Source organism: Opisthocomus hoazin, chromosome 2 (genome assembly GCF_030867145.1).
Source record: "Opisthocomus hoazin isolate bOpiHoa1 chromosome 2, bOpiHoa1.hap1, whole genome shotgun sequence".
NCBI lineage: Eukaryota > Metazoa > Chordata > Aves > Opisthocomiformes > Opisthocomidae > Opisthocomus > Opisthocomus hoazin.
The window spans coordinates 121,052,079-121,123,904 of NC_134415.1; the positions used below are offsets into that span (position 1 = coordinate 121,052,079).

Here is a 71,826-nt window from a genome sequence, read left to right on the forward strand (position 1 = left end):
ACTCGCTGTACACTCAGGTTTTCTAAATATCAAACACAAGAAAAATCCTTGTATACGTTTATAGAATCAAAATCTGTGAAACTAGAAGAGCCGTGGTTCATTTGTATCAGCCTTCATACAGCTGAGGAGCTATAAAAATGTCTAAAAATCACATACAGCGTTTTCCTCCATCTAGAATGGTACTCGCGATGTCAGACATCGCAGCGCTTTCACATGAGCGCAGGGAAGGGGCAATGTCCTGCACCCCCGGCCGTGTCCCTTTCCAGCCCTCAGCCCGACTCGCCTCTCCATGAATCCTGGCGGGATGAACCGGAGGAGCCTGGGGACCCACACGCTGCCCGCCCAGGGAGGTAGGAAGGGTTTCCTTCTGGGGACTGCGGTTTCTTTACACATCGGCTCTTTGAATGGGTTTGCAGTCTGGGATGTTGGCAAAGATTTCCAGGAGGAACACAGGCAGGCAGCTGATGCTGCCAAAAGTGGCGTCATTTATCATGTCTCTGTAACTTGCACTACACAGAACCACCACCAAAGGAAAACAGTGCATGCAAAGAGAAATCCAAGTTTAACAGGAAATAAAGCTTACCAAGTTTCTAATATTCTCTTGACGGGACAATACCAAGGTCAGTTATTGTTACAGTGGCTTTTCCCCAAGAAGGCGCAGGGAGTTTGTTTCGCAGACCGATGCATTACAGTGTCCTTTCCGTCCGGGAGGACGCTTCCTCTGCGGATGAGAGCATCTGCAGAGCTGAGGATCAGGGACGGCACATACTGGAAAGTTCAATTTGCCTTGAAAAGACCCCTGGGCCTGGTTCAGTACCATCACAGAAAAAGGGCAAGATTTCCTATAGAGAATCTTTGTAGGCCATGAGTTAAAAACCCTCTCTCCTGGCAAGGAGTCAGCTACCCTTAGAGCATTTTCAGTGTAATGGAGCCGGCCTGTGTTGTTATCATAATAAATAAATAATTTTCTGCCAAGCAATTAGCATGTCTACCTGATACTTGGCTCATGCAGAGATCTGTCAGCTGTGCCCCTGATCTGCAGATTGGGTGGAACCTTGATAATTACAGATAATTACAATGATCAATTACAGACAATTATGGAACAGCAGGCCAAATTCCTATCTGCAGTTGCCCCACTTAACCCTGATGGTTTTACACCATGGTTTTAGTGTGAAGCAAAGCTTCAGCCTCTGTGTCTGCATCCTGCAGTCTGCCTGTGAGTAAACACAGCTTTGTAGGTCAGGAGTTCATCAATTACAGCAACAACCACATCTTAGTGCCCAAGATACTCACGGACCCATCGCCTACAGACATGGCCCTGTTATTAGGGATATAGCCAGTCTTCCACCTTCAAAAGGCTTCCCACAAGAAAGAGCATCATTGTAAAAATAGACCAGACCGAGTTTAAGAGAAAGTTGGAACTTAAAGCGGTGTATTTCATCATTTGCAGCTGCTGCTGTAACAATTCATTGCTTGCTCCTAACCAGATCATAGATGTTTTCCCACCCACACTTCATCCCACCTCCCACGCCGCGGCTGCACCGGAGCGCTGATTTCCAGGCGCTGGGCCGTCTGCAGGCGCGGGGAGAGCTTTTGGCTGTTCCCGAGGCATGTGCCACTCACGCGGCTAACAAATTGCTTAGGGAAAAGGCAGGGGTAGCCCGCTGGGTCTGGGCCGTGAACTGGCAACTAGACTGCACTGGGCTGATGAATGACCAAAGAGAGACTACTCCAGATGTACCCTTCTGAGGGAGAAGACATGCAGAGAACAAAAACATTCTGCTATAGCGCAAGCCATGCTACAACCTATTGGAGGGATGCTGAGTCTCCCGTCTGAGGATTTATGCTAGTCTCCAGCTAGTAAAGACCAGAGACCAGGAGAATGAGCATATCGAGCACATTCATTTAACACTCCCGATGCCAGAAGCAGCACAGCAGGCTGATGACTTGCACAGAACGATTAATTCTCAAAGTAGAGATGGTGAGGCATGTCGTAAAAGCACAGAAACCAGGGAGTAGCCAGAACATGCAGCAATGAAAGGAAGGGGCATTTCATAAGGGACCCAAAGGTCTGCTTTTCAAAGGCCCTGGCCATCTGCAAAGAGCGTTTGTTAAGCTGAGCGATGGTTTTTCAGCCTCTGAGGACTAGGAAGTGAAAGAACGGAAGGTAGCAGCAGCTGCTAGGTGCTTCGTGTTTTGTTTTGGTTGGTTTTTTAAACTGGCTCCATTCAGTGAGGAGCCAGCCCCTCGGCACGCTTCTCCACCCCGGGGAGCCCGTGCAGCGGCAGCAGCCACGCTGGGGATGCGGCGCAGAAAGGCTCCCGGCCCTGCCGCAGCCGTATCGACCGAGCAGCGCCCACCTGCCCTTCCCAGCGGCTCGCACCAACGGTACCGATACAGCAGATGGACCGCACAAAGAGCACGTTGCCACCAAATTCGCTCTGAAGAGAGCTTTGCAATTATTTAGCAAATTTTAACAGTGTTTAGTTGTAGGAGTGTATTTTCTCTGCCTGCGTTGGAATGGGGTATTAAATAAGGTGCTGCTATAAACTGCTGAGCCTGTCTGTATTACAGTGATGACTTCCCGTCTGTGAAACAGTGGAGCCAGAAGAAAAATACAATTCTGATACCGCTGATGTCAGTGAGAGTGCTACTGATGAACTCGACAGAAAAAACTGGGTAATATAATTTGCTGCCGCTTGTCATCAGCACTGCAGTCAACTTGTCAGTGTTATGGGTCTCGATTGTTCCTTTATCCCAACAACAGGAGAATGTCATGAGGATTTCCTAAACATAAAAGGGTTCAGATGAAGGAAATCTCTTGAAAATCATTTACAGCACCTCGAAAAAGCTTGAAAATGGAATGGTTTTAGCCAAAAACACGTGCTCTTACTCACACACATACAAACTAATGAAATAAAACTGCTCAGGAGTGCTGGACTTTGGGCAACAGTTTTCGCTTTTTATTATGAAAACAATGAACATTTAAAATACTGTAACATGTTGAAATAAAATATAATTACACAGACATCAAAAAGTTTGCAAGCAGGTATAGAGAAAAATGCAGAAGCAATCTGGAGTCTACCAGTCTTGTGAGCTTCTCTTCAACGCCTTCATTCTTCTTTTTTTTTGTTTGGTTTTTTTTGCATGACAGAGGTTATCTTCAATGCTAAACAAAGACCTTGGGCAACATCCTGGCCCCAGTGAGGTCAATGAATATTTTCCATTGGCTCCAGAGATAGCAGAACTTTACTCATTAACCACATACTCATTAACACATCTTCTAAATCCTTGAACTTGCTGTACTTGTTTCTCCAGCGAGGCCATGTATTTTCTTGTTCTGCATCTGCTCCAAACCAGTTACTTTCCAGATAAAAGCCCTTTGGTCTATTCAGTTCATTCCTAAACTGCCTGTATTTCCCCTACACTGAGACACAAACACCAAGATGTGCAGATTCTAGATAGCGGGCTGCTGCTAAGCGGCATCCGTGAAGATTCCCCCTCACAGTATAGCAGCTAAACTCCAAACACAAATATACTGCTGCAGCTCACTGCCTCTCTGAAGGATGCAGCGGCTTTGGCAGCTATGCAGCAGGCGAAGGCTGTCAGGAGAAAGTGCTGAGCTGCAGGTAGAGCTCAGACAAGCCACCATCAGGGACTGGCTGGCTGCGATGGTGGAGGCACAGAGCTCCTCCGGCTCAGCGATGCAATCAGCATGATGCCGTAGCCATGTAAAGCCAGTAACATCCCTGGTTCCTCGGTGCCCTACGTGAAATGAGTTTCACAGCACCAGCCCAACGCCTACCAGCGCGCGGGCGCTGAACACGCATCAGTACGGTAATCTTCCCATACAATCTCCAAAGGCACAAAGTCGAGTGCAGATGGAGATTTGGCAATCATTACCTCGTCCTTCGAGACAGCTCTTCCAAGACAGGTCAGGTGGAGGCACAGCCTAAGGACCATTTGAGAAACCCTCACAGATGCCACCAGAGCTGCAGCTCCTCTGGGAATAACGGGCTCTGGCTTTTAAAGGTGCCAGCTCAGCGCTATTTATAAACTGCAGGATTCAATTGTAACGCATTCCCTCCTCCATACTATAAGCCCTCTGACAATGAGAAAGACACACTCCTCAGTAAATACTAAAATGACATTTTAAAAAATTTCATTCACAAATCTAGTTTATATTAGGATATTTAAGTAACAAAATGATAAAAACATCCAAATATCAGATTAAGAAAAATGATTTCAAAAAGTTACTTCAGTCTACTATAAGTACAAATGCAACATGCTTTGGACATACAGACTTCAAACTTTAGCCCACCATGAAATCTGAGGAGAAAAAAAGGGTTTATCCTTCCAAATAAGTTTAAAACCTCCTCTAGAAATTTTCCCTTGTGAAGCAAGCTAGCCGTACGTGGGATGAGAAGTATAAACAGTCATGGCATGAGGCAAAAGTCCAACTGTAGCAGTCAACAAGCAGTTAAAAGGTTTAGGAGGTTTGAGAACAACCCACATTATTCTCCCTTTGTCTCTGAACCGTGCTTCCTTCTGTACAGTAGTAGCCTGCCAATGAGCACCTCTGCAAAAATGCCAGAGACCAGACTAGCTGGTGGACCCTCCAGGGAAGTGAAGTACAACCACAGGCAGGTACATCCCGACCATTTCTACAACGGCACACAACGTAACAAGTCGACAAACAACATCACAGTGAAGAACTGAAAGGACTTAACGCAACCAGTCAAAACCCATTCAACAGCTTTTCATGAAGGGCAGCAGTCTGCAGTGAGCAGCCACTCTGTCTCAACGCCACCTCCTGCGCACAGCATGTTCATTCTCTCCATCCTCTCACACACTCATGCTCTCCGTCTCGCTGCTCCTCTTCTCCTCTTCCTCTGGTGGGGAGGTCTCCTAGGGCCTCTCTTGACTTTGGGCTCAGCACGGCATCACAGAAAGCAGAATCCTTGGAGCTCATTGGCATGCCTGCCCTGTTGGGTTATCGCTCTGGCAGCTGAACAGCTCCCTCAAGTCTCTTTCTTCATTTTCTTCCTCTTCCTCCTCTCCTTTTTTCCAGGTATGCCTGCCACACAAACAACAGGGGCCACTGCACAAACCTTCCACATGCAATCACATCCCTGGCAACTGTTGGCTTTTCACCTGAAGAAGGGTATTTTGGGGCTCTTAGATGTGTTTTACAAGGGCCACCTACTTGCAAGGGTAATCGAAAGTCATGGGGAGGGGTCTGAACGTTTTTAGTGGGCTCTGACTCACACATGCATTTCCTTCTGTTTCGCATTTAAAAGTACCGTGCAAAAATTACTCCCACTAAATGCAACAGCAGTTTTGCTCATTGACGCTGGCAGGAGTAGGAATGGGTATTTGTCACAGAAAAAAATATAACAGAGCCTCTCTAAGAATTAACACATACGGCTAAAGGAGAAGAATTTTGCACATTCACTTAAAAATGCATTTGTGAATGCTTCTCAGATTACAGATTACTCTGAAACCAAAATTCATCAGGTGTGCAAATGCAATCACTTACCGTTATCGGGTGAATTATTAGCAACGTCCAAGGATTTTCTGAGGGAAGCACAGACTGCATCACTGCTATGTTTTGTAGATATCAAGTCCCTTGGGCCTTCTTCCATTCTTGTTTCCAAACCTTGCTGGGACTTAATTGAAACAATGTGCTTCACTAAGCATATGAGTTAAATGAATCATACGCAAGTACAAAATATGAGAGAAAATGGCATTATTGGAGGGAATGAGGGTATTTAAAGAAACTGCAGGACAAATTAGTTTTTACATGGTTAGAATATTCTGGCATGTCATCTCTCAGAATCACAGAATCACAGAATCACAGAATAGTAGGGGTTGGAAGGGACCTCTGTGGGTCATCTAGTCCAACCCCCCTGCCGAAGCAGGGTCACCTACAGTAGGCTGCACAGGATCTTGTCCAGGCGGGTCTTGAATATCTCCAGAGAAGGAGACTCCACAACCTCCCTGGGCAGCCTGTTCCAGTGCTCCGTCACCCTCAGAGAGAAGAAGTTCCTCCTCATGTTCAGACGGAACTTCGTGTGCCTCAGTTTGTGCCCATTGCCCCTTGTCCTGTCACTGGGCACCACTGAAAAGAGCTTGGCCCCATCCTCCTGACACCCACCCTTCAGATATTTGTAGGCATTTATAAGGTCCCCTCGCAGCCTTCTCTTCTTCAGGCTGAACAAGCCCAGTTCCCTCAACCTCTCCTCGCAGTGGAGATGCTCCAGTCCCCTCACCATCCTTGTAGCCCTCCGTTGGACTCTCTCCAGTAGCTCTTCATCCTTCTTGAACTGGGGAGCCCAGAACTGGACACAGTACTCTAGATGAGGCCTCACCAGGGCAGTGTAGAGGGGAAGGAGAACCTCCCTTGTCCTGCTGGCCACACTCTTCTTGATGCACCCCAGGATCCCATTGGCTTTCTTGGCAGCCAGGGCACACTGCTGGCTCATGGTTAACCTGTCATCCACCAGGACACCCAGGTCCCTCTCTGCAGAGCTGCTCTCCAGCAGGTCCACCCCAAGCCTGTACTGGTGCATGAGGTTGTTCCTCCCCAGGTGCAGGACCCTGCACTTGCCCTTGTTGAACCTCATCAGGTTCCTCTCTGCCCAACTTTCCAGCCTATCCAGGTCACGCTGAATGGCAGCACAGCCTGCTGGTGTATCTACCACACCTCCCAGTTTGGTGTCATCAGCAAACTTGCTGAGGGTACATTCTAACTCTTCATCCAGGTCGTTGATGAAGAAGTTAAACAAGACTGGGCCCAGTACTGACCCCTGAGGGACACCACTTGTCACCAGCCTCCAACTAGACTCAGCGCCGCTGATGACAACCCTCTGAGTTCTGCCATTCAGCCAGTTCTCTATCCACTTCACCGACCACTCATCCAGCCCACACTTCCTCAGCTTCCCCAGGAGGATATCATGGGAGACTGTGTCGAAAGCCTTGCTGAAGTCAAGGTAGATAACATCCACGGCTCTCCCTTCGTCTACCCAGCCAGTCATGTCATTGTAGAAAGCTATCAGATTGGTCAGGCATGATTTCCCCTTGGTGAATCCATGCTGACTACTCCTGATAACCTTCTTTTCTTCCACTTGCTTCATGATGGCCTCCAGGATAAGCTGCTCCATCACCTTTCCCGGGATGGAGGTGAGGCTGACCGGCCTGTAGTTCCCTGGGTCCTCCTTCTTGCCCTTTTTGAAGATTGGAGTGACATTGGCCTTTCTCCAGTCCTCGGGCACTTCTCCTGTCCTCCAGGACTTCTCAAAGATGATGGAGAGTGGCTCAGCAATGACATCCGCCAGCTCCCTCAGCACTCATGGGTGCATTCCATCGGGGCCCATGGATTTGTGGACGTCCAGATCGCTTAAGCGATCCCTCACACAGTCCTCCTCGACCAAGGGAAAGTCGTTCTCTTTGTAGGCTTCATCTCTTACCTCCGGGGCCTGGGATTCCTGAGGGCCAGTCTTGGCACTGAAGACTGAAGCAAAGAAGGCATTCAGTAGCTCTGCCTTCTCCGCATCCTCCGTCACCAGGACACCCTCCTCATTCAGCAGCGGCCCCACGTTGTCCCTAGCCTTCCTTTTGCTGCTGATGTAGTTGAAGAAGCCCTTCTTGTTGTTTTTGACATCCCTTGCCAGCTTCAATTCCAGGTGAGCCTTGGCCTTCCTCGTCGCATCCCTGCATGCTCTCACTACGTTTCTGTACTCTTCCCAAGTGGCCTGTCCCTCTTTCCACATTCCATGCACCTTTCTCTTCTGCCTGATCTCTACCTCCTATTTATTTGTTTTAGAAGGGATTAAACTATTGAAATTGTCTTTCGTTACCATATTTCCCCCTGTTTTCCCCCGTGCATAGAAGAACAGCAAGTTATATTGAGGGGAAAGAACTGTAACTGTCGAGTGAGACTGAAGATGAAGATGTGCCCAGTGACTGCTCTATGACCACAGTCCACAGAAATACTGGAGGTAGCACAGGGAGCGTGATGAGCAACTTTGGATATCTGGCTTCGTAAGTAATTTCATTTTTTTATTTCCATCTCCAAAGGATGGGCTTGCACAGCAGCAGACACCGGCATTGGGGCTGACATGCAGCGCAAACTCCTTCTGACCCATCGTGCCAGAAGAAACAACGCTGTCCTGAGGACTCTGAACAGCACTACTAAGATTAATCATTAAGGCACATACAAAGCTAAAGCAACTAATTGGATGTGCAAGAGAGAGAGTGGGCTGGCAGCACTCCGGTAACTGACGGGCTGTCCTAACGACCATGTGGATTGCGGTCAGTGAGTTAGTTAAAAGCTTCTCCCTTAAAATGGGAGCATCGGGAGTTCAGGGAGCAAAATTGTCCCAAGGATCAGGAGAGACCACAGTGGATGTGAGGGGAAGACAACTGATACGACACAGCCATACCAGTCCAGAGCAACATATTCAGTGACAAGTGAATGAAAAACAATTAGGACTTTTTGGGGGCATACCCCTCATTTCTCATTTCACTGAGCAGCAGGAACATCACAGCTATGGACTTGTCCAAAACCCAGCCAACCCTCTGTTCCTTTGTACTTCCCATCCCAAATGAGCTCAGATTTTCCACAGCCTTTCTCTGTTGCACTCTTGAGACATTTTTCTCTCAATAAGCTTCTCATTGATCTAACATTGGTCTCGCTTTATTTTCACTGGCTTTTGGGAACCACCGTTGCATTAACAACAAGAGTGGACAAGGGAAAACCAATGGATGTCATCTACCTGGATTTTTGTAAAGCCTTTGACACGGTCCCCCACAACATCCTTCTCTCTAAATTGGAGAGCCATGGATTTGATGGGTGGACCGTTCGGTGGGTAAGGAATTGGTTGGATGGTCGCAGCCAAAGGGTTAGTGGTCAACGGCTCAATGTCCGGATGGAGACCAGTGACAAGTGGAGTCCTTCAGGGGTCCGTACTGGGACCGGTGCTGTTCAATGTATTTATCAATGACATGGACAGCAACATTGAGTGTACCCTCAGCAAGTTTGCAGATGACACCAAGCTGAGTGGTACGGTTGATACACCCGAAGGACGGGATGCCATCCAGCGGGACCTGGACAAGCTGGAGAGGTGGGCCTGTGTGAACCTCATGAGGTTCAACAAGGCCAAGTGCAAGGTCCTACACCTGGGTCGGGGTAATCCCCGGTATCAATACAGGCTGGGGGATGAAAGGATCGAGAGCAGCCCTGCTGAGAGGGACTTGGGGGTACTGATAGACGAAAGGCTGGACATGAGCCGGCAATGTGCGCTGGCAGCCCAGAGGGCCAACCATGTCCTGGGCTGCATCAAGAGAAGCGTGGCCAGCAGGTCGAGAGAGGTGATTCTGCCCCTCTACTCTGCTCTGGTGAGAGCTCAGCTGGGGTACTGCGTTCAGCTCTGGAGCCCTCAGCACAAGAAGGACATAGAACTGTTGGAGCAGGTCCAAAGGAGGGCTACAAAAATGATCCGAGGGCTGGAGCTCCTCTCCTATGAGGACAGGCTGAGAGAGTTGGGCTTGTTCAGCCTGGAGAAGAGAAGGCTGCGGGGAGACCTGATTGCAGCCTTTCAGTACTTAAAGGGAGCCTATAGGAAAGATGGGGACAATCTATTTAGTAGAGACAGCAGTGACAGGACGAGGGGTAATGGTTTTAAACTAAAACAGGGTAGGTTTAGGCTGGATATAAGGAAGAAATTGTTTACAATGAGGGTGGTGAAACACTGGAACGGGTTGCCCAGAGAGGCAGTGGAGGCCCCATCCCTGGAAACATTCAAGACCAGGTTGGACGGGGCTCTGAGCAACCTGATCTAGTTAGTGGTGTCCCTGCTCGCTGCGGGGGGGTTGGACTAGATGACCTCTAGGGGTCCCTTCCAACCCAAAACTTTCTATGATTCTATTACTGTTAACAGCTCCAGGTGACCTTCCACAACAGATAAAACACAGCCCTGTTGTACACTAAACTTGGAGTGAATCTGCCTGAGAAAGCATTTTTTTCTTCCATGATTAAAGCCATCTGCTCCTCTCTGCATTGCAAAATCAAACTGTTTTGTAAATCTGTTAGGGAATACTGTGTTGCAAAAACCCACTGGTCACTGTGCTCACTCTCCTTTTATGGGAGGACAGGGAGAAGACAGAAGAGGAAGCCAGATGATGGGGAGGAAGAAAAGCCCCCCTTAGGTCACATCATCCTAATGCAGAAGACATCCCCCTCTGCTCTTGGAAAACCAGATGCTACTCCGGGAATACAAAACACTCACATGCCTCGGTCCAGCTCCACCCTTTGCTTCTTTCACTTCAGTTTTCTTCTTCTTCCGCTGCATCTTGCTTTCAAGTCCAGAAAGGCAGAAATGAATGCCAGCTTTGCCTTTTGGGAAACCCTGAAAGCATCAGAGATTTTGTAAGAGGAGGCCTGGGATGGCTGATTCACTTTTTTGTTTCAGGAAAACTGATTACCTTCAGGAGCATGTGCTGACAGTGTACAAGCAGGGCGTCTCTCTGGATAAGGTACACACCTCGGCTTGAGACAGCTGTTTGCCAAAAGCTCAGCACGCTCTTCCCACTGCTGCCAAAGACGGACATTTCCTTGGGCTTCCAGAAAGCATTTAAACAGCAAGCTTTCTGCTTCTACATGTCCACCCAAGCTACAACTGTATCACTGTCAGCAAACCCTCTCACTTAAATAAATACGTCCCAGCCTCCTGGGAGGGTGTGAAGGCTGGTGTCAGCTCTGGACTCTACAGCTCTTTTAAGCCCCAGGAATTTGGGAAGGTCAGCAGCAGCAGAGAGTTCATTCACACAGGGTGGCAAACACCCGATGTTTGCTGCTCAGGACAGCAACGCCATCCAGATGATGAGCTCCCAGAACCAGCCAACTCCCCCAACCCATCTCCCACATCCTGCAAGTGTGTCCTCGCAGCTCCAGCTACCTCAGACGGGTCAGGGGAGCGACCATGCCAAGCAAGAAAGCCCCCGCAACTGGAGGCACCTGGCTCTGGAGCTGAACTGGACACCTCAGTCTGGCTGAGACTGACCCCAGTGGAGCAGGTCTCCCTTGGCCATCACCGCCGCCACCGTCTCACCTTCTCCTTCTCGTCCCCTGTCTGATGCTCCTCATCTCCCATCCAGTTTCCCCACTCTTCTGTGGGAGCCTTCCAATCAGAGTCTAGGTCAATTGCTGAAGGATCATCTATTAGGACAAGCATACGAATGAGTTATGTTCAAATCCGTACTACTTCCCAGGCTCACACCAGCAACACAAACGCTGCAAACAATATCTGTCACAGAATCACAGAATCACAGAATGTTCGGGGTTGGAAGGGACCTCTGTGGGTCATCTAGTCCAACCCCCCTGCCCAAGCAGGGTCACCTACAGCAGGCTGCACAGGACCTTGTCCAGGCGGGTCTTGAATATCTCCAGAGAAGGAGACTCCACATCCTCCCTGGGCAGCCTGTTCCAGGGCTCCGTCACCCTCAGAGGGAAGAAGTTCTTCCTCATGTTCAGACGGAACTTCCTGTGCTTCAGTTTGTGCCCATTGCCCCTTGTCCTCTCGCTGGGCTGTCATCTTCCTGCTTGCCAATGGGGTGTGCATGTATGCACGTGTCTTAAATGTATTTTAAAAAGTATACATTGACTGCTAATTCACAGTTAGGACTGCACTCTTCAGGACGGGAGGAAAATAAAGAAGGGCAGAAAAACACATACAGGAGCAAAAGCCCTTCCAGCCTGCACTTCAGAAAACAAGCTTTGCAAAACTAGTATGGTGGCTTGTCAAACATTTTCTTTTAATTTCAGGGAGCAGGAGGATTCAGGCATATCCAGAAACGCTGGCAGACACAGTAGGCTCTTCCATTCACTGCAGCACACCATCCTCAGGGCAATTATTTGTATGGAAGAGTAATATTAGCAAAGGATTTGTGCATTTGTTAATGCTGTCATTGGCTTTTCTTTCCTATAAAAAATAGTACCAATTGCATTCTTGACTTCATTTTCCTCTTTGATTTTCTTCTCTTGAATGTAAGCCAGAAAGGCACCAACATGCCATAGATTTCCAAAGCTCCCTAACATGCAACTCTAAATAAGCATGAAATAGGTAACACCCACCCTGCATTGATTCTGATCATTTTATGGGGGCTAGGCAGAAAACTTCTGAAAATCTTTCAGGTTTCTGTATCTGCCAGCATCTGGCACCTCTGAAAATCTGGTTGCAAGCCCTCAGCTGCCTCACCACAAAGCACTGGCAAAGGATCCTCAGGCAAGAAGGCAAACCAAACCAGTCTTGATTTCTTTGCCAAAACTGAATGAGGAGCAAAAAAGCAGATAAATCACCGTAAGATGTTGAAAGAACTACTCGATTATTTTTTAATGGCTTGATTGCATCAATCTTAAGTTTTACACTAACAGGGAGAAAGACTTTCAAAACAAAACATAGAGTAATAACTCTTAGCTGATCACATCTCTTAAAATAAAAACAAATATAAAAAAAGTCCCAGGCTGGATGGAAAAACTTCTAGTTGAAGCAGGGCCAAAACCAAAAGCATGCTGGGGATGATAACAGAAAACTGTTTCCAAAAAGTTGCTCTGTCCAGTTTGCTGCCAAACGTTATAAACATGATTATAAATGTTGCTCAAGTTTCTCAGTTTAAAATCCATGCCCTGTACATAGACAGTATTTCTCTCCTTCTTCAAAAGGGACAGGAACAATTATTTTCTAATATATTCCCCAAAAAATTCCAGTCTAAGTATTGTGGCCAAATGAATGCATCTAGACTCAGGAGATGCAGAATATACATGACTGACCTGGATGTCTGCAGAAGAGTTTGAGTAAGCTGTAGCACGGGATAGCACCACCACAAAGCTTCTGCTGCTTCTCCCCGGTCAGGTTACCTGAGGGCCTGGCTCACAGATGCTGGAGGATTTAGCCGTCGTGGAGGAGGGCAGCACCAACCTGCGCTCCCCACCCCGTAACTCTGCCCCGAGGTGCATCGGGGTGAGAACACAGCAAGCCCCAGCCCCGCAGCCTGCGCGTGCGCGCTCTGCCTCTGCGCTAATACACCCCAAGTGTCCATGGCAGCAACACATACAGGCAAAACCATGCTGCTACTGCTAGAGAGGGGGCAAATTCTGGCTACCAGGAAGGTACGCAGCAGGATGGGGGGACTGGTGAAATGGCACCGAGGCTTCAGGAATGGCAGTCCCTCCTGAGCTGCATGGCAGCAGCTCTGCCGATGTCTGCTCTTGTGGGTGTGCAAGCAGAACAGACTGCAACTTGAGGAAGGCACACTGGAAGCCACAACTATCATTTTCCCTTACTTAGCTTCATAGAATCATAGAATCATTAAGGTTGGAAAAAACCTCTAAGGTCATCAAGTCTAACCGTCAACCCAACACCACCATGACTGCTAAACCATGTCCTGAAGTGCCACATCTACAAGTTTTTTTAATACCTCCAGGGATGGTGACTCAAACACCTGCCTGGGCAGCCTGTTCCAATGTCTGACCACTCTTCCAGCAAAGAAATTTTTCATAATATCTAATCTAAACCTCCCCTGATGCAACTTGAGGCCATTGCCTCTCATCCTAGTGGTAGTTACTTGGGAGAAGAGACCAACACCCACCTCACTACAACCTCCTTTCAGGTAGTTGCAGAGAGCGAAAAGGTCTCCGCTCAGCCTCCTCTTCTCCAGACTAAACAGCCCCAGCTCCCTCAGTTGCTCCTCATAAGACTTGTTCTCCAGACCCTTCACCAGCCTCGTTGCCCTTCTCTAGACACGCTCCAGCACCTCAGTGTCCCTCTTGTAGTGAGGGGCCCAAAACTGAACACAGTACTTGAGGTGCAGCCTCACCAGTGCTGAGTGCAGGGGCAAATCTGATCTCTTAAACAGTATGTTTATGTACTTATTTTTAAGCACGAAAATAGTTTTAATGGCTAACTTCCTGCAGTGGGCTTGCATTCATGCTTTGCCCACATCACGTGGGTAGGCATGAAGCTTGGCCAGGCACTGGTGACTGCCTCATCTCAGAGTTACTCTTCCCAAAGCATTGTGTCCCAGAGGTATTTAAGATCAACTCAGAATAAAATTAAGTGCAATATAAGATTCTTTACAATTTTCTGAATTTGATGGGAAAATAGGATGAAATGTACTTTACTTATCCTAGAGCTCTTGTTTAAAACCTCTCCTGTTGCGTACAGTATTCCAGGGACATCTCCTGGAATGGCTTTAATCTCTAATATTTTTAAATCAGCAACTGGTCCGCCTTGGGTCACAACTTCTCTCACAGGCTAAAACTGCTCAGTAATTCCTGCAGTAGGTGAAAACCATGAGCATAAAAAGGAATGTGCCGTGCAGCAGTACTCCTGCTTCCTTGGTGGGTTTAGCACTTGCGGAGGTCATCTCTCCCAGTGCATCTATAGACATCTGTATCTTATATAGACATCTATATCTTATATAGTGCATCTATATCTTGGTAATTCCTGTTCTACATTTTTACATAAGCAGTGCCGTTAAATGCCATTTTCCAATTAAGTTCTTGCTTGCAGCCCACCTCAGTCCCCAAGCAGCTCCACCCAAAGCTGTACTTTTCTGTTCCCCGCTGCAGCAAGCAGGTCACAACTGCAGCGTGCGCATCAGGGCCGAGGCGATTTCCACATACCCCGTGTAATGAAGACACTTTAAGATCCTCAAGAGCACTACTTTGAAGGTGTCTTCACAAATCAGAGAGGCTGCCAGTACCTCTGCGGGCAGAAAGTCCATCCCAGCACCTACCACCCAAGTGCCCTTGGTCTCCAGTTGCTGGGGCAATGCCGGGGAGCAGCCGGCGGCGCCTCGGAGGTGTCGGGGAGGCACACCGGGTCCCACAGCAGCAGGGTCTGGTCAAAGGGGACAGTCAGCAGGTGCTCTACACCAGCTGATAGGTAGGGTGGAGTAGAGTACTCTACAGGCTGAACATAATTATCTGGCCTGGAAAACAAAACTGGGAAGTATTGCAGCAGAACTCCGTCAGGAAGGGGATTAAAAAATTTCTAGCCCAGAGTTGTAGGTTTGGATCCTATGCTATCAGCATGGCTCTTTGGCATTCTTTCCCACAGTATGGTCAGCAGAAACCTAAGGGAGAGCAGCCCTTCATCTATGGTACTGAGTCCTCTGCGGCTGCTGTAGAAAAGCCGTCCCTTTTGCAAAGGGCAGGTGGCTGTGTAATGAGCATGGTCCGAACCCAAATCCTTGCTGACCCCCTACTTGTAGGCCAAGTGGAATCCATTCAGTGCAAACGGATAGACAATTTCCAGTCTAAATCTGGCTTTTATGTGCTACAGGTCAAAATTATTGCTGCCAACAGCTGGGTGTAGGAGTCCCTCATTTGGCACCTTCCTCTAGCATAATTCAGTAGATGCAAAAATATCACATAAATCTCAGACTGGAGACTTCTCTTCATTCAAAGAAGCTGCTTATTCCCATGAAACAAAGGAATTCAAATTCATTTTAACTCCAGGACAGAAGGGAGGATGGCAGTCAGGAGACACAGGAACTTTCTGAAGGTTCCAGGGAAAATCTGTCTCGGCAATCAAGAAGGATTCATTGGGAAGATGCCAAGTCACAGGTAAAAAGACAGCCCTCATCGTCACGAGACACGCTGCATTTGCAAAGCAGAACATGGGTCTTCTGAGACTGCCCTGCGCTATTGTTGCCAAAGCACAGACCCACTGCGCTTAGAAGACGCACGGGATAAAATTGGTATTCGCTTGCCTTGGAACCAGGCACAAGTGCTCTAGAACAGGCCAGCTGGCCGCACTGTGAGGGTTACACATTTTGTAACAGCAAAACCAGCCCCAGCCTTTAATGTGTTTTGCGAGACATTTAAGCATAAGTACATAAATGGCACCAAAGGGGCAGTGGCAGATGCGCGGTATAGCTGCACAAAGGCAGTACTGGGAAATACGTGCAAGCAGTAAAGCCATCAAGCCAAAGCACAGGAGGCAGAGCAGGCAGGAGATGTCTGCTGGATCCAGAACAACGCTGCAGAACAAGCGAGAAAGGTGCCTGGTGAAACCAGAGCAGCTCCCGGGCCCAAAAGTAAAGTGAACTATGCCAGAAGCACCAGAGATCTTCTCTTTGTGGCAGGGCTGAAAAGCATGCAAACAGTAACAATGAGCAGGGAAAAATGAGGATGAAAGAAGCTGCCCACTTTGGAGCCCAGTTCCCTCGTGGAAAGAGTCCATGGGCCTGACCGCCTCAACCTCCTGGTGGGACTGCAGGGACTGCAGCCATCAGTGCTAACCACGTGGCTTCAGCTCCAAGACACTGAACACCCCTAGCTAACGAAGGCTTAGATTGCTAAGGAGTAACTGAACATGTAGAGGCAATGACTGATGACAGAATGAGGATTACAGAATCACTGAGGTTGGAAGGGGCCTCTGGAAACCGCCTAGTCCCACCCCACTGCTCACGGCAGGCTCAGCTACAGCAGGTTACTCAGGGATGTAGCCATCTGGGTTTTGAATATCTCCAAGGGTGGAGACTCCGCAACCTCTCTGGGCAAACTGTTCTGCTGCCTGACCACCCTCACCATAAAAACCAGCTTTTTTTATGTACCCATAGAATTTCCCGTACTTCACTTCATGCCTGTTGCCTCTTGCCTGGTCACTGGGCAGACAGGAGCCAACCACCCCATCAGGTGTTCATACACACAGATGGACTCTGCTGGACCCACTCCAGTATGTCCATGTCCGTCTTGTACTGGGGAGCCCAGACCTGGGCACAGCACTGCTGATGTGACAATGATTAAGAATTAACCATTGGCAACGTATGTCATTAATGAATGTCAACCTAACACTCTGGCATCACAGCGACTACGCAGGTCCGTAACTGCTAGCTTCCTCCTTCCCTCCCTCCCTCTCCCTCTAAATATATACGCTTTCAGCTGCGACAACACTTAAGCCTCAAACCTTTTGTGAGTTAGGCTGTTATTGTACTTCACAAAAAGATAACCCGATGGGGAGCGGGGAGCCAGCCAAGGATGCTCCGTGGGCTGGAGCAGAGGCGGGAGTCCAGCATCCAGCTCCTTCTTCTGTACCAGGCCATTGCGGAACAAAGAGACTCATTAAGTGTACTGATCTGGATTTGATAAAATGACCCCAGCTCATATTCAGGTTATGAATGGCATTTTTTTTCAGTTTGCGGGCCTGCAAGAACTAACAGGTCTTGTATAACTGTCAAAGAGCTCATTTTGCCTGCAGCGCAGACCTTAATGCCAACCATTACCTCATCTAAATTCAGGGAATAGACGTTCATGACACTCCCCTCTGCATCAATATCAAGGCTGATGATTCAAAGGAAAAAAACTGCCACTAAGAAGCAAGCTGTAAGGCAGGCACAAATCCTTCCATTTCTGATTTCAATCAAAATGCTTCTGCTCCAACCCTTGCAAGAGCACGCTGCTGAATTTGCTCCTATCTGTTCTGCCCTCAGACAGACGCAGCATCAAAAAAAGCGGAGCTCTGCCCGGCTTTGCAACTGCAGATGAAACCCGGAGCGTGCCAAGCGTGAACGCAAGGAAAGGCTGCTGGAGAGCTACCTACATCGGCGAGCCTGGGCTCCCAAGTTACAAAGGCGCTCACCAGCAGCAACGTGGGGGTAAACAAACACAGCACTAAGGGAAGGGAATGCTTGGGTCTGGGCTTTTTTCTGTTTTGTGTTGTTTTTTTTAAAGCAAACCATGCTATTTATAAAATCCTCTGATGGCCACACTGATGTGTCTGCTGCAGAATCTCAGTTACCGCTGGGCAGAGAAGTAAGATGACCGCAGTGTTTTCTCTTCAATGCATTCAACGACTCTGGGTTCTCCCGTAATTAAGTCAATCAGAGAAGCCAGAGCGAGAAGGGGTCTGCTCGGCTCATCAGACATCATTCCTGCAAGAGCAGGGTAAGGCCTCCCAACAACAGGGGTATAAATAGACACTTCACTCAATCCTGACCAAAAGGTCAAGAGAAAAGGCCATCTAATACCCACACTGTTCATGCCAAATCATTCCAACCGCTCAGGACCCACGCTGGCCTTTCAAGCAGATTTTAAAAGTTAAAAAACCACATTATCAATCATAAAAAGACTGAAATTCTGATTGCTGCACTCCACTGGAGTCGGATCCTGCATCTGGGTTCTGGGTATCGGCAGAAAAGTTTTAAGCGTTGACAAAGGCAGCCCATGCTCTAGCAGTGCCCTGTCCTCCCCACGGCCCTTCCCCGGCCACCCCACCGAGCCCGGGCTGGGGGCTGCCTGGAAAGGGGCCACCGAGCTCCCCCTTCCCCACCCAACGATGGGAGGGAGGGAAACACCATTACGAAAACCAAACACAACTTTGAATTCGTTCCACAAATTGAGTAATCCCAGATGACTGCTAACACGCGGGGTTCTTCCGAAGCACGGAGCCCATGCTGTTGCCCCTGGCTCAGGAAGCCCCTGACCCACTCTGCCAGGTGTGGGGAGGGACACGGGACAGGGGAGGGGGATCGCCTTGTGCATGCCCTGTTCCTGCGGTTATCTGCCAGCAACTGCTACGTGCAACTGCTGAAGAGAGGGCACGGGGCTACAGGAGCCTCGAGCCAGCCTCCTGCCGCTGGCCTGGCTGCCCAGAAGCTCTCATTACACTTTGCACAGCAGTACGTACGCACCGATCAAGTCTGCACCTACTGAATCCCTTTTTTGTTGCCTTCTAAGTAAAACCAGAAAGAAATGGCACGTTCTCACCATTCTCACTGGTCCCACACAGGATGCCCTGCTGCTCCGACCGAGCTCGCAGCAGCTTTGGGTGCCTGCCCAAAACCAGACCCAAAATTAATTTCTCCCGCACCTCTACCAGCCTTGTGCCAGGTGGGAAGCGGACCCCGATTTTTAAGGCTTAGAAAACAGACTGAAAAGCGTATCAGCATCAGCACACTGGTCTTTCAATAGAAAATGAGCACAGAGACGTACCCTGCCCCTGCCACGCGTCGTCCACAGGGAGGAAAGCCGAGCTGGCGTGCCAGCAGCATCTGGGCGGGCTGTCCTCGGATGATTTACTCTTCACCTTATCTGCACACAGGAAAAGCATCTTTTTAAAAAATAAAAAACCCAACCCTAAAAGATAATCACATCGGTATATTCACATTATTAAAACCGATTAATCATGCCTTTATCTGCTCGCTACGTCACGATGCCTGGATGCTATCTAATTTAAGCCACACATTAATCTATGCTGCTCATCACAGTGGATTTATTAATGAAGGCTGGACCAGGACACTACATGCAGAAGTTTTTAAAAACAACCCACTCAGGAGTGGCTACATTAACAATATTCAGAGATTCTGAGGAAAAACTTTCGACACATCTCTGTTGGGGACGTAAGAAGGGAGCTCCAAGAAAAAGCACAGATGAGAGAGATTTGCTGTAGGAAAAAGAAGAGTTAAAGTTCTTTTGATTATTATCTTCAACAACTAAAGCAACCAGTAGGATTCACGTGCCTCCCTGAATGACTCCCTTTAGCCCCTTTCTAAGGTCTGTACGTAACAGACTAGTGTTTTCTTCATTTTGTTTCACACACCAGATTTTTTTTTACGTCTCTAATTTTTCCTTTCTTCCTTCCATCTAAGGAACTCCTTGGTTTGCGCAGTTTTGCTCTGCATCGGCTTGATTTTTTGCTGCGTAACTGAAGATATTAACACATATTTCTCCCTGTTTGGTACTTGTGCATTAGGAACTGCTTGAATCCACTGACGCAGTGTCGGAAAATAGATGATAAAATATGGCATGTATCAGATTGACCACCATGTCTGGCTTTAGAAGCGAATTTCAGTGTTCCGGCTTACACCGCACATGCTGTTTTGTGCAGGGATGTCTATCTATATGTATCTATGCTTGCCTTTAGCATGTCTAGAAGATTCAGGACCAGTCTTTGCATTCATCAGCCAGTTGGACCTCTGGACAAATTTGAGTTTCTGGTAGACAGAGAGTGCTCAGAGCCAGGCCGTGAGGAGAACTGAGAGTTGCAGAGAAGCAAAGTGAAAGCCACAAACGAGGCTCAGCTTGATGGACAGCCAGAAGATGCTCCATCCTTCTCGAGGCCATGCATGGAGAGGCTCAAGCTGAAAATCCCTCGCTGTGCTGGGGAGGAAGCTGCTAGCTAGGCAGCCTCTAACAGGGCCTCTCCAACCTGGGCGTTTGCTTCCTCCCTCAGTCTGAAATTCTCTGAATTTGTTGGTCATCAGAACACAACAGAAATCTTCTCTGTGAGTAAACCTAACAGAGAAAGAATTTGCTGGGGAGGCATTATTTTTTTTATTTATTCCAAGATGAGACACGAGTTTGGAAAGCGCTCAATAAAATGTTCTGATGTCACTCCTTAGAATGCTGGTAGCGCTGGACTGCAGATGTGAGCAAGCTCTACAAGGGAGAGTGACTAATGAAATGTGCCTCCGAGGGAGAAGACCCATGTGTAAGCAACGAGAGTACTTTTAAGCCAAGCACCTAAGAAAGCGATAGCAGAATTCAGATAATAGTCCAAAGAGAGACCACTCACCTAACTCCCTGGACAGCTCTGACAACGTCCCAAAGGTCACAGGACAGGATTTTACTTCTGCAATATCCCATGTTCCTGCATATAAAAAGCAAACAAACAGTAACCCAAAAGGCAATGTCACATTCACAACTGGTGACTGCAGTTTCTACCTGACACTCCCAATCTCATTACAGCCCTTCTGTGTTCTCTCCATCCCAAGCCTGCAGCCACTGCTGTTGCTGGAGAAGAATCACGCAAGCAGAAAGTATCTTCTACGGACATAGAGAGTCCAGCCCCGTTGCCATGGTCACCTTCTCAGCCCTTCAAAGGGCATGTCACACCAGCATGGCACTTCTCTGGACTTAATCAAATTCCTCACTCATCTGAACTGATGTCCCCTTTATGCACAACTGGCAAAAGTTGTCATCAAGTGTCAGCTTGGAATTCGGCCTTTTGAAAGCATTAGAGTAAAAAATGGTACTAACGTCCTCCCCCCATCAATGCTATACTTCGTGAAAAAAGGACTCTAGCAGAGAAAGCAACTCATGTATGGGCAACCTAAGACCATTTTCTGAATCACCAGAGTACTGGATTACTACTACTGAAGGCGAGTCATCATATGGCCTTATACACCAATCAATCCAGCCATCAAGCTCGATTAATCAGTGAGATTGTAATGAAAACTAAATGCTTTCAAAAATTAACCAAAAAGCAGTATTAACCACTTTAAATTTTAACTCATAACTCTCCCGCCCCACCAAGAAGTCAGGAAGAGAGATTTAAAGGCCCAATTACCACCCAGTTATTAATTATTGGTATTGCTCTAGAATCTACAGTATCACCACAGTAGAAATACAATGTGAGACATAACTTTGCCATAAAAATTAAATCATGACGGAAACAAAAAGTCATCAAATACCAGTGAGAGAGCTAATATTAGCATCTCCTAATCTTTAAACTAATGGCTTGGCAGTCCATCCCTTCACTGCTTTAAAGGCGACTGAGGTTTTAGAGATGCAGTTTCCCACCTCCACCTTATGTTGCACAGAGAATGTCCCAACAGCACAACTGAGACCCAAAGCAGCTCTAAACGACCTTGTCTGGACACCAACAAGGGGTGAATCAGCTGGGAAGCTAGGCAGACTGTGTAGGTACAGCACAGCACTGGCCATGAACAGGCTACTTCCAACTGTCAAATACCCAAACTGATTTAGGAATGCCCTGCCTCGTACTGCTTTGAAATGCACAGGTATACCCTGACCATGTGTGAGCATTCCTGGAAGGAAAGGCTTAGGTTCCTTTGGAAAGGAGCCAAACACTAAATACCTGTGAGCAGAAAACAACTTGCACCCAACAGGCAGTCTGCAACGCAGAAGAAATTCCTGCCACAAAGACCCCTCTTTTCTCATTGCTGGAAAATAAGCGACAGCTAGCAGGGTTCAAAGGGGGTGGACGACGCTGCGTGTGTGCGGGACAAACAGAATCATAGAATGCTTTGGGTTGGAAGGGACCTTTAGAGGCCATCTAGCCCAACCCCCCTGCAGTGAGCAGGGACATCTTCAACCAGATCAGGTTGCTCAGAGCCCCGTCCAACCTGGCCTTGAACGTTTCCAGGGATGGGGCATCGCCCACCTCTCTGGGCAACCTGCGCCAGTGACTGTCAATGGGGCTGTACTCTGCCGGACGCAGGAATTCGGGAAGCCTTCCCTCTGCAATGCTTGGATGTCGACACTCACCTACATTGGAAAAAACATCTTCTTCTGCCTGGGAGGGCGTCGATTCTTCCCATACAGCTCCTGAGGCCTTCAGCGCGGTCCCACACTCTGCCTTGGCAACGAGAGCACCTTTTCCACCGCCACCAGTGTCCTCTGCGAGTGGCCACACCGCTCCCTTCCCATCCCAGTCAAAGGCTGGCTCAACTGCCGAGCTACCCAGGGATGTTCTGCTGGGGTCTCCTCAGGAATAAACATTATCACAGCGCCATCATTATTTTAAATTACAATGAACAGTTTGTACAGGGGAAACAACAGAGCGAAGGCTGATCTAAACCCATCAGATGCAATGGCTGTATTCCAACTGAAATTATTTACAGATGCAGTGACAGTAAAGCAGAGCCCCTGGGACGGGACACTGAAGCAGCAAACGTGAAGGCCATGTGAGAAGGAAGGCACCACACAGTCCAGCAAAGAGTCCCACAGGAGATGACGCTGCACCGCAGAGGCCATGGCCAACGCCCCCAGCTGCAAGGGTGGCTCAAGGCCTCCGGAGTCCAGCTGGGGACCCAGAGCAGTGAAGGGAGAGAAAGAGGACAGTGGGACCTTCAAGCAAAAAGAAAGCAAACCTCTTGGATGCTGGTAGTTCAAGGCTGCTAGAGAAATCAATGTCGGGCTTCTGAATATGATAAATAATGAGAATTATTTCTAAAACCTTTCATTCCAAAGGACTCCCAAAGCTCTTTAGGACTCCACTTTCCTGTTACTCTGGTGGGGAGGGGACCACTGCTGGCATCAGCCCCACCTTCACACACCTTAATGCTACGGCTGCTGCTTCTTCCCTGCTAGGAAACAGCAATCAGCACTCGGCAGGGTTAGGGCTTCTTCTTGGAAGAGTGCATTTTACTGCTCTGTAAATGTCAATACTGAACAGGACCACCATGATTACCTGGTTGAGCCTCCTGCACAACCCAGGCTCCAGGTTTCCACCAAGGACTTCTGGTGCTTCAGGTGCAACTGTGTCTGCTGAGCTCCCTCGCCCTGGGCCAGCAAAGCACTCAATGCCTGCATGGGCTTAGTGTTAACGCATGGTTAACCTGCATGTGCAGTTGGCACCACCAGTGCCAACAGGCCAACTTACATGAATAAAGCCAAATGTGGACCCATCTACTTTGCTGGAGAGCAAGCAGAGACCTCAGCACCGTAAGCCCTTAGAGACTGTCATGCAGATATTAAATCTTTATTTAATATCCAAATCCAAATGAGACAGAAAGTGGTCCCAAAATGTCTGCACATTTTTTGATTAAAATTTGCTGTGCACTTACCCTGATTTTCGATTTTAGTAGAGCATCTGAGAGCACTGTAAGATGGTCTTATTGTAGACAGTGCACAAACACCCACATTCATTCAGCTGTGTCTCCCAATTCCACACTTCCATCTTACCTTCTTAGTTGCTCTATCAAACTGACATGTTTGCCTATTATATTAATGATTTTATCACAGATAATTAAAACATTTCCAAATGCCTTAATTCCATGACCTGTTTTCATACAGCGGTTATAATAACATAATTAGTAGAAATGTATATAGGCATAAGGGCATGGCAGACACTTTGAAATCCCCAGAGGAAAAACGTGGAGTAAGCACAAAGCATTGTTTCCTTTTATCTCATTAAGATAAAAGTATGTCCCCCCTTTATAGCTGTTTACTCTGGGCAGGCCTGGATTAAAGAACCTATCTGGAACTGAACAAATTACACAGGTTTTTATACATCCATTATCAGAAAACTTCTGTCGAGTCATGCAAAAGTAACTAGTCCACATTACACTAAACCTTTAGCAGACCTCAGATCTAAGAGACATTTGCTTTCAAAGTCCTGTGGGTAATATTATGTGTTTTAATGAAAGCCTGGAGTAAAAGGCAAGCTTCCAAGTAAGAGCTCCCAAAGCTGTCTTTTCCTGAGTAAATAGCCCAAGTAAGTGCAAAGATTTTGCTGACGAATGACAAACAGAGCAAACAGAAAGCTGCTGGGAAGTGAGAAGGGGTGACAGGCCCCGCCAGATCAGGTGTGTAAACTGAGCCGGCACATTTACCTTTTTGTTTCAGCCTTTCCTTCCTTAAGTGTCTCTTTTCTCGGCTGCTGATCTTGGTCTGCCAAACTCCTACAACACAGAGCAAAGTCCAATTTTAAGCTAACAAGAAACGTCCTTTACTGCCCTTGTTGCTTAGCACCAAGGTAAACAGCTGTCTGATAGTTTCTGATGCTGGCTGCAACAGTGGCATCTGCCCTGGTCTCGTGCAGCGTCTCCCCCGCACGCAGCCCTTGCTGTCTCTGCAGAAACGCGTTACACAAGAAATCCCCGTCACAAACCTGTCTGTCACGTGTCCGGACACACATAACTGCACATATTCTTCTGTCCTTTGCGGCAGCCTGATGTGACAACCCTTTCCCTCAGGGGTGATGTCACAACAGAGCATCAACTGCCTTGTGCATCTGACAGCGGAAAGAAGTTCATGAAAATCTTAACCATCAAACAAGGCTTCGATTTACTGGCTTTCTCTAGCCCTGAACATACCCTGAGACTTGTTCTGTGACGTGGAGACCCCCTGCCACTCAGCTGATTTCCTCACACATTCATCCACACCGGTGGGGCCACGCTCTGCTTCCATCCATGCTCTCCGTGACCCAGGATGTCAGGGGACGGACTGGCACAAATGGTTGATAAAGAAAAAACCACAGTCCACGGGTTTCACTTGAGACAAGCATCTTCTTTCTCTGAACCGTCCCCGAATAACGCGTGGAACAGTTCAGCTGGCTCCTCCGTTCCCAAAACTAAACATCCATTTGAAGAAAGCCTCTGCTGTTTCCCCCTCTCCTCCGGCACCTTGCAGGCACTCTGCTCCTGACACAGGGCCCCACGAGTAGGACTCTGGTCCAACAGCAGCGAGGGCTTCTCTTGCTCTCACCACCACGCTAAGCATGTTATAATCTTTTAAGCCTGGAAAAGCTTAGAATTTGTTGTTTTCAGTATGACCCTTGGCGGAGGGAGGCAGAGAGGGGCTCATGGGATGCAATGTATTTTCCAGTGAAATTGTAGCTGCCTGAGCCTTGTTAGCCTCTGCCGGATTTCTCTGCAGATCTCCTTGTAACCAAAGATCTTGGCTCTGTTCACAGGTGTGCTAGAAACTGGCTGTGTACTACCCCTACCAGCCTCAGTCACAGGCACAACAAAATGCTGCCTGGGAAGACCACAGCTTCAGTGGCACATCAGCACGGCAGAGGCCACAGGATTAGAGTAAGAGCATGGAGATGGGACCCTGCTACCCAGTGGACCTCTGGCCTGCTCAGAGATGTTTCCTCATCTGCAGATTTGCCATCCCTGTGAATGTGGTAAGGACCTGAGAAGTGTGGCAGGGGAGCACATAGTCCCTGTCCACGTAGTTACACGTAGCAAGGAGCAGATGACAGAAACAGCTCTAAAACTGGCAGTTTTTTCCAGTAACGCAGAACACTAGAGCCGTAGAGAAGACCTCCCTTTTGAAATATTTCATCCCATGTTATTTTTTGGTAATATAAATCAGGTAACAGAAGAACCAGATCTTTTGTTACCTTCCTCCTCTTGCACTTTGTCTTTTTCCACAGAAAGATCTTTCGGCACCTCCTTGTCTGAGCACTGGGCTTTCCTCTTCTTCTTAGGCTACGGTATACAGAAGATACATGGCAGAGAGATAAAACAGGTATTTGTGACATTTCGTCATGAAGAAAAAAAGAGTCAGGGCAATAGTTTTGAAATAGAGACCACACGGCGGTACTTGGAGAGAGCAGCAGGTCAATGGAGTCTTTAAGTGGGTGCAAAAAGTCTTCCTGAGCAGATTTTATTGCAAGCTCCAAACCAATGAATGTTACAGTTTTTGGCCTACAAAATTTGACTTATCTACTGCGTCAGAAAGCTTACATTTTAATTTAGGCACCTGCTTTACAGTGAGATTTGCATTCATCATTCCTAAGTCTATTAAGGAGGAAAACCTAAAATTATTTACCCCTTTCACAATCAGCAATGCTGAAATCAAGAGTTAGCACCCTGCCTATGCTTAACCAAAAAACCCCCACGGAACAGCCTATCGTTAATGCAGGTATCTGTAGTTTACACTAATTGGAAAGGGCATAGCAGTGGCCAAGGCTTCTTTCGTATGGCTTGATGGAACAGTAAAGGTAACTTTAAGCCTTCAATTTCAAATGTTTTAGTTTTAACATAGCAGTTCTTGACTTTTCCAAAGCGGGATACCCCTGCCAGGAACATGCTTCCTGCCCAGGCTGGGGGGCTGCTCCTCGCTTGGAAGTGGCTGCAAAGCACAGACACTTTCCTCCACACCAGTATAAGTGTTCAAGCCCCAAGGTAAACCTCTTGCCCAAACCCAAGGAAAGGTCCTGTGTCAGAGCTGGAACTGAAACACAGGAGATCCCAGCTGTGCCTTCTGGGCTTGGACCACGAGACCGTCCCACCTGTGGTGGCAGTGACAAGCACCACAGTGTGCCTGTGCCAGAGAGCTACTCGGTCTTATGTTCCTAAGCCACCTCTGAAGTGCTGCAACAACAGGAACAATGAATTATCCTTAGAACGGACTATCAAATAAGGAACATTCTTAAAACAAGAGTGTCTTGAAAGATAATAATAATAACAAACTCTAAAACTCTTACTGGTACCTTGAGGAGCTTTTTATCTCTGGTGTTGGCTGATGTTATAAGCTGGCCATTCACTGGAACCTAGAAGATGGACAATAAAAAATTCATTATGGAATATATGTGTGCATGTGTGTGTATGTGTAAATATATATATGCACACAATTATTTTAATACATTCCTATAATACATATGACAGGCTGAAAGACACAGCTAAATAACCCCCAGTACAAATCTGGGCTAGAATTTGTGGCCTTGTTCCAATCTGAGTTAATTTATTTCAAATTAATTAGTGTTAGCTAAGCCTTTATGAATGTAAATCCAGAAACTCCACACAGATGTACTCCCAAGCAGATATATTTGTGGTTTATCCTAAGATTTGTCTAGGATCAAAGCTGTTTTTCAGATAGGGTAAGCCTGTCTTTAAAAAGCAGCACAGGCAGGAGAAGGCTTATTTTAATTCTTCTTTACTGGTTGGGGCGGACCTTGTGTTCCCCCTCAAGTCTATCTGACAGACTCGAACAACAGCTTTCGTCCTACCTAGATCCTGTAAACCAAACCATGAAAGTTTAAAGACTTCATATTACAGTCACCATCGTCCCTGATCCATCCTCCACCTCTGCCTGGAGCAAGGGGTGACAGCGAGCCAGGGCGATGCCAGGTAGGTGAAGGCAGCCCTGCAGGGAGCAAAACCCCCAGCTGCAGCCCAGAGCTGTCCCTTCGGCAGCAGCAGACAGCGGGCACCCTCTCGAAGGCTGGTGACGAAGGGGCTTCAGGTGCCCGAAGTCCTCTTGGGGAAGGGAAGACTGCTGATGCTTTCCACCTCCGCTCCTCCTCCCCACCATCACAAGCCATCTCTGGCCCCCAGACACTGGCAGAATTTAACTGCAAGCACGCTGGAAGATGAAACCTGCCCCGATTCAGCTGCGGAGGGGCAGTACCCACTCTGCACCATCACAGATGCCCTGGCAGGGCTGAAGAATAACGCGTGGAATTAACGAAAAAGGGAGATAGAAACCAGCACGCTCCACAAAACACTGTGCAGTAAATCAGGAAATCTACAATCTAGGGGGGGGTGTTAGTTAATTAAAAAAAAAAAAAAAGGCTTATTTGGTGGCTGCATGCCTTTGGGCGATGGAGAGACCAGCCCAGATGCGAGAGGCAAAGACTCAGAGCCACCTTGCGACAGGCAAGATCGCAGCTCTCACACAGCCGCACGGGGCCATATGGAAACTCTTTTCCACAGAGCAACAAGTGTTCTGTGTGCTCCTAAAGGCACTCCAAAATATCGTCAGGACTTGAAGCAGCTTCTTCTCAGAGATGAACTCAAGTTATTTCTTAGACATCAGAAAAATAATCTCTGCTGACGTTTGCAATTATGAGTCACCAGCAAATAAAACCCTGCGGGTGATTGCCCATGCCTGTCCTCCGCCAGCCCAGCGGGGCCACAGTCCTTCAGCCTGTTCATGCTTAGTTCTGTGGTATTTTCCAGACATTTTAGAGCTATTTTTCACAAGTCTCAGAAAGGTCTGATTAGACGTGCATGCTAAAGAGAGCACGACAGGCACCTGCACACTGGCAAATGCTTTGCCCTTGGAGGTGCTTGCTTGGAAACCAGGGCCAGTTCAAACTCGTGCTGTACAAGGGTGCAGCATGGACCCAGCAGGCTGGTGTTCAACTGACCCCCCATCATTATTAGGAGGAGCCCCAAAATTGCAGACTTTGCAACATACCACTCTATGAACACACAGACAACTCCGATTCTGGGTCTTCCAGTAAAATACCACAGTAACAGCAGCCAAAATATCTGCCTAATTACATCAGTAATTCCACCAGCTTCAAATTATAAGCTTAAACGAAGGGGTCCACATCTCTTTTGTCTCCCTTAGCTGTCATTTGGTATGTTTATAATTATATTCTTCTGAACATTCACTAGCAACATAATGACTTCTGTGTTAAAACCCAGCAACGTTTTGTAGTAGTTAGCAAGGCTGTCTTTGCTTTTTCCCCGCAGACAGTCCTCTCTTCTGAGACTCCCAGGTTCATTTGCTAGAGGCACTCCGTAAAGCCCACCACAAAACAGGCCATTTTCCATATTCTGCTCTGCTCAGGGGAAAAATCCCACTGTGCCTGCAGCAGGGAGGGAAGCAGCCTCTCACATAGGATGGGAGACATAAAATAAAAAATCAGGGGCATTTCGGTGAAAATGTGAACCACTTAGGGAAGATGTTGAGTTTACATGATTCTTTCTTTCTCAGCATATGCTTTTGTCTAATTAAATGTGTTTAAATACAAGCAGATCAGGTCTTAGTGAACAATTCCTATGCAATATAAAATGTTGTGTGTGTGTGGGTCCACTATATTACACAGGACTTCAGGAAAAGTGAATTTTACAGCATGAATACACAAAGGGATAACTGGGGGAAGCCACCCAACACATAAGCGCAATATTCCTTTCCAATCTCAACAAAGCCTGGTGATTTCCCAGTTGTCATAATGAGATCTTCAGCGTTTTCTAGAGGCTTTGCAACCTTTCAGCAAGGCTGCCACCAGCAGCAACAGAAATGGCAGTGCCAACTTACAAAGCGAGGAGGAGAATGCTTTTTTGCCTCCTTTCAGACACACAGAGTGGGTAGGAGACATCCTACCCTCTATTAGCCTCTCTTTACATCAAGATGCTTCTGCAGGCATGAGGGACTACACACAGAGACACGGAGGTGTCAAGATTAAGGACACGCAGCTGTCTTCCTCCCCCAGGCTGCCATAAGCGAGCACAGCCCGAGGCTGTACAGAGCCCTCGCAGAGGCAGGGAAAACTCCAGAGGGAAAATATTGAGCGCAACAGAGAATTAGGGAAGATTCAAACCATATTGGCTCTGACAGGCTCGTCGCAGCTGGGGCAGGATCATGTTCCTGGACCTTCTCTCCATATAAATGACAGTAAGCAAGAAGCCGGAAAAATTGTGGCACTTTGTTTTAATGCTTTGCCAATCTGACTGCTGTATATTTTTACCAGACGAGCACAACATTTCCTACTTAAATGATATTTCATCTGCTACATAAATATCCCCTTCCCTCTGCATCACTGACTAAGAGGTTGGAAATATACTGTTGACAGTCATTTGCTGTATCCCAGGGGTCTTCATGCTGACTGACTGGCTATTGAGTCCAAAGCACCCCCCTGGGACTCCTGAACCTTGCTGCATCCTTCCTAACAAACAGCTGAGCACAAGGCAAACACCAAACTGACCACAGACTGACCATCACCAAACAGCCCACCACTCTGGTGATGCTCTTCTTTCCAACCTGAAGCATCTGTTGCGTCTCCATCTTCCTTCAGCAGCAGCAGCAGTTCCCTTCCCTTCAGCACCAAATATTTTTACCAAGTTCAACTTCCTTTCAGTGGAAAGGTATTATTCTAGCCTGACGTTTTGTATTAAATCCTGCCTTTACCCAGCGCCTTTTCAGGCAGTAAGTCAGCTGTATGGGTGAGGAACCCCACCCCACCCTATTCTTCCCTTTCAAAGCCTTTAGGATACGGATTAGTCACGCCTCTTTTTCATGCTGTTTAGCCATTCTGAAAAGGAAAAAGGAATTTTCATGATTTTATTGCACTTAACCTAATGGACTCATTAAAGAGAAATGAATTTTGTCAGGGTATTTTTTTTCTTAATGAAAAATGTAGTTTTGTACAGGGAGAACATATCTAAACTCGCCGCATTAAGTGACGGTAGAAAGTCATCAGTGCGATTCCAAATGCATTAAATATATGCAGAGAAACAGAATCCAGACTGTTAGTGGAATCAGACTTAGCATATTAATTTCTACTCACATTCTGTGGAACAATAGAAAGATTATTTTTAGTTCATGGCCATTTGGTTCGTGATCCAGTGGAACAGGATTTCCCCCCCACCCCTTGCCTTTTTTTCCTTTTTATGTAACCTGAGGTTATATTTCTGCTGATTGCTCTGAAACCTTTATTCTCTTGAGCTGGCATTTAATTTATTTTATGCTGTTAATAGACCTCTCCATAAAGTCACAAAGAAAGCAGGCAAAGTGATAGGTCTTCAAATGTTAAAAAATACTGGGTTTAAGCATTAATATACAAACCGTGTATTCAAAGCCACGTAACTGTAATCCTGACCGCTTACCTTTATGCATTTCAGTAGTTTCATAAGCCTAGTCATTTTTACAAAACCAAACACCTTTTTGTAAGCATCTATGAGGTCAGGAAGTCTGCTTTTAAAGCTCAGTGCCCCCAGCCGGTTACAGGGTTAATTCAAAATTATGTGAACATTAGCTTCAGTTTCACCACCCGCCCTTTGTCCCACTTGGGGAAGGTGCTTGAAATTGCCTTCCTTCGGCAGGCACGCAAAGGCTTTCCCAGTAGAGGGATATCAGGACAAAATAAACTCAGCCTACGAAACCCAAGGGGAGCTATTATATGCTTCACACATTGGAAATCAGGGAATTCATTTAAGAACATGAATAAAGAGTCAGAAAATTGTTTTCAGCTACCACTTTCAGAAAACTCCAATTAAGTGGGCTGGATACTGGAAATGAAAGGAAGCAAAAAATACCCCATTCTGGCAGGGGGTCTGTGAACACAAAACCATTTCCAGATTTAAGAAATACTTCACTTAAATTGTTTCTCAGTGCTCATTTCCAGTGCAAAAACTAAATTTTTTTTTTCACCTTGTGTTACATCCCAAGATAAATGTGGTGGACTTAGGCCAAGAGGCCACACTGGTACAGCAAAAGCAACACGAACATACAGTAAATTAAAAAAAGAAAAGAAAATTAAAAAAAAAGAAAAAAGGGGAAAAGAATAAAAAGAAAAGGACTTTCTAGCCAGGGCACTAAAGAACCTCCCTGAAACATGCTGTGTTGCCACTGAACAAGACATCACTGCACTCTTCAGCTTTCTGAGTAGACCTTCAACAAGCTGCAACCTGAGCAGAAAGTCTTCCTTTCTCTCAGCATCCTCTGGAAGATCTGATCTTTGCTCTCTACACTACGCACCGTGAGTCGGATGTTCACAACGCGGCTCGCAGTCCACTGTCTGCGCTGGGAAGATGGCTTCCTCCCTCCCGCATGCAGAAGCACAGGCTCAGCCGTGGGGCAGGCAAAGCAGGGTGAAAAGGATCTGGGCCATCAGCACAGAAAACCTGTTCCTCTGCACATATTCCCAGGGATGAAGATGCCCGTAGGAGCCTCCTGACCACTAACATGTAACAAACACAGGCTGATGGCAAGTAGTGGGAGCCAGAACGGCAGTTGTAGCCATCCATGATCGAAGGCAATTCCAAGACAAAAATCAGAGAAGCAGCGCTAAGATGCTGCTGCCCACATTACACACCCTCCCACCGGGCAGCCTTCCCAGGACACACGCCAGGCCACGTACGGCAGCTGTAAATACAGGGAGCTGAGGGGTACCTGCCTCAGCTCAGCTGCTCTGACCATCTGACGAGACGTCTGGGGAAAGGCAGAAGAGTTTCCCCAGCCTGAGCAGATTAAAACCACTGTTGCAAGGAGGGATGAAGAAATCAGTTTCCTGAGATTTGCTAGTCTAATTAATTAGAGCAGCATTTCGACAAGGGATCGAGGCTCCATTTTAAGGAGGCAATTACTAAACTCCATCACCTTCCAGGATACTTATGAAATCAATTCTCATCCAAGAAAGCTGTATGAAAAGAATTGTGCAATTCTGTTGCATTGGCATGAAGAGTAGGAGAAAAGGTCTATTTGCGTACTTCTGAGGGCACTGGTATTTAGTTCTGGTGCTATTAAGCAATCCCTGCAAGAGGCAAAAAGTGTCTCCAGTTGATAAAGACACTCCTGAAAAGCAGAAGGCTTTCTTTTGGGATGTATCGGACAGATAACTCATATTTTTATCAGTTGCCTAAGGAAGACGATATTACCGCATTTGTGCAAAAAGCTCTTCTTTTGAAGTGACCAATTTGCAGAACCACCCAAAAACTTTGACTAAACACAAACCCCAAAACTCAACAGCAGCCTTGTTCAGATCGGTTGGCTCCCGGCAAGTCTTGTTAGCAACTTCCTAAAAGACTCTTTATTAGGGAAAAAGCTATCCTGAAAAAGACTAAACACACTCCAGCATAATTTCTAGAGGTTTTTTTGTGCGTGACAACACCCAGAGTGTAACTTGTTACGTGTGATGCGTAGCGAGATGGCATTCAAAGCGTGCTTGCATGGCTGTGTTGAGGCCATGCATCCGTCTGAGCAAAGTTGTCCAACAGACTTGTTTCGCAGGGGCTGTAAAAGAGATTCACACCAGCTCTCACAGCGCACAGCCCCGCTCTGAGACTCGTAACCAGTCTGCTATATGCAAAGTAAATGAGTAGTGAGATGAGAAGCTTGAAAGCTGCCTGCCAGCAGCATGGCCACTGGGAGAGACTCGTGGAGTCGTGCACCATTGCGTTTGGGTGACTTGGCCCTGGGAGGGGTTTGGATGAAGGTGGCTGGCAGGGCAGCAGCCAGGAGCCCCGCTGAGAGCTGAGGGCACGCCGCACCCTCCAGCGAAGGCACCCTGGGGCTGCTGCTACGGGGGTGGGGGCACGCAGCGGAACGGAGATCTGTCCGGCGTCAGAGGAAGAGCAGGGTCGCCGGGAAGGCAGCCTCGCAGCCCACCCACGGGGCAGCGGCTGGGAATCGCTGGCAAACACGCGTTCCCAAACTGAAAAAATAATTAACCGCCTAGTTTCTTTTAATTAAGATCTTGACTTACCCAGCACTCCAGGATATGCAGATGTTTGGCTGCTGGGATGTGCCAACACACCTGAGCACTGGAGGCGATTCCTCTCTTGGCTTCTTACCTCAGCGCGCCGCAGAGAGGGGCTCCCGCCCTGCAATACCTGCGCACCCCAGCTGACGGCATCAGCCATCTCTACGGGTGGAAGACTTCGTTATTAGCAATATCTCTGATGCTGCCTTGGTAGAGATTTTCATATGCAAATTTCGGCATATTAAAGGTGTTCTGCTGTTCTGGCGTCCTTGCGTCAGCTAAGTGCCAAAGCAGCATGCAGCGTGTTACACTCACGTGAGGAGATAAAGTTTTTGCCTCAAGGATATGATGTTCCAAAGACAGAGATAACATGATGGGAAATGACAAGGAGCAGCGGAGAAGGCGGGTAGGGAAAAGAAAACAGAAGAGGCACACAGGGAAGAGAAAGGGCAGGGTACTGTCATGGGAGGACAAGACTGATTTTTTCGTTTCAGCATGTAAGATGTCTTCCCCGGATTATCTTTCCTTAGGATCTTCTAAGTTATTTTTCTTGATCACCCGCTTCTCATCCTCCACCTCCTTAGGACCACACTTTGCTTCCTCTGCACTTACAGAATCATCAGTGGGTCTCACGTAGAGGATGATGCTGCTCTCTGTGAATGTGACTGCTGGAGTCCGGCCCCTAAAGAGCAGGGATCGGCTCAGTGCAGCAAAAGATGAGAGTAACGATAGAAACTGCAGACGACTGTAAACAAATTTCTCCCTTCAGTTTATCTCTTCCTCTTCTTCTTTGGTGTCTGTTATTCAGGCCTGTGAGGTACAGCACCTCTGACCAGAAAATATCTATTTGAATTAACGTCTTCAGCTTGAACTCATAACCCCGGCAGCGTCACAGCACCAGGCCTGTCTCTGACAACAAGGCGGGCGTCCACCCCTTTGTGTCCTGCGCTGCCTCCAAGAATTGGTGGCTCTGCAAAATTTTAATTCCTTCTGCTGCCAAGTCAGGTATCGATGATTACAAAGCTGTAATAAAATCGTTACTGAAATCCCTCTTCTTCCCTTCACACAAGCAGTTCTGTTACGATTGCCTTTTGAATTAATTGTTCTTTACTAATTCAGGGATATCTATGCTGTCGGGCCAAGGTGCTGTTCTCATTGACAAAAGACAAAATACCCTGAAATGGAATAGCCGATTAAAATATAACTATAATACAAATAAAAGCTACAACTTCCAAATTAATAACCCCCTGAAAATTAGAGTTATGACGGAAAGCCTGACATTTGCATTCATGAAGAAAAAACCCCACTTATTTCATAGTCCACCTAAAAAACCTCTCCAAATTAATTTTGGTTTTGTCTTTCTCAGAATTAAGACCTAGGAGGTATTAGTAAGAGAGAAAAATGTTTATAAATGCTTGATGTATTAATTTTAAATACATACATGTTTATTAAATACATACTTACTTATGTTCAGTATGTTCTCCTGAGAGCTTTACTTTCCATACTGCAATACCTTGGTGAAATTGTGTTCTGTGATTTATACTGGGATTTTCTGCTACAGACAGCTTACAGCAAGTCAAAGCAACACAACCATGACAACATCAGTCGGAAACTTCATTGCAGGGCATGGTATCAAACTCACAACATACATTCAACAAGGTGGCCACGGTCATCAGCTCACAGCTACCATCACGTATTAATGCAAAAATAACGAAGCTTTGTTTCAGAGTAAATACACATTATTAGCACATTGTGTTAACAGTATAGCAGAGATGCTATACTTGGGTCCTCCTTCTTAGTATGATGGACATTAGCTGGAGTTTTTGTAATTCCCTGCGAACCGCATCAAGCCCATCTGGAGTTACGGTGTTAGCCAAAGTGGTGCAAGAAAGGCCAACACCAGCAACCCCAGGCCAGGAGCCGCAGCAACCTGCTGCCTCGCGCTGTGAGCTCGGGGGTGGGCTGGATGCCACCACAGGGCTCAGAGGGAGCCGAGCCCCCTGACCTCTAAACCACCCAAAGAGAGGTGTGGGACACAGCATCTCCAGCCAGGACAGGAGGGTGGGATGGGGTGGGACGGGATAGAGCAGGATGGGGTGGGGTTGGATGGGATGGAGTGGGATGCGATGGGATGCAGTGGAGTGGGGTGGGGTCAGTGGGGTTCGATGTGATGGGATGGGGTGGGATGGGATGTGATGGGGTGGGGTGGGACGGGATGTGATGGAGTGAGGTGGGATGTGATGCGATGGGATGGAGTGGGGTGGGGTGGGGTTGGTGGGATGGGGTGGGATGCGTTGGGATGGGGTGGAGCAGGGTGGGGTGGGGTCGGTGCGGTGGGATGCGATGGGATGGGGTGGGATGGGATGGAGCAGGGTGGGATGGGGTGGGATGGGATGCGATGGGGTGAGGTGGGATGGGGTGGGATGGCTGCACACTCCCCCCCCGCCCCCCCGCCGGCCTTACCTGCGCCGTGCGCCTTTGTTCCTCCGGCCGCCGCGCCGGCAGCGCCCCGTCCGCCCGTCCGCCGGCCCCCGCCGGGCCACCCTCCTCCTCCTGCTCTTCCTCCTCCTCCTCCTCCCCGCCCCGCGGCTCCCCGGCGGGCCGGCCGTTCCCCGGGGCTGCCCGCCCCCTCCGCAGCCGCCGCAGGACCAGCAGCGCGGCCGCGCCCAGCGCCAGCGCCGGCCAGAGCAGGGGCAGCGCCCGCCCGGGCAGCCCCGGCGCAGGCCCCGGCTCCCCCGCGCCCGGCGCCGCCGGACCCAGCATGGCCGCCCCGGGCCCCCCGCCGCGGGCAGGGGGATGCTGCGCTCCGCTCCGCGCACGGAACGCTGAGCTCGGGGTGGGGGGGGGGGCGGACAGGACCCCGCCGATGGCCGCGTCGGGTGGGGGAAGGGGCTGAGGCGCCCGGCGGAGCTTCTCTGCGGGAGAGCGACAGCTGCGGGGCTGCGGCGTCGGTCGGTGCTGGGCCGAGGCGTGCGGGGATGTTCACGGGTGATGCGGTTTTGGTTTTTTTTTTTTTGCAAAAATTCTCCAGCCTAGACAAGCAGACCTCTCAGGAACGCACGCCGAGGCGGCCGCGCAAGCGTGTCGTTATCGAGCGGCATCGCTGCGGCGATGGCGAGGGTCGGCGGTGCCACGCGGCGCGTGACGCGTGCTCGTCGGAGAACGAGCGGCCGAGTCCCGCTGGCGGGGCGCCTCACACCACAAACCGCTTCGCTTCGCCCGGTGGAAAATTTCTCCACCCGCCTGATGAGTAAGTGCAGGTGATGCTCTCGGAAAGTCTCTCTTCAAAGTCATAGAGCTGTGTTTTTGAAGCAACAAATTGCATTTTACCTTGGCTAATCTAGGGGGACAGCCTCTAAGAAACGAGGGGTGAAGAGCAGGGAAGGGAAGGGACGAGCCCCTGGTTCAGAAGCGCAGCTCTCAGAGTGGTTGTGTCTCGCACCCGGCACAAACTCAGTGGGACTCACCAGGGCTAGGGAGCGTTACGACAAAGAAGGTAGTAAGTAACATTTATTTAAATAAAACAGCATAAAAAGGTCACGTTTGTGGTAAACCCAGCGCAGGGATTGTCTCTCTTGGCTTTATCTCACGCTCAGTGGGGACTGCTCTCTCCTGAGTGCGGAGCCAAGCACCGGAGCTCAAACCCAAACACGTACCCGTGCAAGAGACGGCAATGGGGAAGGCACATTATCCATCTTTCCGCTGGATTAGCACCATGGAACACTTTGGGTTGGAAGGGACCTTTAGAGGCCATCTAGTCCAACCCCCCTGCAATGAGCAGGGACATCCACCACCAGATCAGGTGGCTCAGAGCCCCGTCCAACCTGGCCTTGAATGTTTCCAGGGATGGGGCATCTCCCACCTCTCTGGGCAACCTGTGCCAGTGTTTCACCACCCTCACTGTAAGAATTTTCTTCCTTAGATCCAGTCTGAATCTCCCCTCTGTTAGTTTAAAACCATCACCCCTTGTCCTATCACAACAGGCCCTGCTAAAAAGTTTGTCCCCATCTTTCATATAAGCCCCCTTTAAGTACTGAAAGGCCACAATAAAGTCTCTTGTTTTATTTAGATTACCAGCCCTTCAGGGATGAAAGATTTATGACTCCCATGTCCTGGGCCTAATTCCAATTCATCCTGAAAGTCTAGGTCTTGAAAGCTCAATAAGACGTCACAGCACTCTGGAAATTTCTGGACAAAATACAGGAGGATTTTTGATAAAATGATGTACTAAGTGGTTTTATGGAGAGAAGAAGGTTTTGGGAGGGAGGAATAAATGCTTAATACACAGGAGAGGGCCGCAGGGGTATGGTGGTACTTTCAATGCTGTTGTTGGGATGGGAAGCTTAAACAAGGATCCCACAAATTTTCTATGACTAATCTTGTGGTCTGAAACCTCAGAAATTTCAGTGTTTCTGTTCTGATACTGATCAGCCCTGATGCTGATTGCTTGTCTTGCACCTATCTGGAGCCCTAAGCTGGTAGCTGAGTAGTCACGTGCAAACGTCAGAGACAGCGGAGATTCCCCTGAAGTTAAAAGGTGGCAGTTATGTGATTGGTTTGATGACATTTTAATTTCATACTTGTTTTTCACTTTTTCCTTGCCTTGATTTCTCTGTTCATAAAATGAAGATACAGCTCTCCAGGCCTGAGCTGTTAAAAAGCAGACATTCTATACCTTGGACTGTAAATAAATATCACTACTTTCAGCTCATCTAAATTAGTTTGCTTTTCTTTTTCCCAGGGAAATGTTAGCTGGAAGACATTCCAGGACTCAGCGTTGCTTAATTGACTATGAGATTGCTGCTTTGCTTGCTATTTCTTTTTTTCCTCCACAAAATAAAGGCAATTACTGTGGCTGGTCTATAACGGTATTTATTTTCAAAGATAAGAATTGCCATATTAGACCTTTTTTCAGTATTAACACAGGCTTATTTAATGGCATATTACTTACAGTATTGGTCTAAGAAAACAGCACAAATTGTCATGATGTCATGTTATATGGAAAGCTTGAAATCTTATTGCAAGCCTGAGAAGATATTTTTCTATTTATGTGTGAGGTAAACTAATTGCAAACATCTGATGGGGAGTTGTTCTACATTCAGGCTTGGGAAGAAAGTCCAATAATCAGGAGCTGGAACCACCTATTTGTTGCAGATAAAAATGCAGTGAACGTACCCTGACAAAACAGCACAGTCGCTAACGCCTGATGGGCCGCCTTCAAACCTGTCTGCCTCTGCTTGCGGAGTTGGTCATTCGAGGTGCTCAAACGATGAACGTAGGCTTTGGGAGTTTTCCTGGGGAAAAATCCAGTCTTACTAATGTTTAAATGTTTCATGAAACCAGTTTGATTTTGACAAAACCAGATTGCAATTGAAAAAAAAAAAGCAAAAATCTTTTTTTGACCAATTTTCCTGATAAAGGCAAAGCGGAGTTTTCATGCTACATTTCAATTTTCTGTTTTCTGTTGAATTGTGGAAAAAATGAAATTTTCTGAAAAAAATAGGGAACAAAATAATTGTTTTAATACCATTTCACAGAAATTATAAGGTTGTGACTAATGTGTTAGCAGTAGACTTAGGGATTCACGCACAGAAGCTGGGAGCAGTACCCTGTCCTGACGCTGAGCATCTGTAGCCTTGCTCGTGTTTAATCAACAGCAACAGATGCGACCGAAAAATTAGTGATTTCACACAAGTCAAGAGGTAAAGAGGCAGCTTTCAAACTGCCTCAGCAAAAACCCAGTGGTATCCTGGGGTGCATTAAGAGGAGTGTGGCCAGCAGGTCGAGGGAGGTTCTCCTTCCCCTCTACTCTGCCCTAGTGAGGCCCCATCTGCAGTACTGTGTCCAGTTCTGGGCTCCCCACTTCAAGAAAGATGAGGAGCTACTGGAGAGAGTCCAGCGGAGGGCTACGAGGATGATGAGGGGCCTATCCTACGAGGGATCGTCTCTCCTACGAGGAAAGGCTGAGGGAGCCGGGCTTGTTTAGCCTGAAGAAGAGAAGGCTGCGAGGGGACCTTATAAATGCTTACAAATATCTTAAGGGTGGGTGTCAGAGGGTGACAGAGCACTGGAACAGGTTGCCCAGAGAGGTTGTGGAGTCTCCTTCTCTGGAGATATTCAAGACCCACCTGGACAAGGTCCTGTGCAGCCTGCTGTAGGTGACCCGGCTTTGGCAGGCGGATTGGACTAGATGACCCACAGAGGTCCCTTCCAACCCCGAACATTCTGTGATTCTGTGAAAAACACCTTTTGAGAGGCAGCAAGAAGAGCCCTTGGCAGTGTTTAATACTCTTCAGTCAGCTTCCCTGGCAGTTCAGAGAACCGGAGCTGAAACAAGACGGGCGAGTTTTGTTTCTAACAGCTGCTCAGAAAGCCTTTGTAAGGAGAGAGAACGAGCTTCCCTACTCGAAGAAATCGGCACTTACTGCATTGTTCGGAACAGGCCCTTCTCATAAAACTACAGGGCTTCATCCTCCCCTCTCTGAGATTATGGGAATTTGGGATAACTACAAGGAAAACAAAGGGGTTTTGCACCGGTTTAGGCGACCCAGAGCAGCTCTCCTTCGAGCAGCCAGTTTCTGAGCCCTCGGGCAGGAGGTGTTCCTGGTGCAGGCAGGAGGATGTTCGGACGCAGCCGAGGTCAAAGCGCAGGTCTCCATTTCAGGCGTTCGTGGGTAATGAAACGCAGAGCGTGCCCTGGGCAGCGACTGCTTCCGCAGGGCCCTGCTCCCGCTGCGACCCTCCTGCTCTGCTGGAGTGAAGCTAAGTTACAGGCTGAGGTGATCTCACAGCTTATTTACAGGCTCGAAGGGACGGTGGCACCAAATCCTGAGGTTCATCTGCTGGTGTGGAGGAGGTGTATTTGTAACATGTCTGTGTAATTCACAAACTTTTCCTATTTTTTCCCCTGTCTGGAGCCCTGGTGCACTAGTGACTTTCGATGGACACGTGTGAAGGTGCTGAACTACGGAGCTTGTTTAGCTTATCGGTGAGGAAACTGAGGCACGTGCTAGCCTCACACCTGGCAAAACCATGTCCCTAACCAGTAGTGAGAGAGGAGTGCTCGGTCTGCTCAGACTGTTCAGCTCTTCGCATGGCTGCCCACGTGGCCAGGTATTTGCCATTAAATAAGAAGATTAATTCTGTGACAAGCTGATATCTGGCCTAGCAGTCTGGCATTTCCTTTTGGCATCAGTGGCTGCTTTAAGGAATGCAGCTTTATAGATTTTTACTAATTATCTAATAGCTTTCCGATCTCTTGTTTCAGTACATGGCACTGGTGTTAATTAGTTACAGATCTTCAGCATACCATTCTTAACTGATTCCCCTAGTAAATATGTTTAACACTTGCCTTGGTTTCCTGTACATGATTCATTTGGTGGGTAAGCAATCCATCTTTGTTTGCTGTCAAAGTCTTTGAGCTGGAAGAGGACTTTCATCATGTTACTTGGCTGTTCTGAATAGGGAGAAGAAATGAAGTCAAATAAGCACGCAGTGGTAATGCAGACAAAGAAGAACCATGCCCTGGGTTTCTTTCACCAATAAAAAGTTGTGCAAGCTTCAATTTCCCTTTCATTTTCATACAGAACAGACTGGAAACATCTATTCAGCCAAAGATGTGAAACTAAAACAAAGAAACAAAAACATCCTGAAAGGAGGAGAGAAGGCACTTACCCAGCTTATGCGTTAATTAAGACCAGTCGAAGAACACTGCTTCAAAAGGGAGGAGGGAGCCGGCAGCGAGCACGGCCGCGACTGCTTTTAATGGGCCACAGCAACGACATGCGCGGCGGACAGAGTCATGGCAGGCATTAGTACAACCATGTCAGTTCAAAGGGTACGGTGAAAAAGTTGGAGGCAAAGCTGCAGTCACTGAAGAGTAAAATTGTTTCACTGCCAGATTTGTCAGCAACAGCACGGGACAAAGGAGCTTGTTTAGCAGAACATGATCATCTTGGCAACCATAAGCACCGCTGGTTTAAAGATAAAATCAAAGGCCTTGAGAGCAAAGCAGAAGAAGTCATAAAAATATGCATAGTTGGCTTTCCTGAAGGTGAAGAGGTTTGCATCCCTGTCAAACAAATCAGAAAGAAGCTGTTAAGTGCCCCAGGTCGCTCTTGCACCCTTGGCACCCACGGCACCCACTCGTCCCCTGGATGAATGCCTGTGCAGAGCTACATGAATATACAGCAGCACTGCTAGCTTTTCTGCGTTTCCCATCAGCAGTGGAGATCTGGGAATTCGGCAGGAGAATCTATTCCCTTCCCCTCCACAACAAGGCAGAGTGCAACCTACGACATACTACTATAAATATTTTACACAATAAATGGATTTGTCTAGCAGCAGAAGACAGGACTGTTATTTTGTTCTTTAAATGCATATTTGTTCTCCGTGCAGTTTAGTCTGTGTCTCTGATCCAGCTGTTGGGGAAACCAGCTGGTAATTTTCTATTTCTTTTGACAGGCAGTTCAAGCTCTTGCTTTAAAAACTTCCTAGGTCTCTTTCTCAGAGCTCAGCAGCATGCGTGCATTTTTTTGAGATAAAGATGACTTCAAGGACATCTCCTAAAATCAAGGCAAGTGTCTGTCCTTGCTTTATTCCGAACTGGCACACGACACACTGAACACGGTAAATGAGTGATGACACGCAGTGTGTTGCTATCAAAAACAGCACTCGGAGAGACACAGCTGACTGGAGGGAAGCGATCATTACCCTCAGGGAGGCTTTAGTGTCAAAGATGTATGAAGACGTATCCACTGATAAAAGCATGGCTTATGCTACGGTGTTCAGACAATATCATATTCTCCTGCAATCTAGGTATCAAAGGCCACACAGTTTTCCCTGGATATGGTCACGTAACCTCTGTGTCTGAAGAGGATCTTCCACTTTGATCTGGAGACATGAAGGTCTGAAAAATGTACTGCAGCCACCGCATCCCTTGTGGTTTCTTCTCATGTTTAGTCATCCTCCATGTGAAAAAACCCTACATCTTGTTGCTAACTCAATGTTACCGAGTTTCAGTTTCCCACCACTGATTTCTGTGACTTTCTCTGAGATATCCGTCTCGTAGCTGCTGTCTTCTTCCTGAGAAAGTGCTTCAGTGTCACAAGTAGGTTACCTCTTAAACTCACTTCTGATAAATAAAAGATATTAAATCTCTTTATAGTTCTCACCAAAAGGCATCTCCACCAGGTCTCGTGCTATTTTTGGAGGCTCATATTTTGCACATCCCTTTGACATCCCTTGTCCGCATCATCATATGGAGAGGTAATATTCAGCCTCTTGAACCTCTTCACTTGTTCCTGGCATATACATTGTGGGATCATTTTAGCCCTCTTTTCTGCACCAACGCATTAGGGGCTCCAGTGGAGCTGCCTGCTCATGTTTTTCCTGCTTCCTAGCCAGTTTACTAATCTCAATTAAAAAAAAAAATGTATTGGATTACCAGAGTAAATGACATCTACAAACCAGCAGGACTTGCTCGTTGCCAGAAGGGGACTGCCCTGTACTTCGTTCCTTCCTCTGCAAAGGAGAAATAGTGTTTCTACAGCACTTGGTCTATCTTCTCAGCTCAGGTGAAACTCATCACAATGTTGGGAAGAAGAAGAAGAAATTTAATCTTTTTGTGATTAACAGGGAATCTGGAGCACCTACAGATAGATCTTTTTGAGGGTAATGAAGAGATTTATGGTTGTTGCACAGGCTGGGAGCCTTGGTCATGACTGATGACAACATGAGCAGACAAAACCCTGATCGTTTAGAGTTGCTTTCAGATGGTCTGTCACATCACATCTGTACAGCGGGTGTGGTCCCTAAGTTAAAATTTGCTTCTGTGCTGTTCGCAGTATCACTTTCTTTAATGACGGATTATTATAAATGCATTTGATTTCTTCTATTCCTGGCATACCTCCTGAGAATAAAAGTAGCTTACAGAGGCTGTGTAGGTACATGTCTATTTGTTCTCCCCACAGTATATATGCAGCTGGTTGCTCAGACCTGGTTTCTGTTCAGTGTTTTCACATTGGAGGCAGAGGAATTGCGAGTCTGGCTGTAAAAGACCTCAGTGAAATACCCAAAGCTGGCCCATCACTGGAGCTTGTGCTCCAGAGCTTGTGCTCCAGAGGGACATCCAGGAGATCTGGGGGTAATCATCTCAGCATGGGGAGTCAGACCTGAGACTTACGGGGCTGCTGCCCTCAGATGTAACCTGCTTGTAGATGATTTATTGCTTTGTCTTCTCTTCCTTTAATCCCAGGTCTCCTTATACCCAAAGGAGAACATCATTACTGTGCATTGCTGTTGAGACAAGCCCAAAATATTCAGACATTGTGGACTGCTGTGGTCACCTGGACTGGCAGAAACGAGTGCCCAGTTCCTTATGTATCCTATGAGTGAACTCTGCATGCCCAGGGAACTTGCTGGCCTTTGCATAAGACAGAATGCATGACCCTGGTTCCTTCACAGGAGATGTCACGGCAAAGGGCTGAGTCTCCTCCATGGTCAGTAGTTGCCTGGGATGTGAGTGTTTAGCACAAAGGTTTGGTTTGTGGAAGGCTCTGTCCTGTGAGCAGCCAGGTTGAAGGCCTGGAGTCATCACAAAGAAGCTTCTGGATCTGGCTCTGCAGGAGAAATCTGTATTCATGAATAAGCCCTGAGGATTTTCAAACTGCTTTTTTGTCTAGATCCCAGGCTTGTGTCCCTGAGTTGTGCCCTGAGGATCCAGCCAGAGTCAGAGCAACCTGCAGGATTCATGGGGGTTGCTGCTCATCTGCTTACTCTGCCCCAAAACCTGCAGCCTCTTGGGATGAGCTCAACATTTTTTGTCTCCTTCCATAACCCAGGGAGCCATGATTTCACCATAAGGCATGTGACAGTGCAAGCAGTGACGGCAATGGTTTCCCATTTCATAATTGCCATGGCAACTATATTGTAACTTACACCAGCAACATTTAATTTCTGGGATTGTCTCTCTTAAAACATGACAAGATTTAGCATTCAAGGCCATCCCACCATCCCATTCTCGCACCACCCTGCCAGCCGTGCCATACAACAACATGTTGTTGTAGCAGTGCTTTGGGGGACTCCCGTGTGCAGGGTTACTTGTTCCTCCACGTTTCTTCCCAAATAAAGCAGCATTTCAGAAGATAGGGCTGTGTCTGGCAGGTGCTTTTCAGAACAGAGTGTCTTGTAATTTTCCGAGCCTCTGCAGGAGTAAGTGCTTAAGCCAAGCTCAAATCATTTAGCTGTTCCTTATACCCCAGGTTCCTGTCACATAACATTTTCCTAAATTTAAGGTATTGAGCTTAAATTCACTGTAAAAGATATCTCCAGAGATGGGATAACTCTTTTCTCAGCTATCAATAACTGTGCTGCCCACAGCTTACCGTGGTGTTTAGATACCGCGCAACACATGCAGAACTGGGAACTAAAATCTGTTTCCCTGACATGGATCAGAGGCAGTGCTATTTTTAAGCCTAGCTTGGGAATGTGGGTAGCAAAGAGGGGGCAATCCAGGCTGGCAATGGTAGACAGCCGCGGCAGGGCAGGACGGGGTTTTTGCCCAAGTCGAGCTGCCACGGGGCAGAGCCGCAGTGGCCTCGGGGCTGGCAGGAGAGGGGCAGGAGGCCCCATGCCTGGGTCCACCCGCTGAAGAGCAACCGGCAGCAAGGGCTGGACCCCGAGGAGGAGCTCGCTTCCCGTCAAGCCTTGCTCTCGCCGAAGCCCACATAGTCAAAAAGTCACAGCTAATTCTGCCTCCTGCTTTCAGCCCTCCTGTTTCATTTGTAGTCCTGCCCTTGATCCAAGGCTCGCTCTGAAACCTCCTGAAGTCAGAGAAACTCAGAAAGGTCTTCAGCATCACGTAGCCTCTCAACAGCCCTCCTCTAATTAGCTTCGGATTACAGGCAGTGCAGGGGAAGGCAGCTACCATAGAAATAGGGCTTGGAGTGGACGGCGTGTTCTGTGGGAAAAGCTGAAGTCCTGAAAGGAAATGATGGCCATCGTTATGTCAAGGGTCTCTGCTGACACTTCATTATGTTTCTCTCTGAAAATGAATCATTTGCTGTTACAAGCAAGTTCTAAGATGATTAAATGAAGTGGAGGAGGGACAGCAATATTAGCCACGTTTTCAGTCTGCAAGAGGGATTTTTTTTTTTCTTCCTGATATATTCCATTTTACTTCTCAACTAGAAAACATAACCTTCTGGTTTACATGCTCCTCAGGCGCCGTGTTCACCTCCCAGCTCTGCTGGGTAACTCTGGCTGAGCCATTTTGTCTCAGGAGTTCATGGCTTTGCTTTCACATCCTTCTTCCGCTTTGTCTTCTCAGATCAGCATTCCCTGAAATCCACCAGCCCACGGGCTCCAAGAGGCAACAAGTTTTCCAGGCAACACCACCCTTTGCTCTCGCTGTGGGTCTCAGCTTTAATTTCTGAATTTCCTGTGCCCGTGAGTAACATCGGGGCAGGTTCCCACGAGCTGTGGGCTGATGTGGCCAGCGGGGTGATGTCTCAGTGCAGGAGCTGTCGATGTCAGGATGGACACCTACAGCCCTGGGGCCGGCTATTTGGAGGGGCACTGGTGTCATGCCAGCTGTGAGTATTAATGATGCTTATTGATTGGGGAGCAGAGTGAAAAGCAAGCCTTAAAAACTGCCTAAATCCTGAATTGAAGGCGTATGTCTCTTGGCATTTCTAACCAGCTTGTTTAAACAGCTGCTTGCGTGGTGTGCTGGCCTTTCTCGGTTTGATGCCCCAGCATATGCCTTCCCCTCATTATACAGTCCAAATTCCAAAGATGACAGGTCCTACAACTCTTCAGTAACAAATCCTGTAAACTAACTGCTCACATAATTCTGTGTCTATAACGTAAGACATTTCCTTTCCTAATAGTGTCAGCAGATAAATACGCTGGTGATGTGAGGCAGCCGGACGTAATTACAACAGGAACCAGGAGTGGGATTAAAAAGTTCCAGGTCCGTTGTGTCTCTTGAAATATGACTTTGTGCCCCTGGAGAGCTCACCTGTATCCCAGCTTCCTGACTTCCTGAGCTGCCACAGACAGGCATGGAGCACAGCGTGCCTGCTCTGCAGTGACTGCCCCGAAGATGCCCCTTGTTGAAATCTTTAAATTGAAAATACATTTGGAATGATTTCCCTGACCAGTCCTCCCCGGCAGACCTTTGAGCTCAGAAATGCTCCTGCAGAGGACGTGGGTTACCCGTGTGAGGAATCTGATTACCCAAATGCACAGTCATTTTCAGTTTTCCTGAAGTGGCATTGCTTTCGTGTTGTCAGATAAGAGATCCTTGTGGTTAAGAGTGTAATGTAGTTTCAGTAATAAATATCTCTATTGTTCATTCTAGTTTTTAATAGCTCTGCGATCCCAGTAGCATATAAACAATGGGAAATAAAGTGCAATATAAGGCAGTGGTCAGAGTTCATTCCTTGTTCTCGATCCTCTCATCCTCATGCACAAACAGCCCCTCTGAGATGCTGATCTACAAATGATGACAGTCTTCAACAAGCTCCAAGAACAGAAACCAGTACTTTATTTCAATTCTCAGCAGCTAATTTGCAGACTTATTTATCACACTGCTGACCAAACTACCAATGCAGAGTTAGCACTTAGGGGAGGGTGCTTGGAGGTGGTGGAGATGGCACCAATCTAAGCCCCAACTGAGGTAATACTCACCTGAGCAGAGTGTTTATCCAAAGAACTAATTTTTCAGAAAACTGATGGCCTTTTGAACTTTTCTAGCACTTTTTCACTGGGAATTCAGCATGTCCTCGTGGTCCAGTCCTGCTGTGTGCTGTCTGTGTCCAAGCCCTAATAAAAATGCAGGTTCCCAGTGGAGGACATTTGGTTCACGTCTCAGCCACATGATTCATTGCCACATTAAAGCTATCAAATCTTGCTCTAAATTCACAAATATGGAGTCTATGCATGAGAGAGAAATGCTGCCCTGAGATACTGTACTGGTACTCCTTACTGTACAACTGTGCCAGCTCTGACAATATATGCCCTAATTCACTCTGCCTCCCAGCAGGACCAATTAGGTTATTTGCAGTGCTATGGTGGTGTGCCTGTGCTGTTTTTAGAGCAAGAAATTGCTTGTTTGGTGCTAGCGAAGAGGTGCTCTGTGCTACGTGAAGCCAAGAGCAGACAGTACTGTGTGTCCCTAAGGGACCAGGCATGCGATGCATTTGATACATGATTCTGTGTGAAAATGCACAGATGAGGGGTTAGGGCATCACAGACCGTTAAGATGACATTGCAGGAGTCTGGAAATAACTCTTTGCAAGATCAGACCTTGAAAGCAGAGCATCACCGACAACCCCAGACTCTTGCCCAGCAGAGCCCAGATAACAGCCCTAAGCCAGATGAAAGTTTTGGAGCCCTGAGCACAGGACCACTGTGTGAGACCTAAGAGAGTCCACCTGTGTGATTAGAAACACAGCTGGAATAACTGTTGCTAACTCATACACCAAGACAGCTTGCAGACAACAGCAGGCAGGGAGGATGCAATCCAATGGGCCGTATTTTCCTTAACTTGGGAAAACACTTCTGTGAGCAAGTGAATTTCTTGAGTCTCAGGAATGGCAGTAGCCCCATCAGGCAGAGGCACTGGCAGACTAAATCATGGGCCTTCCTAAGAAGCGTCTTGGTTTTAAACCACTTTTTGAGACCCAGCATCCCCACGTTGCTGAGGGATGCTCCCCACTGCCCTCGAGAAGCTGTGGTGCCCTTTGCTCTGTGTTTTGTGGGGCCAGCCTCCAACACAGAGCCACAACCAGGAGCTACAGCCTCACTCAACAGCAATTGGAATGGTACCTGGAGTTGGCAAAAATGCTGGGAAGCTGAAATCGCCCATCTCTTAGTTATCTGTGCACCTGCTCTGCTCGTGGAACAGAAGAGCAGAAAGGAGGCTCAATTTTTTGTTAAAATTTAATGTTGCAGAATGTGGCCCTGCCTCCTACGTGTGTCACACCACCTTTGATAAAACCACTTCTGAGCAACAGGGACAAAGGGAGGTCCTATCACGTCCGTGGCAAAGCAGAGCCCTTCAAAACAGTGGAACAAACGATCCTGGGCCAGTTGAAGCCTCCGACGGGGTTGGCCCTACAACATCTGGCCCTCCCATGGGAACAAGTCGCAGTCATGCGTGGCCAGACTGTCGGAGCCGGCTGCTGCAGAGTGTGCGGATCCAGGGAAATTTGCAATTCCAACAGCAGATGGCACAGTCCGAAAACTAAAACCAGCCTGCGAGGCAGTCACGGGGAAACATCGCCGGGGCTACGAATCCGAAAGCTCCTGCAAAAGGATCCTGTGGAGTGAGTCTACTGATTTGTCGACATAAGCAAACTGGTTTTCAAAATAGTGTATTTTCTCTTTAGGAGTAGTCATTTATAAAAGAAACTGCATTTATGAGACAATCTGGTAACAGTGGAGTTTAGTTTAAGACTCTCAAGTACAGCTGACAGCTTAAAGGTAATTACAAGTTTCTTGGCATCCACGCCTCATAAACCACTCTTTCACTTATCGTTGTATGATCTAGAAACAATTTATAGTGGCCATAGATACAGAGAAATTCTATCTACTGGAGGACAAGTGAAACTGCAGAATTATTTAATTGAACAGTAATGTCTTAAATTTGCTTTCACGCAGATATAATCCTTTTGTGTTTCTTAGCCATTGTCCAGAATCTTACAGAAATAGGCATAAAAAACGTGTTCTGTTATGTTCGGAATTTTATGAACAAAGTGGGATTTGAGTATATCAACCCCCAGACCTGTACATATGAGAAGAGCAGTGAAGCAGACTTGGCACTTTGGTTCTGTTAGCATCAACAAGATTGTTGGGCAAATACACTTATTTCGGCACTTTTTCTACAAACTGGCAGAATGAAACCTAGAGATCTTCCCTCAGTAAGCAGTATGGTACGTCTGGATGTCTAATCCAGGACAACCATTTCATGATGTTTAAGGAATTAGGAAACTAATCCATCCTTTTGATGCACTAAGGAATTGCTAGAGGAATTGTCTAGTGGTTAGATCAGGAAACTGTGAGTCAAGGCATCTGTTCCCCCCTTTGTCAGTGAATCATTTCCTCTCCTTCGAGTCCCACAAAACCCCCAGACAGAATCTGTCCCCAAGTACAATAAACTCTTTACCAGATTCAGTCCCCACGTAGCTCCCAGGCTACTGCTTGTGGTAGAAGCACTGACATCTGGTAGAATTGCAGAGACTTAAACATCGAAAGAGAAAGATGTGTTGTGGTCCTGTAGGTGAATTTTCCCTCTGCAGGTTTCACAGAGCCCAGAGCTCTGTTGCCAGCTGCCCTGGGATGGCACACAGAAGCAGCAATCTCAGCATGGTCCTCATTTCTGTAGGTGTTGTAGAAGTGCAGAGAAAAAGATCTTCCAGGGCAAAGAGGCACATAATTTATATTAATGACGTTGAAGGACTGGACTGTCCACCTTGGTTAAGGATCTGGTGACTTTCTTGCAGTTAGAAAGAGGCTGCTGTGTTCAGAGAGTGACTCAACCCACAGATTTTAAATCTTTTCCTTGGGATAGGATGAATTGTTTTCTGGAGCCATCTGTCTCCACTCTTCATGGAAGTAAATGTCAAGCGATTTTACTCCTAACTTACTGCCTTAGTTCAGTGCTTGCATGGGCATCCTTGACTCCTGCTGCAGGCGTCAGACCGCATTAAGCACCAACTCGTTCAGTTTAACAAAATATATTTGCTGCCGTGTTGTACATTCAACAACTACAGTTGCTGCTGCTGATTTTCAGTTGCCACGCATTCCCTGACCCCCCACCACTGCACACCATGGACTGCTGTTCCTCTTCTGCTTGGTGTTTGCCCAGGAACCAGCATCTTCCCAGAGGCAGTCGGTGACGGGCAGACAGAGAAACAGGGTGATGCTTTACTGCCCAACATGCTAACCGGTCATCCTCTCCCACTGCTAGTCAAGCAAATAAAAATATGTGCTCTTAGAGATAACAAGGATTAAAGGTTTTGAAGTTGTTTCCCACAGGGATTCCTGGAATTCCCGTATTTGCAGTAGTTCCCAGAAGTTTATGTCCCAGTTGCCTATGCAGGCAAGCAGCAGTCTTCAACATTCAGAGAAACACAAGTTCTGAGTCAAATAACTCTGCAGAAATGTCTTGAATGTTTGGGATTCCTCCTCCAAAAATATCTGTCTGCCACAAAAGGAGATTAACCTTACCTAGCTGCAGCTTTCTGTAAGTTAGGCTGGCGAGCAGGAACCCTCAGTAACTGATGGAGGCTGAGGAGTAATTTCAGACAAAGAAAGTATGAGAGAAATAATGCCTTCAGCAAGGGAATCACAATGGCCTATACTTTTCTTCTGCTGTTTGTCTTAAAAACAATTAGCACTGTAACTTTCTCACTGAGAAAATAATTTTCAGTTTCCTTTCTCTATAAAAATTCAGTTTGCATTTTCCCGATATCTTCCAATTGGTGTGTTTTTTTCCACTTTTTTGTCATCAGAGGGTGTTACGGTTCAGGTATATGAATGTAGGTACCTGGACTGTAGATGTTTACATCTGATCCAAGTATTTTAGGCTCTGCTTGCAAACACTTCTGTTGAATGGTATTTCTCATTCTAAGGCGGAGTAGGCCGAATGAACAGCACCCCAGAAATGCTTATTTCTCCCCACTGATTAAGAGGAGAGCCAGAGGTCGCTAGCTCTGGTGTAGGTATCTGCACGGCAAATGTCTAAAATGAGATGAGATAAATCCCATGCAACAGGCTTGATACTTTAAGCCCCTGTTCAGCAAAGCACTTACTGACAGCATAAAATGAAGCCTGGGCTTAAATGCCTTGCTGAACTGAAGCCTCAATTACTTAAAGAATGAGAAGACAGTAGTGGGGGATCATAGCAGTTAGACTTGCACCAGGCTGGTGTTGGATTTCCGCCATGCAGTCCTGCACACTGTTCTATTCCCCTACAGAAAACTCTTTTCTTCCTTCAGTTTCCTCCCCCGAACATATTTCTTTCCGAACCCTCCCAGCACTCACTCTCCCCGGCTGAGTCGCACACACAGCGCAACCCAAAACTGGGGCAGACGAGCAAGAGGCACCGCAGACTGCTGGGTTTCGCAGCGCTTCGCCACCGGCTCTTGTTCTTTTATTTTTTTGCTTGTGTTTAGCATCAAATTCTTCACCGCTTGGCTGAAAACTCTGCTTGAGAGTGCAAGACTGCATAAATACGCAGTGGTGGGATGACTGAGCTTCATGTCACTTGGGGCTTGGTTTGTAAACGACTGGGGGTAGGTACCCGGAGCTGACAGCCCGGCCTTCTCAGGCGTGTTTGCACTAGCGAACTCCGTGCTTGCAGGGTGCAGGTCCACACACAGACACTGGTACCCACGTTGTGGTGTTGGCCAGGGCCACCGCGCCATCCAGCCCCAAAATGTCCTCCGTGTCCTGCCACCTCCTCCTGGCTACAGGGAGAACCTGGCTTTGGGAACCTTGAAGTTACGCTAATTATTTTTTATAGTCATCTTGCATCTTTGAGACAGAAGACCTAATCCTCCCTTTTATGCAGAAAGAAGTTACTGACGTCATCGGAAATTGGCCAGAGCTTTTGAGTAGAATAGAATGGAATGGAATGGAATAGAATAGACTATTTCAATTGGAAGGGACCAACAGTGATCATCTGGTCCAACTGCCTAACCACTTCAGGGCTGACCGAAAACTAAAGCTTGTTATTAAGGGCATTGTCCAAATTCTTCCTAAACACTGACAGTTTGGATGCAAATAATAAACAATGGTAGTGATTTATTGTTGTTGTGCTAATGCTGTAACGATGTTAGAGGAGATGTCAAAATACTCAGATCAAATTGACATGCTTTGTTTATATGTGCCATCTCAGTGCTACGTGAGAAGTGGACAAATGAAATTACTAAACTGAGATCAGCCATCAGCAAGAACTGGTGCAACCCCGAGGATGTGCAGAGTGCAGACAAAGTGGAAATTAGTAAGTGTAAAAATATAGGAACACCAATGTGATACTTTTTGTTACCACAATTCAGGCTCTATAGTCCCTGCTAGTCAATAAAATCAATACAGATGCAATCCCATATATTGAGCAACACTGGTACTGATAATCACAGACACCTGAATTCCACTCTTAGTTTCACACAACTAGTAAACTACATAATAAACCAAATAAGTAAATTAAACCAAATCCTAGCAACACAAATGTAGTTGAGACATCAGTTAAGTCCAGTGACTGTCATTGCCGTGGGCAAGGTGACTATGTTAAGGGACGAGGGAGACTGGGTTCAGCATTACGTGAAATAATCAGCAACTTTTGGGCTAAATTACATTATGTTTCTTTCCATAGCTCCTCAGATCTGACTTCCATTTCCTTGTGTCGAGTGCTTATGCCATGTTTACAAATGGAATTATAAGTCATTATTAAATTCATTTTCACTTGTTTTTCTTCTGGTATTTTTTACAAAATGAATGATTGTAGATGTCTGTGTAAAGAAATTCAAGTCACTGTCTTTCACTCCATTAGCGCTGAACAGCTTTGGAAGACAATGAGACATACTAAAGTTTCTGGTTTTCCCTCTTGATGATACTTTTAGAATTTTTAAATCTGAAAAAAATAGCTTTTTCTTTCAATTAATCCATGTGTCAAGTTTTTATTATTAGATTTTTATACATTTAGCAATAAATGTTATATTTTTATACATTCCCCACCATTTATTTGCAAGAAACTCTATCAGTATTTTCAGTAAATTGCAGGCTGGAAAAAAAGATGCGTGTGTTGTAACTTTCTGAAATGCTTTTTGGTGACATGAATAAATATGTTTGGAGTTTTTCAAAGTGGAGAACCTTTCTAGTGGAAGTAAAAATGCTGTTACATGATTGCTGAGAAATGTTTACTTAATCTCTTTGACAAGTTTTCAGGAAGAAATGAGTGAATAATATTTTTGTTTGTTTGTTTTCCTCTTTAATTTTATTATGTATGAATTAAAATATTACTGTAAAATAACCTGTACAGACAGGTTTAATTTTCCATTATTCTAAAAGCAGTATCAAGGACAAATTTAGCTGCAGTACTTATTTCTGATTTTTAAGCGCTCAAAATGTGTTGAGTAATTGAAAGCTACTAGCAGTGCAAAAAAATCTATAAACTCAATAAAAGTAATTAACCTCCCTCCTTGCATAATTCACAAGGTTTCACAATTCTCTAGCATTTCTCTTTTATATAAGACAACAACTGAGTCAGAGACTCCAACGTATTTTGTTATTAGCTCATTTGGTGCACAGTCCCTGTTTGCTTTCTGACCACTCTCATAAGATGATCTACATCCAATTAAATCTCATCATTCTGTGAATTAGATATTCATTATGCACCCCTGATGACCGCGTACAGCAAAATTGCATAATGTCTTCATAAATCTTGTTTGAATGAATGAGTCATTGAATTAAAAAATGATGTAAAGCTTAGTCCTGCCCTTTCACGTGTTACACTTCACTACACACTTTCGAGAATTAGCGGCTGGGGAGATAAGCCTCCGCTTTCCCCACGCCACCCGGGGAGGTAACGACCGAGCATTCGGGGTCATATTCTGACTCTGGTTATTATACAAGCAAGGTACCAGTTAAGGAGCCAGAATTTAGGCAGTTTATATTAAAGCCAGTGTTCCCTTGGCGTTTATTTTGGTTTCATAATATTTATTTTGGGGGCAACAAGGTTTCTGCCCACAGAAGGGAATAGTTGTAAAATCTAAAAATACAATCATATGCATGGCAGCATCCTGGCCCTATAAATACAGGAAAAGCCTATTTTTTGTGTGAATTTGTGGCACATGCATTGGCTGTGAAACTGGAGTTCCCAAGTGCCTCACACTGCCATTGAAAACCAGCATGCCTGATGCTGAGATTGCACAAAACTTTTTGTTTTGACGCTACTGTAGAGGCAGAAGTGAGCTTTTAATAAAGTAGACCTTGCTTCTTCACGCCAGTTGAAGTCACAAGGTCCAGTCAATCGCCTGTGGAGTGCTATACCATGTTGCTGGATTACGTAAAATCTCTCCTCCGGCATTTCTCAGTACATTTCCAAGAGAAGTGAAAATAATGCTTGCTGACCTGCCTTTGGGTGTGAACTGTGCTGAAAGCAGTTACAGCTGGTGACAATGAGCCCTCAAAAACCTGTCCCACTCGAAAAGCTGTCCCTTGCTTTTCACAAGAGCAAACAGGCAGAACAGATAAGGGCAATGATTCCGGCTTGCCATCCCCTGAGCCTGCAGGAGTGGCGAAACAGTCATAATCCGGCCGAGATTACTCACAGTAGTGTAACTGATATCCAGCTCAAGAAATTAAACACCCATTTACCTACAGGTGCATGCCCTGATACTTTGCTCACCAAAAGCTGTTAGTTAGTGGTTTTTTCTCTTCCTTGGACAGTAAGAGCCTTAAACCTGGAGAGTTAATTTTGGCTTGCTTTTCCTCTGGAATTCATCCACAAGAGACTGTGCCACTGTCTAAGACAGTTCCCCTGCTGCCTTTTTCTCTGTCAGCAGCCTGGCGAGATGCCAGAGGACTGGGAACTGCATGCGGCCTTGCTGACAGTGTTCCCCTTCGTAAACTGCTCCCGTGCGTTGGTCAGGCATGTAATGGGAATGTAGGTTTGCAACGGAGCTCGTCCTCCCTGGGAGACAGGGCACAGCCCGGCAAGAGCTCTCACCAGAAAACTGATTTCTTGTTTCACACAGGAATAAATCACTATTTTTAGAGAAGAAAAACAATATGAGTGAGGAAGAAGCTCCTCACCTGCTCCAGTGTAACCAAATGGTCAAGGTCCTTGTTCCAGGTGTGGTGAGAGAATGTGGAAGATTGTTACGTTTAAGTTTACAAACAATACTTTTTTTCCTGAAAAAAACTCCTCACCTTTAGAAAGACCAAATCTATTTACAGATCAAGGTTAAGTTTGGCCAAAAATGTTGACCCTTAAAATGAAGGCATATTTTTTGAAAATATTACTTTGGTATTTCTTCCTGGCATTTTCCAAACATAACTTTTCACTTTTCATTGCAGAAAGGCATCTTGACTTTTAAACTTATCCTAGATTTACAAAAGCAAGCCCTTGAAGGGTTAAGTTCTATCTCCCCCAAAAGTCTTAAAACATTTTTGTTTGGATCAAAAATATCTTAGATGGTAACAAAAGTATTTCTTTTCTCCAGAAACGCCAAATTGCTATTTCTTGGTTGAACCCAAGCCGAAATGTCCCCTCTAATTGTTCATTCAACTTCTGACTAAACAGGAAATGGGTTTTTTTATGCTCAGATTTAGACGGTAAACTAAAGGCCGAGTCCTGGTCCTCATGTCCAGCTATTTGTAGAGAGAGCAGCTGAACTCTGGTCTAGGCAAAGGTCCCTGACACCGACCTGTTAGCTACCTTGGTGGAATGAATTTCTCCTGTGCTAAGCAAAAATCTCTCCCTTTATTCCCTGTCCAAAGTGGATCCACATGTTCTAGCAAACAATTTTGGTTCATATTAACAAAAATCTTCAGATAAAGAAGGTTTCTGGCGGGAAGTTTTAACCCTCTCTAGCTGCCAGAGTACTTGTGGGGTGATTTCTTTTGCTTTCAGGTTCCACCAAGGCAAGAAGCCGTCACAGAGGCAGTAAATGAAACTGCTCCCCAAAAAGCAGCCTTGCTGGGGCAGGCAGGAATTCAGGCCACCTTGACCACGTGGAAGGGGGCCGAGGGGCAGCCTCAGCAGGGACAACGTGCCAGCCATCTGTCTGTCCTCACAGCAATGTAATCAGGACTGGCAGGGAGCAGGATTGCTTAAAGGCCCTATAATTTAAAAAAAAAAGCACTTGATGTAATAGGTATTCCCATGGGAGCATTTTCCAGAGGTAGCACCATGTGGGAGTTATGGAGCCCATGCAGCAATAACACAGTATATTTTTTAAAGGTTTTGGGAAGCAGTGGGAGATGCAGAAGACAACCTGGGTAGAAGTTAATTTATGGCAAAACACCCTCACAATTAAAAAGAGGAATTAATTGCCTCACAGCCAGAAAGGATGAAGATCTCACTTGCTTTCCTCCTACATAGATAACAAGAGGAATCAGGAAATAAGAATCTGAGAAATAAATGGCTAAAATGTTAATCTTATTTCACTAAGTTATTTTCCACTAACTTTAAGCAATGCAGATCTAGTGCACATAAGTGAGCTCATCACAGTCATTTACTCAAGGAATAGAGGTGGTTTTGCCCAGAGTGGTTCATCTGGTAATAAAGAAGCAGAATTAAATAGGATTTGTTTAATGAAGAAGCTCCACTGAAACAGAAGCCCAAACTGAGAGGCTGACATTGCAAAGTCCCAAAACCTCATCTGGACCTGAGGGAGGGAGGCCCTGTCACCGCACACCCAGGGTGGGGTTTTTGCATTATCTTTTTTTAAAAAGCATTATTTCTGATGCAATGCCCTTGAATTCTTGGGTGCTTTGCCCTTTCCTATAAAGTAAGGATGAGTAAAGATCACCTGTATGTGGTACAGAGAGGACAGACGATGGGAAAAAAAAGACAAGATATCCTTTAATTCGTGCCTAAGCACAAAACAGCCGATGCCTCTCCAGCCATGAGGAGGGCTGCTCAAAAATCACGCGCAAGCTGTAACAGAGCTGAGCTATGCACGTGGCAGCAGATTGAATTTTTTTTCTTTTTAATGTGAACCGGGGCTCTTCCATGGGGAAAGTCTCCATTTCATCCCATGATTCCTCACTGTCAGCTGCAGGGAATACAGCAGCATCGCTCCAGCCTGATGCCCCTTGGGCTGCCAGCTTGTCCCAGCCCAGACGATGGGCGCTCCCAGTGCTGAGGATTGTTTGTTCTTCTCCTTCTCATCCCACGTGGTCCTCGGCACCGCTCAGGCATTTCTCTTCTCTGGTGAAATACCACCGGTTGTTTCCTTGCTCCGAGGAACACACGACATACGTGATCAAGCTGCCTGCAGGACATGAAAACCAACACGTTTTTTGCTGCGAGGGGGTGGGCTGAATGTCAAATACTTCACGTTTCCCTTGATTACTGTATCTCCATGAATGACATCCTCAGGAGCGAGGCAGCCTGGATGGGGGCCTTGGGGAGATGAGTGTTTGCAGGGTTGTGCTGCTGGCTTGGTCTGCCATAGCTTTCACCTCCCAGCATCTCTCACACTCCATTATCGTACCCAACAGAGACATCTCTCCACTTCTGGGCTGAGCCAGCGCCTCTGCCTATAACTATGCTGCAGCTTCAGCCGAGTCAGACCAGCCCGAACTTCGTACCATGTCACTCACCTCTGCCACCCACAGCGCGCTCCGGCTCCACGCCTCCGCACAGGAGAAAACATGCTGAAAGCTACAACGCTCGTGGCCCATTTTTCAAAAATTTGAACTCTGTGAGGAGCTCATTTAACCCTGTGCATGCCGCTCTGTGTGCAGGGGCAGGGGAGACAGCTCAAAGGGAGTTTCTGTAACACATAATAAGAGGGAGAATATATCCTGGGACCTGGTAGGAAGGCTTTAGAGAAAAGTAAATATGCATTCTAATAGCACTTGGCAAACCTGAAACAAATTCAGTTCGTTCCTAACGTAAGGACCTTCAAGGGTAGTATCAGTGCCAAAGCATGCCGAGGGAGGAGGAGGAGAGGTGCCGACTAGAAACAAACATTTCCAGGCTCTTTTGGATGTCACTAGCACTGGTGCCATTGTGGCCGTCCAGGCAGGAGGTGTCCTGGTCTGCAACCCCATGGACACAGAGTGTGCTGGTAGTGAAGGTTTGAAGGGGGAGAAGGAAGAGAGCTGGGTATACTCAGGGAAGATTGAACACTGTGGCTAGGAAATGGCTGCACCATGTCTCAGATCGGCTGTTTCTCTGCCTGGTCTTGCTCTCCTGCCCCATCTCACATCATGTGCTCTGCTCATCCTTTTTATCATAGAATCATAGAATGGTTTGGGTTAGAAGGGGCCTTTAAAGGTCATCTACTCCAACCCCCCTGCAATAAGCAGGGACATCTACCACTAGATCAAGTTGCTCAGAGCCCCGTCCAACCTGACTTTGAATGTTTCCAGGGATGAAGCATCTACCACCTCTCTGGGCAACCTGTCCCAGTGTTTCACCACTCTCATTGTAAAAAATTTCTTCCTTATATTTCTTCCTTATATAACCATCCTAAACACAGACATGCTTCAACGGGAATGCAACCAGGGAGGAGGGCAGCAGCCATCCTTTCGTCACCATCACGGCTGCAAGTAGAAAGCTGTGTCCAGGCTAATTCCTTAATAACCGTACTGAGGAGCAAGGCTGGCACTTTCTGACTGCTAATTTAGGTTTCCCAAGCTAATGTTTCCTTCTGTTTCCTTCCCTCTAATAAAGTTCTGCTCATTTAAAACACTTTGTTAAAGACTGCTGCTGTGACTAGGAAAACACTGCTTAATCCAGGGTGCACAGAGAGAGTCATTTAGTCTCCAGAGTTTCTGAATGGAAGGTTGAGTCAGGGTTGCTCCAGTTTTCAAGGAGGTATAGTTCAATACTGGATCCAGCTTAGCAGCTGAAAGCGTCACAAAAGTAAGCAGATGACCAAAAAATTAGGATGATGACTCTGAGGTGAGGGATGCTCCCAGGATCCCTCACCAACTCAAGATATTCTATGATTCTGTGACCCAGTTGTGGGTCCCTTCCAACTCGACGTATTCTATGATTCTATGGTCCAGCAGAACACCAACAGCAGAGTGGAGAAGAGATCTCTGAGTCAGGCCGCTCTGCCTGACAACATGTCCATCATGAGACTGATCATATAGTGAACATGGACATGCCCTGACCATGCCAGGTCAAGTGTTTGGGCTCAGTTTGGCAAGTCTGAATATGCCCAGTAAAATGTCTTAGCTACTTGAAAAGGCTCTCTCTTCTTGCTTTTGCCCCTTTGTTTCTTCTGTTAGAAGTTCTCACACTGCAGCACCTCCATCTGAGAAGACTCACTGCCACTCTCATAGAGGGGGCAGTAGCAGGGTAGATATGACCTGGAAATTTGTTACCACCTTTGCTTTCTATGGTCTATAAAAATACTAAAAAATGTTAGAGACAAGTCCTGCATCCGGAGACACGATCCACTCATGACCTTCTCTAAAAGTGCTATCTCACATAGACAAAGTTTGAGTACCTAAATGGTAGAAGGAAGAGTAGTACAAAGTATGGAAATCAGCATTGGTAGCCCTTGATATCTGTACCTCTCCACGCTTTGAATAAAACAAATAAGAGTAGTATTCTGATTATTTCTTTATAATAATCTTAATTAAGACCAATACATGATTTTATTTGTCTGTCTTTTTACATTAATTAAATTTATTACAGATGTAAAGATTAATCCTTTAGAAAGTTGGGGTAGGTTTCAGCTTTATATTAAGACTCCTCAACTTCAGCATCTATGCGCAAACCACACCTGGTATGCATTTTACATATAACCATACATGCATTTTACATATTTTACATATGACTATCATGGTCAGTGGAGAGCTTGTCAGTACAGCCAGTGAAGGCCAGTGAGCAATTCAGGTCATCAGTCCCCAAGGTTATGGGCTCAGCTCAGTTGCCCACATGTCTTGGGGTGCACAAGACTTTTATGCAGTGCTGTGAGAAATGATACAGCACAGAAAAGACCCAAGGTTTTTTGCACTGTTGTCCAGAAGACAGAGAGGGCACCAAGAAGGTCTCAGGTGATAAAACCTGAACTGCTCTTTTGCCTCATCTGTTGACATCTAGATGTAGACACCTCAACTTAGTGTCCTAAATTGAATCTTCAGTTTTTTATGGTAACTCACTGCCTTCTGCTGAGTCCTGATGTCTGAAGTGCTGCTGAGAACCTCATATGCTCTTGTTCTCTCATGTCCAGGCAAAATAAATCCTAAGATGGCACCACTGTGAATTAAAAATAGCTCAAGGACTGCTTTTGCCCCATGGTCTAGAGCTGTGGCATGACTCGTGGCCACATAGGCAAGCAACCTTCTCCCCCAAATCTGAGTGGGCACATCCAAAACACCTTTTAGCAATGGTCCAGCTCCTGAACTGTGCCTGAGCTGTGACTGCGAGAGTGCAAGCTGGCCTTGGCTGGGGATGAGCAATGGGCAACCCATGGGCCTCTCTGTTCAGAGTGCTGTTTTTCAGTGTTATACCCACTTTTTATGACAACATATTTTTTTGAGTCCGGGATGAAATGTGACTTATATTTTCTGAAATATGGGTGTTCTGTATAATGAAGGGAAAATCACCACGGTGTTACTTCACTTAAACCAGACAGTGATATAGATACCCTGCAAATGACAACTCTACTCAGCTAAGGCAAACTTGCAAAGCCCAGGAGTGCCAGTTTTTCTAAGAGCTGACTGAGTTTTGCCCTTTTGTCCCACCTTGGCTTCACATTGTAAAAATGCAGATGCTTAGGAAATTGCCTCCAGGTGTTGAGTGATCTGAGTTTCACAAAAATAATAAACCTTGATCTGAGATAGATGACCTTGTTGTCAGCATAGGATGTTTAGGCTTGCAGAAGAGAACTGAAAAGGGTCTCTTTGCATTCTTTTGCTGCCACTGTAGCGCTCATTTGGCGAGCCTCAGGGAGACTCAAAATTGCTGTTTTCTTGGGCAAGAGTCATGTAATACACACAGAGCACAAGGCTGTTTTGAGTGTTTTGTGGAGATATGCGAACTAATGCTAAACTCCTTCATTCAGATACTGTCTGCTAAGTTAGCCCTAGCACTGTGGTACTCAGTGTGGAGGAAAACATCTGTTCTGGAGGTATGCAGCACTCATAAAGCTGCGTGGTGTCTCTGCACAGTGACCTGCAATAGAGACCTGCCCTTCAGTTGTCTTTGGACGTCTTGTGAACCAAAAGCCCCTAGCTTTTCTGTCTTGATTTCTTCAACTAGAAGAAAGGATAATACTATTTTGCTTTCTCTTGGGGTTCTGTGTTGATTGGTTTATGAATGGAGACGAAGTCTGGAAGTCTTTATGTGGAGGCTCGCTATAATGGCAGTCTTTTGTCCCATGTCTCTAACACGCATTAGAGACATCTAATGCGCACAGTGGTAGCCCAGCAACTACTGCCCAACTGTCTTTATGGCCCACACAATATTTACTGTGCTGCCATGTTCTACAGTGCTGGAAAACATGCATTGTAGATGCAATTTCACTGTAGAAATTGTTTAGAGCCTGCTAAAGCTTTTGTCAGAATATATGGGATTTTTTTTTTCTATAAAAAGCCTGAGGATTAGTATCTGTTTAACATTCAGGAGGCAAGAAATGCTTCCAGCACTTGGAAACAGTGAGGAGTGCACTTCTGGGATCCCTGAGATGAGATACTAAATCTTGTAATCAACTTGCACTCCTTGTTTTCCTATTACAGCAGACATTGAGGGGTAGCAGTTAGGTCACTGTACATCATCACCGTCAGCAACAAAACACATTAAATCAATGCTGCTAATGAGCACCGAGTGAGCACTGGAATAGGAAGCTATGTTGACATTTAAAAGATCCCAGTTATCAGGCTCCGTGTTGCCTAATTGCGAGGGTTGTGTGGGAAGCACTGCTTCAACGTCTCTATCTAGTATGGACATGACCGGCAGGAATACACTACTCCTATGGAATGTCAGTTACTGCAGGAAACAATTATCCTTTCTGAATATTCAAAATTTGTCAAAACATTTTTCCTTTTTCCCTTTTAGGGCTCATCAAAGCTGTGAGTGTGTCAACATCATTCCACCTACTCGGAGGCAGGTCTGGAATATCTGATTCACAGGCATTTCTCTTGCTCGGCATTGAAGTTTGTGCAGCCATAGCCGACTCAAGCCTTTGCAGGTAATACAGGCAAAAATGGATTTTGCCAACCAAAGGGTGGTCTGGCCAGCATGTACCACCATTACATTCCTTTCCTCTCCAAAATAGGATGCCCATGTCCAAATATCTTGTAGTCCTGGACTATGTTCATTCCCAGACTACGCTAAGTGTGTCTGGGAGATGGCTAGGTGACCCAGCCAACAGCATGTGAGAGACTATCCTAAACAATTTAATAGCATAGGTGATCACATTCTGGAGTCTGGACTTGGGTCCTGACACATAAATTTACTAGCAGGGATAGAGCCAATGAGTAGTAACAACAGGATCAACCAGTCAACTGGTCTGATAGTATACCAGGGACTATTATGTCTCACCTTGCTTTCCTTTCATAGGGGTTTGCCTAGGGCATCTCTACTAGGAAGACATCCAATCTTGATGTGAAAACATCAAGAGACAGAGAATCCAACTCTACTTTTGGTAAGTAGTTCCCAGGATTAATTGCTCTTACAATTAATAATGCATGCCTGGGTTTCTTTGTATGAATTTGTTTGGCTTCAGCTTCTAGCCGTTGGTTCCTGCTATACTTTCTCCACTAGATGAAGGAGATCTTTTGCATACAGTATTATCTTGTTGTACACTTTAATCAAGTCATGTCTCCATCTTTTTGATAGGGTAAGCAGAGAGATCCCTTCCAGGCTTTCATTAGAGAGAGACATTTTCTCTCATTCTCTCTCTGACCTGTCTCCAACTTTTCCCATTTAAAATACAGGCACCAGAACTTTTTGCACTATGCCAGTATTAGTCTTACCAGAGTAGTGGGGAGAGATAACATCAGCTCCCCACTCCTTCCTTGTTCATACATCCATGAATCACATTATCCCCTTTTTGCTTTACACTAGGAGCTCATATTGCATCCCTTAAATCCAGTCTGTGGTCCTTGGTTTCCATGGCTGCCTGCTATCTACACAATAGGCTCCATTCCCTGTTCCTGTAGCAGTGCCTGTACTAAGACTCATCTTTAAAATCAGGTCTTCTGCACTGCCTGTATTACAGTGTCCTGGGAGTGTGTTGCAAAGTTAAATCCCTGAGCTGCTCAGGTAAGATTCTTGGGTAAGGAATAAAGCAAATAAATAAAAAATATTCCTTAGAAAATGAATGACAAAATTCCCCTTAATGTTGATAGGAGTGGGATCAGCTCACAGCATTTGTTCACCAATATGAACCTGTAACTAAATTTTCCAAGTCTACAAAAGGTGAAATCCATGCTGCTCTGATCTTTTTTTTCATATACAAGAGATCTTCTAACTGCTGTAACCAGTGAACACAAGTCGACTCCTTCCCACTGCTACTGACAGTATTTTCTCATCTTAAAAAAGTAAATCAAGTCTAACCTGTCGTTGCAACAAAGATTTTCTTCTCATTAAAACCTGAGACCTGATGCATGGATTTCAGCTTGATAGGCAGAAAGTATCTCATTTGTCCCAAAGGCAAGTGTAGTCTATGTGGCTAAGCCAGCATTATGAAGTTTTTTAAGTCAAATCAGAGCTATTCTTTGAAGGACTGAAATTGTGCAGTCATCAAGGCATTTTTCATGCTGGAAAGAAACGACACAAAGCAAACCGATCTGATGCATTTTAACAGGTATTTTTTAGATATGTAGATTGAAAGAGCAGCCCTGAAACTTTTATGTGAGTGATCCTTATATCTTTGGTCCTACCGATTTTAATGAGAGTTTTTGCTCAGGAAGGGATTTCAGGATTTGGCTTGTGCTGCTATTTTCTGCTGGTGATTTTTCACATGTAAATATGAGGTCACATTGATGTCATAAGACCAAGAAATCAGTCTTGAAGTCTTATTAACAGAAGACAAGCATCTGAAAGTCTACAGGTTTTTGTGGCTAGCCAAGGACTACAGTGTAAACCCAACCATAATACATAATGATACTTGAAAGAAGAAAGTACATTTAAGTTCATGTGAAGCTGTTGATTCCCGTGCACAACGCACTTTAGATTATAGCACAAGAGCTCACAAACACTGCCATTAAAACAGGAGTTGGTAATTCTGAGGAATGTTACAATTTGTGTCTGAAACTACTTTTAGAGACTACCTGTGATTAGTGTTGACGTAGCCATCATTGTCAGATGTTCACAAGAAATTGCATGGTTATTTCTGAAGAGCTGGGATATGCCTCGGAGCGCTCGGGAGGAGAGATGCTTCCCCAAGTCCCACGAGGTGATGGCTCCTGGGGAGGGCTGAGCACGAGGCTGGGATGTTTGTGGAAACTTCTACATCTGCAGTATGCATCTCACCATGGCTTATTTGTGCTGTCCCAGGACCCTGTAGCACACCCATCACTGCGTATGAGAGTGCCTCTCAGTGATGCATGAAACTAAACAAATACCTGTCACATGCATTTTGGACGCATGTTTTGAGTCAAAGAGAACTCATCCCCCTTTGGTGGCCAGTCCAGCGTGCTCCCATGGAGGCACATTCTCTATGCACTTGCTAGGTTTGAAACAAGCAAGTAACGTTGATTCTGTGTTATATAAACACAGCAAGAACGTGAACATGAAAATCTTTGTTAACAATAGTCTGGCCACAAAGTATTCCATAAGCAAAGGGTGGGTTTTTCTGTCTGCGCAGTCGTAGCTGTCCCGGTGGCTGGGTGGCACTAAGGTGTGTTAGCCCGTGGGAAACCTGGCCCGGGGAGTTCCCAGGCTGGCGAGCGAAACGAAGCCACGCTGCCTGCATATCTGTTGGGAGACCGCTCATATGCCTCACTCTGCCAAATATTATCTTCCAAAGTACTCGTGTCAGCTCAGGGTTTGGAAAACAGTTAGAAATAGTGGCTGGATTCCTCAGTTGCATGAAAACTTGGTGTCATTCCTCCACTGAGAGAGGAACCAAAATAGCCGTACACAAAATATCACCAACGAGCCTCAGCCATGCCTGGGAAGCCGGCATGTGCTGTTCTGTAATGGACTGTGTAAAGAGAGGAGGAAAACCTGGCCAGCAGAGGTCAGATAAGGATTTGAACAGCAAAAGCTGTTCAGAGATATTCATTTGGCTTGGTATTGTTTCTCAGTATTTGGGGATGGAGTGTTGTTTGGTGCTAGTCTGCAGAGCTGGTCTGCCTGCCCTTCAGCCACTTCAGCTTACTGCTGCCTGTGATTAGATTTCCATCATTATGGCGTTCGCTGTGTTTCACTTTCTAAGTACATTTTTTAGGTTAAATCTTATCTTTTGACTGAGTGATGAAAATCAGGCTGTATGGAAAGTCATAATTTGTAAACAAGATGTATAAATATCCCTCCCTTCCTGTGTTTTTTTCTTTTTTTTTTAATTTTTAATTTTTATTTTTCTCTTTTTTTTCTATTTCCTTTCTTGTCTTTCTTCGTTCTCTATCTCTTTCGATCTTTCTTTCTTATCTTTCTTTCTTTCTTTTCTTTCTTTCTTTCTTTCTTTCTTTCTTTCTTTCTTTCTTTTCTTTCTTTCTTTCTTCATTTCTTTCTACTTTCTTTCTTTCTTCTTCCTTCATTTCTTTCTTTCTTTCTTTCCTTCTTCTCTTTCTTTCTCTTCCTTCTTCCTTCCTTTCTTCTTCTTCTTTCTTTCTTTCTTCTTCTTTCTTTCTTCTTTCTTTCTTTTCTCTTCTTTCTTTCTTTCTTTCTTCTTTCTTTCTTTCTTTCTTTCTTTTCTTTTCTTTCTTTCTTCTCCTTCTCTTTCTTTCTTTCTTTCTTTCTTTCTTTCTTTCTTCTCCTCTTCTTTCTTCTCTTTCTCTTCTTTCTCTCTTTCTCCTTCCTTCCTTCCTTCCTTCCCTTCCTTCCTCCTTCCTTCCTTCCTTCCTTCCTTCCTTCCTTCCTTCCTTCCTTCTTCCTTTCCTTTCTTTCTTTCTTTCTTTCTTCTTCCTTCTCCTTCCTTCTTTCTCTTCTTTCTTTCTTCTCTTTCTTTCTTTCTTTCTTTCTCTTCTTTCTTTTCTTTCTTTCTTTCTTTCTTTCTTTCTTTCTTTCTTTCTTTCTTTCTTTCTTTCTTTCTTTCTTTCTTTCTTTCTTTCTTTCTTTCTTTCTTCCTTTCTTCCTTTCTTCCTTTCTTCCTTTCTTCCTTTCTTCCTTTCTTTCTTTCTTCCTTTCTTCCTCTCTTTCTTCCTTTCTTCCTCTCTTTCTCTCCTTCTTTCTTTCTCTCTTTCTTTCCTTCTCTCTTTCTTTCCTTCTTTTCTGGGGTCTTTGTCTGTCTGGGTTTGTCTGTCTGTCTTTCCTCCTTTCTTTCCCTCTCCTTTCTCACCCCTCCCCCTTTCTTCTCTCTTTGTCTCTCTGTTTCTCTGCCTTTTTTCTGAAGCTCATAGGCCTGTTTTGTGAACTTGGGTACATGGGATGACATACTTACACCCACAGATTCACCCTCCCTAAAACCATTCACAGTTGGACTTGCTTCTGCATGTTTCTCTCCTGTCTGAAGCTGAACAAATTGCACAGAAAGAATTGAAACAACTTAGATTACCTTTCTAGCATCTTTTGTCTGCCACAATAACTGAGCATGAGTTATTCCTGACCTACATATTCTGCAGATACAGATAGCAGCACCCACTGCAGGGAGGTGGGAAGCAGGGGTGGGTTAGTCGCAGGTGACAAATACCAGGTGACTGTTCCAGAGGGGCCGTGCACCACACTGGGCGATGCCGGCCAGGGCTGGGGCGGTGCCTGGACACCCACCGGCACTGCACAGCCACGGCTGCTCAGCCTGTGGGCTTGACGTGCTTTCAGTGCTTCTCAAAGCTTTGCCAGAAAGCAACACTGAAGACAAATGAAGTCACTGTACTAGCCTGAGCATCCACTTTTATATATATATAGGTGGCAGGTACTGGTAAATATTGTAGCTAGAAGCCAAAGCCATTTACTTCTTGTACCCCCAAAGATGGAAGTGAAAATGCTTCTGATCCACAGAGTGGTTTCCTTTACATTAACATCCATCAAATCTGCAGCTTTTTTTAGAAATATCTACCAGGAATAATTTTAAAATTCATATGGCACATTTCTACAGCAGCTATTTCCTACCTAGTTCCACTTCAGCATCTTTTGTAAGGCTTTAGGTGAACTGATTTTCACAAGAAGCGTACTCAGGCCAGGACAGAAAGCACAGCCCTGGGTTGCTGTCAGCAGCCACTTGCAGTTTTCATCGCGAGCATCCTAACAGGAAAGATATTTGTTCAATACAAGTTTCCCCTTTAAAATGTGTTTTGTTTGTGTTACAGAATTTCCTGATATAATTTCCTGACCTCAAAAATTTGAAGAATTAGGAGGAACTAATTTGCAAGTGTAGACCTCCTGTGAGGTTTTTTTTTTCTGCCGAGAGTCGCATTTTTCAGAGAGAGTCAGATTTTTGTCTCTCAGAGTAAGGTTTAACACAACTGGGAAGATTGTGTCTTGAAATTTTAGAGCCATAGCAAGGTCAGGGTGAGAGGGGAAAAAAGGACATCAAGACCTGTTGGCTCCTACTAGGTTTGTAAGCAGCTCGCATTGCAGAGAGCTCAAAGAGGAAAGACAGGTAATTCCACTTCCAAATGTCTTATCATTCCTCTGAAAATGTTATATATGCATATGTTAGAGTACTGCCCACAGACCTCAATCTACATTGGGACTACTTTGTGTGAGTGAGGAAGAGTCCCTCCTCTGGAGAGCTTGCAGACCAGATAGGCAAGAGGCATGAAGGCTAGAGGAGGAAACAAAGTCACCAGCAAAGTAATGTGCCGGTCAGCCAGGACAACCCTCCTCTTCTGCACTTCCAGGCTGGTCTTCTGTAGGCCATGCCTGGAGCATGTGACGTCCAATGGACCTGGCTAGTAATAAAGAACTCCTGGTTGCATGTGAAGGTCTGAAAATTGCACTTCTAATAAACATTTGATTTGCTGGCTTTACTAATCCAGCATTTTAAACGTAGATTGAATATTTCAGTAGGGCTTATGATAGTGCCTTATGCCTCCACTAACAAAGGCTGTAAGTATGTGTGAAGAACAGGTAATATAATTTGCAGAAAGAACCATCTCAGTAAATGCCTAATTATACCAGTTAAACTGCGTTTGCTGGAGCCCTGGGCTATACTCCACTCCTTGAATTTTTGTAAATCCTTGACATTACAGCTGTTTAAAATCCATGCCAGGAGCAACACTGGATCTTTCAACCAGGGAGGGAGACTTCATTGTCCAGAATTAAAGATATGTGAAGCCTCAGATAGCTTTTCACTTTCAGCTGCTCTGCTTTGGTGTTGGAGAGCCTATGTGAGAGGTCCAAAGTCCATCTGCAGGATCGTATCCTTCACTTGTGCAATACACACAATAGGTATCACCAGTACAATATGTATGGATCATGCAGATACAGCATAGAGCCAGCTTGATTGTAATTTTCTTCATGCTTTGAGGGCTCTGGAGCTGATCCTGCACCCTGAACAAATCAGTGAAGCGCTGCCAGCCCAGGCCAGCATCTGAGTTTCAACTTGCAAAAAGTTTCCAGTACAATGTTAGATGTGCTATCTGTATAATCATCTAGTTCTCCTTTGCAGTGCACTTCTCAACATAGTTCTGGCTCTTTAATACAACTAGAAGAACAGCTTCTTTTCATGGTTAGATAAATACTCCTAAGTATCTTTAAATTGGGAATATTTTCCTGAAATAATCACATGGGAATGACTATTCTACCTGCTTTTAGGAGAAAAAAAGTTTGTTGCAGAGAAGGTGATCAAGTAATGTGTCGACAGGAGAGTCAGAAAAGGCCATAAACAAAAGGATTTTTTCCCAGATAGCCACATAAACTCTTTCACCTTCTCCACATTTTTAGAGAGATTACAAAAAAACAAAACTCAGAACATGTTTTTTTCAATACTTCCATTAAATGATGCTTTCTGAGTCAAAACACTCGCTTGTTCTAAATTTATCAAAACTGAGCTGAAAAGTAAATATTGCTCCTTCCAAGTGATTCACAATGGTGGGCCTTTGCTTTGGTGGTCATAAAACAAGTAAGTCAAATATGCTTGGATGCTAAGGATACCTTGGCCTATTTTTGTCAGAAGACACACAGTATTTTGATGATGCAAAGTAATTTCAACTGTCTTCCTAGAATTCCTTGCAGATGGCGAGTGATGATAAATCTCTCCACTTCTTTGCATGGTTTAGGGTTGCTGCATGCTGTTTGAACAGCTGCACTTGTCCCATCCCTAAAGGTGGCTGCAAGTCGGTGGAGGAGGAAGCAATCCAAGTACATCTCATTCAAAAGTGACAGACAGGATGAGCTATTGGGTTTTTTTCCACTGATAAATCCTTCTTGCTGTTAGTGATACTGAACATGCTGTCATGACTGAAGAGTTTCAGTAACTCATCATAGTGCGCAGTGCATCTGTCATGTAACAGAAAGGTTTCTCTTCCTGCCCCAGCTCAAATTTCCTAATATACAAATCTTTTTAAGCTCCCTTTAAACCCCTAAAAGGCACACTTCACGGAGCAAACTCCACTGCTCTGTGGCTTGGGTAACTTGCTAGTTACAGCTTTCCTGTAGGTTGCTAACTAGAGAACTCCTGTAAAATCATTCAGTAAATACATGTTATGTAGTCTCTTCTTCGAGGGCTTGCATAGAGTAAAAACTGTATAGTTGTAATTTCCCCCCCATATTTAGTAACTTTAAAGGTGTAATGTTCAAAGCCATTATTTACTGCCAAATTCCTCAAGTGATCCAAGAAAGCATGATTTCTTCCGAGAGAGGGAAGTCTCTTCAGTCTACCATCATGTTGCTACAAGACTGAAGTCTGGGTAATTCCCTGCATGGCGAGCACGCCTCCATGCTGAATGATCTTGCAGAAGAACCTCTAAACCACATTGCTTATTTGATCCAGGGGACCTTGCTGATTGACAGTTAACATCTCTGTGGAGCTGCATTTGATTCAATCTGTGACTGGCATATGACAGTGAATTGAAGCAAGTTTGGTTGGGCCTGTGGTTGTGCCACTGATCTGGTCAACATCCCCACGTTTGGACACCTCCCAGCCCACCATGCTGAGCCTCAGCTCACTGCTCATGGACTTTCAGCTTTGCTTTGTCTCACTAGGAGTCCTCCTGGGACTCCTCCAGGCTCAGACTGCAAGTGGAATCAGCTTCACCTATATTTCAATGTGTAAAAGTTGGTTTTAGGCTCTTTCTGCCATCTGTGGTGTCAAAGGAGCACTCTGAGGGAGTATTTACCCCATTCAAAGGGAAATGTCAAAGTTAGATAAGAAAAGTTTCTTGCAACTTCCTATTGGACAATAGGACTAATGACTCTAATGACTTAAAGGACATCCAGAAAAGCAGCTGACACCTAGGTGATGAATTTTACATATCTGAATTCAAGTGGTATGAGATCCATCATCTCTGTCTCTTAGTCCTTCATGGAAGCAGAGGCCCACAAGTCCCTTGCTGCTGGCCCTTAGGACACTCGAAGCTCCCAGGCAGGACATGCTGATCATGTAAATACAGAGAGCTATCCATGGAAGGTGGTGAGTTTGTGGAGCCACAATACACGTCTACAGGAGCACATGGCAAGTTAGCACTTACACACAGAGACAGGCAGGCTTTGTATGGGTTTTGTGGCTTTTCATCTCAAAGACAGAAAAAAAAAAGAGGTTCAGATGTTTTAGGAAACAATAAACTTTATGAATGCTGTACTATTTCCACCCATCCATCTGCTGAAGGTCAGCAGATACAACAGTCCCAGATGAGAGCAGTTCCTGTCGTTCCCGCTCTGCTTCCCCCGATCAGCTCCAGGAGGCAACCACAGCCCCTTCCCTCCCAGTTCCCCCACAGAAGCTCACATCTGAAGAACTAGTTTGCACCAAACAGTGAATATCTTTTCTCCCATTGACCCTTCTTTTAAAACCACAGAGGATCAGCAATCCTCTGTGGCTGGTCCTGTGCCATCACATTTTCTCTCCTTCTGAAAATCTTGTTGAAAATCAAGGCTAAAAAACAGCAAAGCCTCCTCTCCCCTTACCTTTATAAAGTGACACTTGTGATGCAGAGAGTTTGTAGGCTCCAAGATCACTTCCACCAGCTGAGGGGACAGAGGGAGCTGCACAGACTCCCAGGGAAAGCTAGAGGGATAGACAACGCATCGTAGCGTTTGTTGTCTTCTGAGGGCAATACAGACCATTGAATCCTGGTTTTAATACAGTCACCTGAAAATCTGCAGAAAAGTAATTTTTCTGTAAAACCCCTTTGCCCAGATATAAATTGAATTTCCTACATGTGT

The 71,826-nt window shown here is 46.1% G+C and overlaps 1 protein-coding gene across 1 annotated transcript; it reads right to left on the reverse strand.

Annotated features, from left to right (window-relative positions):
* Positions 1 to 2,950: 2,950 nt before the first annotated feature.
* On the reverse strand, positions 2,951 to 36,796 carry LOC142364914 (uncharacterized). Its single transcript, XM_075445154.1, has 12 exons — positions 36,742 to 36,796; positions 36,159 to 36,313; positions 26,976 to 27,035; positions 25,881 to 25,968; positions 24,364 to 24,432; positions 22,295 to 22,513; positions 20,580 to 20,654; positions 18,998 to 19,096; positions 11,112 to 11,218; positions 10,290 to 10,409; positions 5,540 to 5,669; positions 2,951 to 5,077 (listed from the first exon to the last, which is right to left on the reverse strand). The coding sequence occupies exons 1-12, from the start codon at positions 36,794 to 36,796 to the stop codon at positions 5,022 to 5,024; spliced, it is 1,233 nt and encodes a 410-aa protein (XP_075301269.1). The 3' UTR covers positions 2,951 to 5,021.
* Positions 36,797 to 71,826: the final 35,030 nt, after the last annotated feature.

Coding starts and splice junctions, on each gene's coding strand:
- LOC142364914 (XM_075445154.1), bottom strand. CDS start 36,796: ATGCCGCTCGATAACGACACGCTTGCGCGGCCGCCTCGGCGTGCGTTC. Junction 20,655..22,294: donor AGATGTTTTTTCCAATGTAG/GTGAGTGTCGAC, acceptor TTTTATATGCAG/GAACATGGGATATTGCAGAA. Junction 19,097..20,579: donor AGAGCTGTCCAGGGAGTTAG/GTGAGTGGTCTC, acceptor TCCTGTGTGCAG/ATAAGGTGAAGAGTAAATCA.